General features: G+C 34.5%; 5 protein-coding genes and 1 pseudogene across 6 annotated transcripts; 2 read left to right on the top strand and 4 right to left on the bottom strand.

Moving 5' to 3' along the window:
- Window positions 1-15,614: 15,614 nt before the first annotated feature.
- On the bottom strand, window positions 15,615-16,824 carry LOC143616329 (uncharacterized). Its single transcript, XM_077089192.1, has one exon. It carries the CDS (start codon window positions 16,789-16,791, stop codon window positions 15,688-15,690), a length of 1,104 nt encoding a protein of 367 aa, XP_076945307.1. The 5' UTR covers window positions 16,792-16,824; the 3' UTR covers window positions 15,615-15,687.
- Window positions 16,825-37,938: 21,114 nt separating this feature from the next.
- LOC143616328 (uncharacterized) lies at window positions 37,939-42,272 on the bottom strand. Its single transcript, XM_077089191.1, has 7 exons — window positions 42,107-42,272; window positions 41,920-42,020; window positions 39,858-39,926; window positions 39,712-39,770; window positions 39,565-39,625; window positions 39,412-39,465; window positions 37,939-38,353 (listed from the first exon to the last, which is right to left on the bottom strand). The coding sequence occupies exons 1-7, from the start codon at window positions 42,270-42,272 to the stop codon at window positions 38,075-38,077; spliced, it is 789 nt and encodes a 262-aa protein (XP_076945306.1). The 3' UTR covers window positions 37,939-38,074.
- Window positions 42,273-45,567: 3,295 nt separating this feature from the next.
- On the top strand, window positions 45,568-48,559 carry LOC143616331 (transcription factor bHLH130-like). Its single transcript, XM_077089193.1, has 6 exons — window positions 45,568-46,284; window positions 47,188-47,369; window positions 47,479-47,658; window positions 47,773-47,838; window positions 47,954-48,022; window positions 48,484-48,559. The coding sequence occupies exons 1-6, from the start codon at window positions 45,633-45,635 to the stop codon at window positions 48,529-48,531; spliced, it is 1,197 nt and encodes a 398-aa protein (XP_076945308.1). The 5' UTR covers window positions 45,568-45,632; the 3' UTR covers window positions 48,532-48,559.
- Window positions 48,560-55,560: 7,001 nt separating this feature from the next.
- On the top strand, window positions 55,561-58,259 carry LOC143616335 (ras-related protein RGP1-like). The gene is made up of 2 exons (XM_077089196.1): window positions 55,561-55,819; window positions 57,727-58,259. The coding sequence occupies exons 1-2, from the start codon at window positions 55,593-55,595 to the stop codon at window positions 58,163-58,165; spliced, it is 666 nt and encodes a 221-aa protein (XP_076945311.1). The 5' UTR covers window positions 55,561-55,592; the 3' UTR covers window positions 58,166-58,259.
- Window positions 58,260-59,938: 1,679 nt separating this feature from the next.
- On the bottom strand, window positions 59,939-61,140 carry LOC143616324 (uncharacterized; annotated as a pseudogene). The gene is made up of 3 exons (XR_013150643.1): window positions 61,084-61,140; window positions 60,791-60,991; window positions 59,939-60,452 (listed from the first exon to the last, which is right to left on the bottom strand). The product of XR_013150643.1 is annotated as an uncharacterized LOC143616324 (transcript).
- Window positions 61,074-65,209, bottom strand: LOC143616333 (uncharacterized). Its single transcript, XM_077089194.1, has 6 exons — window positions 65,159-65,209; window positions 64,968-65,071; window positions 63,860-63,875; window positions 62,730-63,023; window positions 61,681-62,029; window positions 61,074-61,152 (listed from the first exon to the last, which is right to left on the bottom strand). Exons 1-5 carry the CDS (start codon window positions 65,207-65,209, stop codon window positions 61,907-61,909), a joined length of 588 nt encoding a protein of 195 aa, XP_076945309.1. The 3' UTR covers window positions 61,074-61,152; window positions 61,681-61,906.
- Window positions 65,210-72,089: the final 6,880 nt, after the last annotated feature.

Raw genomic sequence — 72,089 nt, 5'->3', positions numbered from 1 at the left:
GAGTTTTCATTATCTACAACCGTCATCTATTGCAAACCCACGCGCCGCAACGCACGGGTACAGAAGCTTGTTAGCATAATAATTATTAACATTTATGGTATTGTTAACTTTTAGGATAGAATATAAAAACATTTATTAACCCCCTCTTATTTGTTACATCGTATATCACAAATAGAAAATTTGTAGGTATTTCTCGCTTGTGGCCTAGTGGTAAGAGGTTTGGGTTCTCCAGTGAAGACCCAAGTTCGAATCCCATTTGTGTCATATTTGGGGGGATATTGGCAATGAAGGATTTGAGCTAGGCCTTGTGCAAAGATTGTCAGTTCGAATCTTGAGCCGACACGGGTTTTCGTCCTACCGTGTGTTACGCCAGAGAGTTATGCTCTTGTGGTGGCACAACGGCTGTCAAGTGGCAGTCGGCGGTATGGTTTCCCGGTGGAACGCTCAAGTCAAACTCTGAAGCCAGCGTGGGCCCGATTAAGACAACATAGTCTGACCAGAGTGGGGCATTGGGGCTCTCCAAATTTGGAGAGTGCGGCAGCTTTAATATAAGAAAGTCGCCGTTCTAAAAAAAATTGTAGGTGACTAGTTTGCTAATCATTCACTTGCGGCCTTAAACAACCGTCAAGCGATTCTAAAATGTAAGCAAATCGGATAGTCTCCATTGTTCTAGTTGGCTAGTCGGAGCCTCGGAGGTGCTCAATATACATGATTTGGATGCATTAGTCTTATAGTTTTAGGTTATGATTAATTTTAGCGTATTTACCCGAATTATAATGCCATTTTGAGCCATTTTAAGTTTTCCAATTTTTACATGTTTAATTTGTTTTTAACTGGTCCATTTTGCATCACTGATGAAAAATTTTGGACCTGCCACAGACTAGTATGCCTGTTGAAAGGGCCTTTGTCTGTGTTCTCGTTAACCATGTCACATATTCGATCATCAAAGGGTCATGTGGAACAATTAAGACTAGAAGAACCGTTACCATATATTGATTGAAAAGTTCTCGCCTTTTGCCTTGCCAACAAACTTTTATTCTTGTCCATAATGAACTCGATAGGATATTTAGGGTTTTTAGGCATTTACTCTCAAATCATCTTCTCTCTAATTTCCCATCCCTCTCTTTACAATATGTTTTTACTAGTTTGAGACCAGTGTATTACACAGAGAATTCATAAAAATTAAAATATTTAAATATTAAACAAAATACAATCAATAACACATAACACAATTACAAATTACATTAAAATTACAGTAATTACAAAACAAACATTACGCAACTATTTTATAAATAAGAAAAAATTTCCTTGTACACTGCATTTGTGGTTGTATTGGTCAGATTATCTTGTTTATTAAGAATCAGAATCTTTAGCCCACACCTGCTTGTAACTCTTGACAAGGCGACATATAGCTGTTCATGTGAAAACACGGGTTCTTTCAAGTACAAACCAACCCTAGATAATGATTGACCTTGGCTTTTATTTATGGTCATCGCAAAACATATTGTAAGGGGAAACTGTCGTTTTTGAAACTTATATGCTATTTTGTTGTCTGTTGGAGTCAGTGGTGATCTATGGATCAAAGCTCTATGTCCAATGTTAGTTTTAGAAATAATTTTTTGCTTCAACTACACAAGTACCTAAAGATATAATTTGTAGTTGAGTACCGTTAGTCCGTTACAAAAGCCTTCTTTTATGTTTAGATTTCTAAGGAGCATAACAGGAACACCGGTTTGAACCCGATATTACAAAAACCGGTTTGTAGTTATAAACCACCGGGTTAGGACCGGTTTTACAGTTTTTTTTAGCTATAATCGGTTGAACCCGATATTTTGGAACCGGTTAGACAAAAACAGGTTTCATCCGGTTTAAAACCCGTTTGTAGCTCAAAACTAATTTATATCTCACATAGCATATCCATTTATAGCTCATTAACCATTTCATGTAATTCCCCATTGAAAAATCAATTTATCGTAAAGGAAAATATGACTATAATTATATTAATGATATTAACAATTGCTTATGTTACAATAAGAAAGATATTTTGGAACCGGTTAGTCAAAAACAGGTTTAACCCGGTTTAAAACTCGTCTGTCTATATACTTCAGCTTCAAAACTAATTTATAGCTGACATATCATATCAATTTATTGCTCATTAACCATTCCATGTAATGCCCTGTTGAAATTTGGAAATCAATTTATTGTAAAGGAAAATAGGTTAATCATGATTTGGATGCATTAGTCTTATAGTTTTAGGTTATGGTTAATTTTAGCGTATTTACCCGAATTATAATGCCATTTTTGAGCCATTTTAAGTGTTCCAATTTTTACATGTTTAATTTGTTTTTAATCGGTCCATTTTGCATCACTGACGAAAAATTTTAGACCTACCACAGACTAGTATGCCTGTTAAAAGGTCCTTTATCTGTGTTCGCGTTAACCATGTCACATATTCGATCATCAAAGAGTCATGTGGAACAATTAAGACTTGAGGAACCGTTACCATATATTAATTGAAAAGTTCCCGCTTTTTGCCTTGCCAACAAACTTTTATTCTTGTCAGTTGCGGATTCAGGAATTTTTTTCAGGTGGTGCACTACTTTTATATGCTTCAATTTCATAGAATCGGGTATAAAAAGTCCCAAGTCGGTTCGAGATTCGGGTTGGTTCGATGATTCGGGCAGAGTTCATTACAAACTAACAATTAAAACTAACAAAAACTACCAAACTAAAACTAAAATTTAACAATTAACAACATCAAGAACAATTAAATATTTAACAAATAAATATAAACTTAACTTTAGAGAGAGAACCACTGTGTAGGTGTGTGTTCTATACAACTCTAAATTGATATAATGTTGACTTAAAAAAAAGATTTAGAGATTTTGTGTGTTTTATAAAACTCTAAATTGATATAAGTTGGCTTAAGAAAACAATTTAAAAATTTGCTAGCTGCATAGAATTAAACCCATGACCTTCCACTTACAAAGCCAACAACTTACCAACTCATCCAGCACTTGTAATGTTAATAGAGTGGTTTCTTTCTAATTTATAACATGGTTCCTCTAATATTTTCTAGATATCAATATACTATTATTTCGAAACTCGGGTGGTTCCCGAAAACCACCCATTTAAACTCTAGGCATTCACTCTTAAATCATCTTCTCTCTAATTTTCCATCCCTCTCTCTACAATATGTTTTTATTCATTTTTACCTAAAACTTAACTAATAAAACATATTCTTTTTTTACCTAAAACTTAACTATTAAGCTTATGTGCCATTATCTAATTGGTTACTTGACCTTAGGAGAGAGAATAGTGAGTCCTTAAATTTGGAGAATCATTTATTTTATCTTTTTATTTAAATTATGAATGAGATGAAATAATGTTATTAGATGTTTTCTTTAAAATTTAAAAATAAAAATGGAAAATATTATTGAATGCATTACACTCATTACTTCAAGGCCACATAAGTGGGCCTCTCTTGCTCAAACCTTAAACCCCTTATCAAGAACAAAGTTGGTTTCCAGCCCATCTCCAGAGCATTTCGTTGTTACCTAAAATAATCTGAAAAATACTAACCAGGCCAGATCACCAACATTACGTGTTGTTATGTGCACCAATGGTTAACATTGTATGTATTGCTATCAAATAATGATGTATGCATTCTAAAATGCATTAGACATTTAATAATATAGAACTGTTTGGTAGAGAATTTAATATTTAATACATGCAACTTTAAAATAAAGTCTCTGCTATGACTAACATTATTAAATAAGACAGATTAAATAACATATCCAAACCTATAGGCGGAAAATTAACTTTGTAAAGCTTGAGCTTGAGAAGCTTCTGATCTAGTGGGTTCATAAAACTCACTAGGATAAGCTGTATTATTGAACCAGACAAAACAACAAGCAATGAAACCAAAAATAGATATAGTCGCTAAACTATAAGATAAGTAAGCATCTCCATTAAAATCAATAAAATTTTAAAGAAAAATTCAAATAATGTATTTCGGACATGTTTGAAAGCTACCGTGTGTAGTGGTGGAAACGTGGCAGGAAGTGTGTCCTAATACGTTAATTCGTTAGCGTAAGATGGGTATCGAACCATGAAGACTTTGTGGTAGTCTAAATGTCAACCAAAACTGGCCTTTCTCCTCAAGCAAGTAGGTCGTCCTCATTTACCTTCTAATTCGTATCAAAGCCAAAACTTGGCCCAAAAGGCCTTCACAAAATTAATTGGTTATACTGATATTGCTGTAAATACTGAAGCAGAAAGGTTCCAAAACTAAAAACATGAAAGATATATGCAGCATGCCGATGATGTTTGAACAGTATCGCTTTGGTATTCAGTAAAAAATGTTATATCCCTAATGTGGGATATCATTCTCTGTAACCTAGTGTTCTTGTGAGTTGTTTAATACGAGGGAAAAAATCTATATACCACTTGGGGTCCTTACACATTTCAATTTTAATTTTGCAAAATAATAATTTAAATACACAAATATTCCCAAAAACGTTAGAAATTGTTTCTTGGGTACCATAAGCCTAAATGAGGTACCCTAAACTACGATAGTCTTAATGACTTTAAATGATAGTTCACGGTGAAGCTACAGTTCTCTATGCTAAAGGGTTGTGGTTTCATACACTGCTTTTGGAAATTATACACCATTTTTCGACTGTAAACAATTGTTTACAAAAGGTAAACAAGTTATGCGTCTAGTAAACAGGCATAGAAATAAAGGTGGTGTATGAAACCAGATCCCTTACTATAAACTTAAGGTGAATCTACTGCAATCATGGACATCCGTAACACTTGGAATAAAACTTTTTATTTCCCAATTTGTTAGCTTCCTCTATAGTTCATTCAACACATTCAGTTGAATTCACTTAATGTGCATTTTTATGTGCAATTGCTAATCCAAACTTAGTCAAAAGAATAATCCAAAACATGATATCCAAATCTTGTGTGTTTGAAAAATACGTTATAATTTGCAAGTAGTTACCAAACAATCTTCATGCACGCAGGCAATCAATGTACGTTTAGAATTAATACCGGGCAATCTTGGCCCAATGTGAATTGGGTTGATATGGGCAATTAATCAGGTTGGGCCTCACTTGTTTTTCAAATCTCTTTTGAAATGGTCAGAGTGTCAGACTGGACTGGACCCTTGCTTTCGGCCCAACTTATGAAAAGTTGTAAACGAGGATGAAGATGGAAAGGTTGTCTAGGATAGAGGTGGCACAAAACCCGGTTCTGGATCCGTCCCGGAACCAGACCCGGTATAGCGGGCACAAACCAGGTTTCAGTTTCTCAGAAAAACCTTACTTGGGCCCAAAACCGGTTCCACCTCTACTGGCCAAAACCTGAACTCAGAACCGGCCAAAACCCAATAAAATCCTGGAAAAACCGGTCAAAAACCCACCATATTCGAAAGCCGGTTCCTAAAAAATACCCGGTTTACTCGCCTCTAGTCTAGGAGAATAAAAACACAGCACTAATAGGCCCTGAAGTGCCATAAATTTTGATAGTTAACACTACAATTACAACAATCGTAACCAATAAATCCCACAAATAGCAAAAGCTACTGGCAGAGTCTCAGAAAGATATGATATAGGCAAACCTTATCTCTACCATGGGCATGGGCGGATCTAGAGTGGGTTCACCAGATTCATGGGAACCAACTGAGTTTCGGATTTTTCGTAGAACGTCCATATAAAAAGACTGAAGTGAACCTACATATAAAATATAGAATGAATTCTTACACAAATTGAATAAATGCTCTAATGGTTAAGTCTCTACTTTATAATTGGAATTGCTACATGTTTTCTAATATTTTTTATTCAAAACATATTTAGGGTTATATACATTAACTACAAGATTCAAGCAAAGGCTAAGCCATGTACCGTCAATTGTGCTAATGCATTGTTTTTTAAAAATATTTAGGACTAAATTCTTGATTTAATCGTTTATTTGCCGATGCATATGCTTCATCATATGTATATATCTATATATGGGAAAAAGATGAAGGTGTGGCCTAACTAAACAAATAGGATTGTTCTAAGTGTAAAGGTGTATGCAATTGTAACATTTGTATTTATGTATATGAAACTTTATCTATTTATGACTTGTGAAATTAAGATGAAATTTAAACGTAATTTTAACAGTAGAAAAAAACGTGATCATTAGCCCACTCGTATAATTACACCAATGACAAAGGCATGCGGATTATCCGTTTTTTAATGGAGTCGTTTTTTATTATTGTATTGTATTTTTATTATGTGATTAACTTTACCCGACCCAAACCATTGAATCGACCCGAAAATTTTTATGCCTAATCCTATGAATTCGGAGCATCTGAAAACAATGAACCCACTGGAAAAAAATCCTGAATCCGCCACTGGTCCATGGGGTCTGGATGGTGAATAGTATTCAGAAATCGCTTCATATGGCATATATTGACACTTTGATCCTAGTATTCAGAAATCCAAAAGAAATCTAGAGTGGGAAAAAAAAAGAGAGACTAAAGAAATAAAGTAGCCTTACGGTTTTACTTTTCATTTTAATGTAAGCTAATTAATCCTTTAAACTACTTTAATCAATACTCTTATTCACGGTTTTAACATAATTGTGAATGCTAATTGAATATGCACTTTTATCAGTAAATAATAATAGTAACAATTTAGTTATTAACACATCACTAGCCCCACCCATTTTGCCCTTTGGTGTGGTGGTGTTACTTAGCATAGAGTGATGCTTGAGCCTTACAAGCGACAAGATAAAGAATAGAAAAATTAGTTGTTATAAAAAAGTTATTAAACACATCAAATATAAGATGGAAAGTATTAAATATATAAAAAATAACCAATAACCGATCGAATGAGTTTCTTTTTGAGAGTGGAATAGAGATGATTGGGTGAGATCAGTGGTATGCAAGCGATCCAAATGACCGTTAACATAAATAAATAAAACAAAAAGGAAGTTGTATTATCTTGATTTTTAAATAAAAAGTTTCTATTTGTGAGTAGTTATAAATGTTAGCAATCATATTCTGTTTATACAAAAACTGATCTTACTATTCTAATAAATAAGTACTACTATATGCCACTTGTCATCTTCTTAGCAACTCTCACAAATTTTAACCAATTTTCAAAAAATGGTATCTCATTTAGTTCAACCCGCTCCAATAATACTAACCGGATCCATTTTTTTAATTCTTTCTTTCTTTTCATCAAACCCTAATTCCAGTTCATATCCAACAGTTGTTCCTTTCTTCCGTAGCCACCTACGCCATCGCCGTTCCTTTATTCCTCTCTTCCACCTTCGTCTATTTTAATCCATTATCAATCTCTCTTAAAATCTCGCCACCACCGTCGCCTCCTTCATCGCCACCCCTGTCGCCTTCGTCATCGCCACCGCCATCGCCTACATTTAAATTTGTTAACCTACTATTTTTATATTGTTTTTTGTCTATGTTGAGTGCTGACGCTCTATTTTTGTTGTTGTTGCAGTCTTTCCGTCTTGCTTTCGCGTTGATACTAACGGGGTTGGTGTTCGCGATGATGTCACTTGTAATGCTATAAAGGAAAAACTGGTAAGTTGTACACACTGGTAAAATAGTTGTACTCCGTATAAATATGTCTGTATTTTGAGTTTTGACTTGAAACTAATTGTTGCACCAAATCGACTGTGTTCGTAACCGATTGAGGTGCACAAGATTTAGCTCCAACGACCCTAGTTTTATCACTTTGCTACGCTCTAGATACAAGGTTAAGTTAAGCCCCGATAAGGTAACTATTGTTTTCATTCAGTGATGATATGAATAGTATGGTACTTGTATGCATATGATTTTAAAAGTGCTTTAATGTTTTATTAATATGATTGTCTATTAGGCTATGAGACTACTGTAAATGAGAAATAGATTTGGACGAATATTCGAACGAAGATCCTGACTAAGGATGGGGATAGTGACTACGATTGCCAGCATGTTTGGATTTGGAATTGGAGTCTCATTAGAATGGTGATGGGATATTATTTCTTCATTTACTTCCAGCCTACTCGTGTTGAGGTAATCGTAATATTGTTGTTAATCAATATAGATTATAGTAAGATTATTATTATTATTAGTCGAGTTTAGTGTGATTTGGTTATTTGATGACTTGATTGCTTTCGTCACGTGTCTATGTCATCATACATTGCATTTATAACGTGAAGTAGATATAGGAATATGCTTCTTTTTACATGCTATATTGTTTCGGGTGATCCTTTGCTAATTTTAGTAGTCTCTTTAGTGATTAAACTGAATATTATAGAATAAATTGATAAGTTGTTGCTTTGGTCACGTCTCTATGTTACCATACATTGCATTTATAACATGAATTTATATTTTATATTTAATTATATTTTGTAATTGTATTTTTCCTTGATATTAGTAAAAAATGATTCAATTATGTTATGAAACAAAGATGATGCTCCTAATAATATTTAAGTTGACAGTTGACACTATGAATCTGAAGGTATGCGCCACAATGAGTTAGTAAAGTATATATATTTTAAAATGTTGTACTCTTCATCTTTGAACTAATGATAAATCACATGTGAACTAAAGAGTATACATTTATTAAATTGATACAGCTTTGTGCAAGTTTAATGGCTACATAATGTTTTTTTTCATTTATATTGACATCCTATTAATTTAGCATGTTATGTGCATATAATTCCGATTTCTTCCCAATTTAAACTTTCAAAACATTCCTTATCAATTCAATGACTAATTATGCTAAATATAAATAAAAAAATTGAGTTTTTTTTTTTACTAAAATAGGGGGTTTGAAAAAAGTCATATAACATAATGAGGAGATTCGAAAATATTTACCAAATTAGGTTTTTTTTAAAACTCTATCTTTTCGCTTTTATTTTTGTTGGCAAAGAATATTTTCTATTAAAGAAAATTAACTAAAATAAGATGGATCAGAAAACCAAAATGAAACAAATTTTATTAGTGTATTTTCTTTGACCAAAGTTTTTATTTGGTGGTTAAATTTTTATTCAATTTTCTTCAATACATGAAATGCCATTCGAAATAAAGTAAATAAAATTTGATCGCAATGAAACAATTCACGGTTATTTATCGTATAACTATTATCTTAAAGAATTTTCACTAATAAAATTTTTAAACTTTATTCAAGTTTAATGGCTACGTAAAGTTTTTTTTTCATTTATATTGACATTCTATTAATTTAGAATGTTATGTGCATTTAATTCCGATTTCTTCTTAATTTAAACTTTCAAAACATTCCTTATCAATTCAATGACCAGTTATGCTAAATATACTTCCCAATTTAAATTTCTAAATTATTTTTACGGATTTTTCAACTTATTTAGAGAATTATAAGGAAAGATTGAGTTAATTCAAATAATATTCAACTATTTCTTAAATTATCACATAATTTTACGTAATTAGTATTTAAATTTCAAAGCATTCCTAATCTACTATTTCTAAATGCAATATATATATATATATATAGGGTGGAGTTATAATAAGATGTGGAGTGTGTCTAAAAAGTGTAAGAAGTAATCTGGTGCGCTAGATTTGATGATCTGATGATCTAGATTGAAAGTGTGTTTTTTTCTAATTCTTGTTTTATAACACTCTAAGGGCATATTCGTCCAGTGTGTTATATCATATATGGAAACAAAATTAAATTACAACACCAAAAACACATCGTAGTTTATATTACAGCGTGTTTTAAAACACAACACCAAATATTAATCCATATTTAGAACACAATATCTAGAACACCAAGAACACTAAGAACACCAAGAACAAAAACACACTAAACAAAAACACACCAATAATTAAAACATAATCAGTATTAACTCTAACTACAAAATATATATATTAAAGCATATTAAGCCGGCGACGTTTCATTCACCACCGCCTTCGCTGCCGCCACCACCGTCGTACACCCCCCTACTCCACCGTCACCACCATTCACCTCCGCCGTTGCCACCACCGCCTCCACCGACGTACACCCCCACTCCACCGTCACCACCTCCGCCTCCGCCGACATAGTGTAACAAAACAGAACAATTGGACAAAATCTCTAAAAATTGTGATATGAACGGTGATGTCAAGATGATGAAGGCGATATGCATCAGATCAAGGTGGGTTAGAACTCTGAATGAAAATCGCCCTGCAAGACATCCCGCTTCGTTACATTTTATACAACTTGATAACAATCCAATTAGGCCTTCTTCTATTCAAGGAGCTTACATGAATACAACACAAACAAACAAACAGAATAGTTGGTGGACTATGAATTATATTGTTTTGAAGACAAACAAATTGATGGATTTTGAGGAAAACCGAGATGGTGAAAAAGAAAATTGTTCTGATAAATCTATATACTGGTTATGAATTATAAACTGAAAATAGTTCTTAATTAAATTTTTCTTAATGATTGCCTAAAAATAGGAATCTCCGTTAAGAAAAATTAAAATTCCCAAATTAAAAATTTTCAATTTACAATCCTACCCCTATGTGTTATATTTCATCCAATGGTCACTATCGCTTCCTACACTTCTTACGAAAGATTGTCTTTTTATTCTAACCTTGTTCTCTCTCTCTCTCTCTATATATATATATATATAAAAGATATAACACAATAGTTTACTCTACTAACAAACACTAATCAACCGAGAACCACTATGGCAAACATGTTAGTAGTTTTTATTAAATTACATGTTCATCGGTTTCCTACTAAATGGTTAGTAAACAAGCAACATTATGTAGATTTGTATTAATTTTATTATTATTGTTGTTGTTGTTGTTGTTGTTATTATTATTTTGTGTGTAATGTTAGATAATGTTAGATCTTTATAAAATTATGTTTAATTTTATAGTTATAAAGCTATTGTTACATTAAATACATGATGTTATATGTTTATTTTACTTTAGTTTGTCAAGTTTAAAGCTTTTTAGTTTCAAATGTAGGGTTTTTAATAATTGTTTGAATCTTGGTTTTGATATTAATTGTGAAAGTTTACAGCTTTTTTGTGTGATTAGTTTTTTTTTTGAAATAGTTAATTTTTTTTATGGGATTAGTTTGGTAAACAGGGTTGTGTTGATCCTTATTTTTTTATTGGTATAAAGCTATTGTTAAGTTAAATACTTGATGTTATATGTTTATTTTAGTTGAATTTGTCCAAGTTTAAAGCCTTTTAATTTCAAATGTAGGGTTTTAATTATTTGAATCTTGGTTTAGATATTAATTGTGAAAGGTTGCAACTTTTTTATGTGATTACAGTTTTTTTTTTTTGAAATAGTTAAATTTGTTAGTGGGATTAGTTTGGTAAACATGGTTGTGTTAATGGGTTTTTTTTAGTTATTAAGCTATTGTTAAGTTAAGACATGATGTTATATGTTTAATTTAGTTGATTTTGTCATGTTTAAAGCTTTTTAATTTCAAATGTAGGGTTTTTATGATTGTTTGAATCTTGGTTTTGATATTAATTGTTAAAAGCTTACAACTTTTTTATGTGATTACTGTTTTTTTTTCTGCTGAAATAGTTAAATTTGTTAGTGGGATTAGTTTGGGAAACAGGGTTGTTTTAATTTTTTTTATAGTTATAAAGCTATTTTTATGTTAAAAACACGTGATATTATTTGTTTATTTTAGTTTAATTTGTCAAGTTTAAAGCTTTTTAATTCACACGTGTGTTATGTTAAATCAGTTATGATCTGTTGTAAACAGAAAGCAATTAAATATTTTCTATTTTCTATAGTAAATTCTATTATATAGTTTGAAGTTATGTCATTATATTCTATTGTTTATTTGTTTAATCGACCATTTATTTAATTTTTCAATTTTTTATTTCAACTTGTATGTAATTATATCTATAAGCAGATATTATTTACTCGTTAACCACTACCAGATATATATGCTTGATGATACTGTATCTCATTGTAGTCAGGCACAGCTGATTACCTGATCACATGTTGCTATTTAAGGTTTTGATTGTTATTTTGTTACTGTTATGATTTAAATTCTTAATGATTATGATGACACAGCTGATTACATGAATTTTTAGGTTTTAACCTTATTTTGTTGGTATTATGGTTTGTGCTTAATGATTCTTATAGCTGATTATATGATTAAATCATTTTTTTATATTTCAAAAACGAGATAAAAACTATTTTTTTAAATTTTGTATTTTACTTTTTTTTATTCATCTAATTTTACATAGAATTTTTTTTCAAAGTTGTATGTTATTATTATGATTTATTCACCATTCAAACTCAACTGACTTTGACACAAACAGGAATACTTTGTCATAATGTCTTTACATTGTATTACTATTTAATGCGTTAAAATGATCAAGATACTAGCATAATACTATCGAATTATTTATGCAAATTTGCAAGAAATTTAGGAGGTTGGATGTGCTTGGCCCGGGCCCATACCCAGCGACCCAAACCCGTTACTTTGGAAAGATAATGCATTTAATAAATACAACTTAATAAAATGACACTTCATTCAGTCTTTAAAAAGGAACATTAAAGACTATTTGATATGAGATTCTGATGTACGGGGCCGGGACAAAATTTCTAACTTTTGATTGTTATTTTGTTAGTGTTATGATTTAAATGCTTAATGATTATGATGACACAGCTGATTACATGAATTTTTAGGTTTTAACCTTATTTTGTTAGCATTATGATTTATGCTTAATGATTCTCACAAGGAATTTTTTTTTTATTTGTAGACTCATTGCGTAATGTTTTGCTTTGTAATTCCTGTAATTTTAATGAAAGTTGTAATTTTATTAACAATATATGATAATTGTGTTATTGATTGTATTTTGTTTAACGTTTAAATATTGTAATTTTTATTAATTCCCAATGTAATCCACGGGTCTCAAACTAGTTATTAATAAATACTCAGCACCAAGCCACCATTCACCAGCAATGCTAGCCTTCATTGATATTTATTCACCGAGCCTCAATATTAAATATCCATGACATTATTAACCAAATTTGGACTTACGCCTATTAATCTAAAAACACAAAATATCTGCCAAACTCAAATACAGATAGATAAAACAATATCAATTATATACATATTTTCACATAAATTAGTAGACAAATTCACATGGGAACATGGAATGTTCTCCAACCCAACCATGGAATTTATATGCTTTAACTATGTTCTTGTACTAATTCTCTATTTATTCAATAACCCCAAAGATAGTACTAATACCAAAAGCACACATGGGCCAAATTCAAAGTCCAGCCATATTCTTTGATTATTTGTTTGAATTCCTTCATTTCATTGTGGCGGATTCAAGTAGGAAGATGGTTGTATGGGTTGGTGGGCTGAAGTTGATGAAGTTTAACATGATCATATATTCTTTTGGTTAAAGATGTCATTAATCATAACTTTATAAATATACAAGAGGTATCATGAGCATGACTCGCACCATTTATCCAAACACGTCGAACCGTAACAAGTCGATCAAAATATATTGAGTGGTGGTAATCAAGATGTAAATGATACAATATTTCTCCCGTTTAATTGAATACAACAAACTATATTGAAAAAACAAAATAAACGTGTCAATTCAAACACAACGTACTTATTAAACAAGTTAACTTTGCCAACCAAAAATTTGGATTAGTTGTTTTTTTTTCCGAGAATTGCATAATGAACTTTAGCCTTTAATATCACCAAACATATTCGTCCAGCAGCCAGTATCTTGATAGTCAGTGTTTATTATAATCCAAAATCATAGTTCAAAAACAAAATATAATAAATCACCAAACATGTTAATATTATTATTGCCTTTTGTACTGTTTAGTTGCTTTTCAAAAACCTCATAGTAAACGTGTTTAACTAACCAAATGTTTCTCGTGGATATAAGACTCTAATCAATGGCGAAGTATCAATAGGGCCAGGGGTGGCCCCGGCCCCCATTGTTTTTTTGCACATCAATGTAAATATATTCGTTTTTCACCCGAAAAATTTATACATAGTGTAAATTTACCTGTTTACGGTCGAAAATTTGAGCACAACCCGCCCTGTTTTTTTCGCAGTAGTGTAAATGTATCTGTTTTTTACCCGAAAATTTGAGCCCCGGCCTCCCTCGTTTATGATTTTTTAATGCATTTTGAGTTCGCCCCCCTGACGCTCGCGTCCAAGTTTCGCCACTGACTCTAGTTACCCTAGCTGTCTAGGTTAATTAGGTTTTTATAATCAGTTAATGACAATCACCACCTAACACCTATTTGAGACTCACTAATTTACGATGATAAGAATTCTCACTCTCTCACATAAAGACTATTACTGAGGGTGTAGCTTCTTGATAGAGAGTATGTTTCGCTACCACTTAGAATCATTTTATTTGACGTAGAGTGGAGCTATTTTGTTGATAATTTTAGAAAACATCCAACGTGTTTAGATTAATGTTGAAGTGAAGTCGAAACACTAAACCACTCCAGCATGCAGATATGAAAGTAGCTTGCAACTTATATAATCAAGATGAGTCAAGTTGCATCTTTTGTCAACATGGGCATAATTTGATTTTATAATCAACTCTTGAAGGTTTTTGGGATAAATATGCCAACTAATTAATATTTTTTTCATAGATAAAACGCAATGTTGGAGATTTATACCCAAAACAACTCATAATATTCAATGCTTATACATTTAATTTTCTTCTTAGTCAAACGATCCAAAAGCTAGATGTATATGTCAATGGTATAATTGATAGCTTTTCTTTTTAAGCTTGACATGCAATTGTTCCTTACTAATACTATTTAATGGGATACCAGGATGGTAAAAGTGTTAGGATATAGAATAAGAGGCTAAAGAGTAATGATTCATTAATCCCTATGAAGTGTAAGATTTAACTTTCACAAAAATGCATATATATCTTTAATCCAAACAAAGATGCATCAATCAGTCCAACCTCTAACCACACGCATGTTCAAGAACACATAGAAAATGAGTGAAAAGCTTTATATCTTCCTCTTTCGTGAATGTGACTTCAATAAGATATCACTCATCAAGGTCATGAAATAGTTAAATAATAATTTTTTTTAACATAAGGGAAACAATAATTAGTTTTATTTTGGAAAGGCAAAATTCATTAGAGAACCAAGCAAGGCACTAGAATGAACCAACAAATAGAAAGTTACACCAATCAAACCATCGAATGACTTTAAAAGAGGAACGGACCTAGATCCATACTGACTTTATGTCATATATCAATTTGAATTAGCAAGCTCATTCATTGTCTTCTATATGAATCAAAAAGCATTTGAGAATGATCCCGTGTGACACCTTTTTGCAACGTTCCAAATTACTTGTTTCGTAAATCATTATTCATCTTGTAAAAAACATACATCATGAGACGCTCAATATAAATAAAAAAAAGTAGATTCCATATTCCATTCAATAAAAAAGAACTTACCACGTGCATCCTGGCATATTAACAAATCTTCACACTCGAACAATTGTTTTCCTTTTAATTTATTTAAAAGTAAAAGAAAACTTAAAAAAAAAAAAAAAAGAAACAATGTGCACCTTCCGTCACATAACCCTCATGACCTAGTCGTCTAGTGGTATAGTATGTGCACCGTCACGTCACAGTAATAACATAACGCTATACGACGTCGTGGTACTAGCAAGCGCGCATTAACGGCGACCCACACAAACAATCATTATTCGTAAACGACGACGCTTCAAGGTGATCGAACGGAAACCCCGTCGGAATCGTCCCACACAAATGGTTATTACTAATATCCAAATGCCCGATATACTTCGCCGACGACAACGATTTCGGAATCGCGCCTTTCAACTTATTAAACGATAAATCGAGCACCGAAAAATACGTCCTCGGAGTAAAAACATCCGGCAAGTAACCGTCAAGCGAGTTCCGGCTCAAGTTAATAATATTCAAACCGGAATTACTCAACAGACTCACCGGAACCTCGCCGGAGATTTGATTACTGTCTAAATTAAGCGTAGACAGTACCGACATTGACCCGAATTGATTCGGGATTGACCCGGATAATTTATTCATTGACAAATCTAAGTCCGCTAGCCGGTATATTCCGGCGATGGACGCCGGAATAGTTCCGGTGAGTTGGTTTTTGTTTAATAAAGCTCTGCTCATCATCGATAGCTTACCCATATCCGTGGGTAATTCACCGGTGATCTGGTTATTGCTTAGATCAAGGTGCATTAACCGGCCGAGGTTTACGATCGACGCCGGAATCTCGCCGGATATTTTGTTATCGGCGAAGTTGAGAACGGTGAGCTTTGATAGCTTTCCGATATCGGTCGGAATGCTGCCGGTGATCTGGTTTCCGACGAGGTCGAGTATACGGAGGTGAGGTAGGGAGGTGATACACGCCGGAATTTTGCCGGAAATTGCTTTCCAGTCGGCGACTATGAGTGTGGTGAGCCGGTCTAGTGAACAGAGTGAAGGTGAAAGTGAACCGGTCATGTACCCGGACCGGCCGGTTTTTTGGAGAATTTTATCTTCTGACTCGCCACGTAGGATGATGTCGTTGACCCGACTGTCAGTCGGGTCACAACTGACTCCGTACCAGTTTGTGCAGCAGTCGGTCCCGGTCCACGTGTCGAATATGCCTAAATACGGTTCGGTTAATGCGAACTTGAACGCGAGTAATGCGTCCCGGTCTGACGCCGGGCATGAGTTGACGACGGTGGTAGCGGTCAGGAGGACCATAACGACGGTGGTGACGGTGGAGATATTCATATTTTATTTTTTTTATGTTAAGTTTGTTTTTGTGGGGTGGGCTTTTGGTTAGTATGTGGGAAATATATACAGGGGGTGTTGGAAAATGCCCTTGGAAGTTTAGTTAATTACGAAAAGGGGACTTTGAGGGGCAGTTGGTTTGTGATTATTATGGTGGGGTGTCACAAAGCATGTTCATGTTCATGTTCATGTTCATGTTCAACTACACAAACGTCTGTGTTCTAAGCTGGAGTGAACTCATTAAGATTTAAGAATTTAAGATGAGAAAATATTAATAATATCATATATGCATAATAGGGATTGCGGCATGTGAAATGATAATCTAATAAGACAATGTTGATAATGATAATTTAAGTTTATGGTATTTGATTATGTTAGGAATTCAGTTTCCACCCACACAAATAACTACTAAAAAATAAAACACAAGCATAAAAAAATATGTGTGGTTCAGTTACAGTGAGTGATCTATATCACGAGGTCTTTGCCTCTTACTCTCGTGAGTCCCTACAAGTACAAGAATGGTTATACATGGAGATACATCTAAGGTTTATTCTTTAGAAAACCAAAAAACTAGAATGTTTAAACTAAATATTTTAAGGGTCCGGCCCACTACCTTCCTTGCCTTCGATCTCCATCAAGTCCAATAACTGGTTTTCACATCTTCATTAAACCAACCCGAAACCGAGAATGGGTCTCCACAAACCTAACAGATTATTCATTACACGCCATATAAATTTGAAATAGTTACATATTGTTTGGGAGTAAACGAATGTATCGAGAGATGAAGTCTATTGCGTCACGTGGATGGTCCACTAAGTCACTTTGATAACATGGTTTTTAGGGTTGGTTGTCCAGAAGAAGGATATGGGATAGGACATGGGTCCAATGAAAAAGGTTTTAATATTTGTATGCCAATTTAGATATGCATTTAATAAGGCTACAATTTTAAACTCATTAAAAAATTGTTCGAATTATATGAAAAAAGAAAGAGGTATTTATATTTGCCATTCTCTCTAGGAATACAATCCTTTAAATGAATGCGATCATAAATAAACTATGAGTTTGTTTAAATGACATTTTCTTTGATTTTGATAATATGTTGTTACTTGCGAAAGATTATAGTTTATTTACAACATTGAATTGCAGCGATAGTTTACTCATGGCTCGTAATTTAGTCTTAATTAGCTTAGTAACTTTTTTTTTTCATAATATAACTTAAGCTGATTTGATTCGAACTGGTTGGCGCCAAACAGTTTAAGCCGAATTCAAGATGTTTGATATTAATGTTATTAGAGACTTGCATAACTTGACATTTATTAAGGTGCATTTTGAAGCTTTAGAAAACAGACAAACAATAAAATTGGAAAACACAAACTACACTGAGTTACAATTTGTCTCGAGTTGAATATGAGCTAAATACAAAGCTCAACTTTCAATTAGGATTGAAGATTAGAGTCGAGCTAACTCGGCTAATATTATTGTGAACTTGAGTTAATGTCGATTTAACTTTAAGGTTAACTTAAAATAGATTAAATTTTTAAGCTCTAATTAGGTAATTACGATAAGGTTTGGACATTTTCTAGCATCTTGCTAGCCTGATTTGGTTTTAATGCATTTCCGCCTTAAAAAGGTACTTACGCTAAGGTGCATATGAAATAAAGGATGGAATGGGGAATTGGGAATTGCAACGTGACATAGAAGGGGCTAGTAGAAAGATTACAACAAAGTTATTTATGGGCAAACAGAAGTTACTTGATTCAGTCAAAAGTAACTCACATGGCATGTTGCCTATATTTTACTTTTTCTCTTATATATAGGTTGTATCCTTACAAAAATAAATAAATTGGATTTAACTACACTCTTCCACCTTTAGTTGTAGATGTAAAAGCAAATCTACACCCATATTCATTTTGTATTAGGATCGGACTTTCGGTTAATCATATGATTATAAAGGATGATATATGAGCTATTTGAAAGATAAATAACACCAATACGTAAAAGGTGTAAAGTTTTCACATGGTTACATATAAAATTGTGTATTTATATTAGACCTGTCGCATCTACATCTGTATTGCCATACTCGTGGTTCCCAGTAGGACTTCTGCCTGCCACTATCTTGGAATATTCAGGTGTGATATTGCGGATCCCTTCCACTTGTAGTCGTTATATATAGATGTTATCGTCTTTAAGTTGGCAGATGCGACTCCTTTGTTGCTCGAGGTGGTACCCCTACACTAGGTGAGTGTTAGACTCACCCATTAAAACTAGTAATGTATAACTTTGAAAATTCCTCTGATAAAGTACGAGCTTATATATTTATCAATAATGATAACACGATACAACAACTTTTTAGAGCATTTATTATCAAATTTATAATCTTTTATTGCCATCTCTTCTAATTTATCAATCAAATATAAATGTATTTATGTAGTATATCTAAACATTACAACTTTAAATCACTAAAAATGACATGTGAAAAATAAAATAAAACAAAAGAATACCATGAAGATCATGTGTATCAACACACCTAAAGGCAAGTTAATATTTTTAAGGTAACGTGACTCTTTGTCTTTTCTAAAGGTGATTAATAAAATGGTAAAGTTAAAAAGAGTGAAGGTGTGTGATTTGTTTAAAAAGCATAACGTGAGGACGACAAACTACACATGGTCACACAAGGACACATAGGGCAAACTGGCTAAACGAATCAAAAGTCGACACGTGGACCAATCATGTATAGTTCTAGTCCGACACTCTATTAGTAAAAACGAAAATCCGCCCATCTAATCGGAAATTTATTTATTTCTTGTAGATAATTGGATTCTTTGATTATGGGTAAAAAGTAAATCATATAAAGTATTTGTATTTGTTATATAAAATAATACACGCTATCTACATGATTATAAATTATAGTTAATGCTGCATATGTTTAAAAATAATATGTATCTTTTTTTAAATATTATGAATACAGTATTATTACAATTACTTGAGTTTCTTTTCCATAATCAACCAATGAGAAGCTTACCAAGATAAAACTCCTAGATTGGAAAAAAAAAAAAAAAGAAAAGAAGATAATAGTTCGTTCGAAACTTTGTCTTGAAGAGTCAGAGGTGAAGCTTTGCGTCGAGTGCCTAAATTAGTAAATTGTGTCAACGAAGGCTTACCGAAAACATGCCAATGAAGCGATGACATCATGATGTTTATTATCGGTTATTACGTCTCTATAGCTTTAGGAAAATATATGGGATATGCTAACATTATATATGAATGAAACAAGTCCAATGACCCTACTTCAAATGTAGTGGAAGTGGTCACTAAAAACATTTAAAAAAGAAACTAGAGCTGAAAAAGAAATAGGATGGGGAAACTAGCACTTTAGGTGCTATATATATTATAGATTATTTACTATTCTTTTTAGATAGCTAGTGTTGGAAACTCATTTTATTACAGGTGCAAGAACTTAGAAGAAACAAGTCCCTAGAACTTTAAATCTAGAACTTTAAATGAAGGATAAAGAGTGAAAGATGGAGCAATAGTTGTTACACTAGATTTTGGGACCTAGGTACTTAATTTTCATTGGGTCTTTGAACTTAACTTACACATGTGTTACTATCCTGTTAGAATTATGGACCAGTTCAGGTAAGTCAATACGGCCAACCGGGTTATGATCCGTAAGAGTTACACCGTGAGGTAACGAGCCATTGATCCGCTTAAGTTAGTTAACCGGGTTAGATACTTTAACGAGATGAAATTACATGGAGCGGGCTTTGGAGCAAGAAGTGGACTTGTTGGTCCATTAGATTTATAACTAAGTTAGTTAAACCTAATTATAGGTTATATAAACACATGATGTTATGGACATAACCTGAACCCTAACCTAATCAACAAGTCCATCTCCTTTCTTCTCCACCCCATCGCCGGCGCTGCCCGACCACCGCAGCTCGCCGCCTGCCGCCGCCGCTGTACGCCGCCGCCGCTGTCTGCGGGCTGCTGTCCGCACACCATCACCGTTGCCGGGTTGCCATTGTGCACCGCACCGTTGGTCGTTGGATCTTGATGTGTCACATAGCTCGGTTCGTTAGCCTTTGGTGTCTCAACCGGTTAATTATTAACCGAGGTAAACTTAAATATATCGTCAGTTTAATTATATATTTATTGTTTGACTCGTACTCGTATTGTCTGTAACCGGATCCTGTCGGGTTTAGTTTCGGTGCTGATTAATTATATATTCCGCTGCGTATAATTATTAATTAATATGATTAATTATTATTTGTCACGTTTATTGAACCGGATTTAATAAACAAAATTTTAACTGATCACTACTGAAACCCAACAGTGGTATCAGAGCCTTGGTTACAACATACGAGTCGAATCCGGTAATTTTATCGGTTCTACATCATAAACTTCAAGACAGTTGACGTTTTTTGATCTAGATAAAATATTAGGGCAATTCTAGTTTGGTCAAAAATTTTATTTATTTTATTTGACCAAAATGTTGCCCGACTTATTTTTCGTTGAATATGTAAATCTGGCCCGACCTTGTTTGTTTGGTTGAATGATTTTTATTTTGGCCATATGGATGGTTCAAAAGTTGTATTTAGTTTTCGGTTTTATTTTATGGTTTTTGGCCACCTTGATGGTTCAAAATTGTAATAGATAGCGTTTAGTTTTTCATTACTTGTATTATTGTAATTGTGTAATGAAGAAAACCCGAAGGAAAATTGAGGACGAGCTCATGGAGTTCTTGAAGTGTAACACCCCGGCTAAAGCGGAAACGCCTGAGTGTGACGTACAGATTGCTCAAACACACGTGACACTATTATGTGACCATAACAACATTATTTCATTTAAATCTTCATGCAACACAAGTTTATCAAATAATACAAGTTGTAACAAATAAATAAACAAATGATAAGTTGTTCTTTGAATATCCTATAGGCATGCTATGTGTCTTCTAACTTTCATCCTCGTATCTTTGCACCTGTAACATATGTATAAAATAAAGTCAGCTATGAACATAGTTGGTGAGATTCCCACAGTTTGATATAATACGTAAAAAATCATACAATTCCATGAAACTTGTGAAATGAGCACATAAGGGTTCTTTACACTCGATGCAATGGACTTGAGTGTAAAGAACAAACGAAGGTCCTTTCCAGTTAGGGCTACCAACGTACTCGGATATGAGGTTCCTTTTCCACTCGATACAAATGGACCTGAGTGCAAAGGGGGGCGTATGATCATACTTATTGAGGCAACCACTTGAAATCCACATATATAACAAATAAGCAAGTAAGCACACAAGTCCATTATATGAATTGTAGTTTGTAAGCAAAGTTATAAATCTTGAAGTTTGATAATAAATACATATGCCACCCCAAAATATGAAAACGTTTAAAAAGGGGTTGTGAAAACTCACCTCGAATGCGAAGATAAACCTGTAATCAAAGCCAATAGCACAATAACGAAAACGAAGAAATAAAAAATGTGTCTAAAGATTCCGAAACGTTTGAACTTCTCAAACTATAAATAAATATAAATATTTAAAGACTAACTAACGGAATTGATGAAAACAATAATTTAGATAAAGGAATTTTAAGATATTTTTATTAGCTTTTTATGGCATTAATATATTATATATTTTTAAGCTTAACGGAAGTTTAATGGCTTTTAATATTATAACTTTTAATACTAATATGAGAGTTACGGTTTGACATTGAACGGGTTTTTAATTAACAATTTAAAGTTGACGAGTTTAGGCTAACGAATCTTAATCTAATTTTGATGATTTAATGAAACATATTATTTAAATATTATTTCATCTAATAATTAATATGAGAATTTTATTATATTTACGAAGCACGGATTTTATCTTAAAACGACTATTTTAGCGTTTATAGATATTGACGAAAAATAATTATAAAGTGAACGAAATGGAAACTAAATATAATATAATATTAACGGGGTTCACGAACTTAACAAATATGAATAAAAATTGGGTTTTTGTATGAAAATGATAAAATTTATTTATAAAATAATTTTATTTAACTTAAAATAATTTTATTTGATTTTTCAATAAATTTTAATGTTTTTATTTGGTTAGATATAATAAAACAAAATTGGTTTACAAAACCATTACAAACTACACGGACCCGGGTTCGAACCTAGGTCCGGTGTGTATAACTCAAATGCCTTAACCACCAGGCCATCTTATCAAGTTGTTATTAACTCAGAAACAATTAGTTATATGTTATCTTTAAAGTTCATCATCTTCACATATAAACCCTAGAAATCTAATTAGTTAATTACTCCATGTTTGCTCTATTTCTGTTAAGGGTTTTAATTAATGGTGAAAAACAAAACAAAACCATATAACTATTACCTGGATTAGTGTTGTTTTGACGGAGAACAAGACTCGCCGGAAAACCAAAGCTTGACGGATTTCTAAGAGATAAAGAGAGTATTTTAGATTATAATGATGGTTTTCGCATGTTTAGATGGATGAGCAGGTCCTATTTATACTATTAATTGGAGCGTTTAACGATTAAATGGTGTTAAATGGGTTTCGTTAATTCCGGCCGTTTTCCGACGGGTATCACGGGTTTCTTTGGCATCTTTAGGACGTTATGACACAATTAATATATTGATTAGTGTTTAATACGTTGGTCTATGGTCGTTATATTGATCAAACAGGTCAAAAGCGAGGATTACGGCTTGATTTGAGGGACGCCGAAGTAACACAGCCGCCGCTGGCAACCGTGGCCGGAAAAACGTGGCCATGGCTGCTGTATGTTTTATTTTATAAATTTGTTTAAGTATTTGACAAGTTTGGTCCCTCATATATCAAATTCTTTTAATTTAGAAATAAAAATATAATTTCATTATAGACCTTGAACTTTGTAATATATATAAAAGTAATAATAAGTTACAATCTTGAATATTTTTCGTACCAACCCCGAAAGTTTACAAATCATTTACATAAAGCTTTAGAATCTCAGAGGTTCGTTAACTGGACAAGATGAATAGAAAATAAACGACCAATAACCGTAAATTATCGACGAATATAAGATACATTAAATGAAACTTGAGATATATATATATATATATATATAAATATTATATATGTATCTTTATAAACAAAACCAAAAATTTAAAATGGTTGGGTTTGGAAAGTAACGAATGTTATATGAAGTCAGTGGGAGTAACCAAAGATGACGGGATGCACCAAGAGTCCATCCTTGTGGTTGTTTTGTGTTTTGACCCCTTGACCCGATTGATCTTTCTAATAGGCTCTAGCAAGGTCAATCACTAATCTTGGCCGTTTAAGATTTACATATTCTGTTTGCTATTTTGGTTGCTTGCTTGATTATAATAGGATTATAATAACACCAACCTAATACCAAATATATTAAAATAAATTAACCAATCAAGTTTTGCAAAATTAAACTAAATTTAATTTTCCATTACTAATAACTTAATAGGTAAAACTATTAACTTAAAATTGGTTGGTATTATCGCGAAAAACTTAGTTTTAATAGGTTATATAAAACTAAGTGTCCTGAGAGATGAAAGGGTTCATTGTAACACTCGGATTTTTTTCACATACAGATTTAAATCTGTAACCCGACCCATTTTATATTTGGGAAATTTTAAAAATGAAAAGTATCGCGATTATCGAGAGGTTATGTCACAGTTTATATTTATTTATTATATTGATCTAATATAAATTTAACTTTGAAATATATACGTTTTTAACCCGAAACTAAACTTTAACCCTCTAATGTTTCCACCTTCAATCTATAGGGACTAAAATGTAAATTTTAACATTCTCTTTATGACCCATTTACCCAAATCCGAAACTCACGACCCGTATACCCAAATCCGACCCGTTTAGTTTACTTGAACCTCAATTACGATCTAAACTTGGAATTGAATCAGGGTTGTGATCTCTTTTACCATAAACGGCCTAAACAACTCATGGAATAAGGAAACAAGATCAATTATAATGTGTATTGATTTATTTAATAAACCGACTAACCCTATAATCGATTATATATTCTAGACTCGATCATAATTCAATTAATCAGGTCTGCACACCTCTCATACCATCGCCAATCCAACCCCTATGCTTAATTGGATTATCGGAGTCTGTTGATGCCTGTTCCTTCGTCCTCGTCGCCGGCCCTGTTGTGACCTAATTAAGCCGTGTGTAATCATCAAACTAGGTAATGAATTATATGTATGAATTCGTCTCTGAATGTTTTACAATAGCCCTAACTTTAATTCAATTAACATTGAACGGATTGATCGATTGTGTTTTCTAGGGTTTATGAATCAAAATTGATTTGTTTCTATATAAGTTAAACTATTTACAAGCTTTTACCAACTGACACACCAGCGCAAACGGCTTGTGTGTGTGTGTTAAACCATTGGGCAGTCGTAGGTCACGGGTTCGAGTCCTAGAAGGCCCTGTTTTTGTTATTATTATTTTTAACCTATTTTAATGATTTATACATTATAATTAATATAAAATATACAATAAACAATATTTTCTTTAAAACCGACAATTATAAAAGTTAAACTTTTCGTGTCAAATAATCTCGTTACTAGTTTTCATATATGTATACACACACACACACATATATATATATGTATGTATGTATCTTATTGTTAATAATGAATCAATATATCATTTTATTAAAACCCGACATTAAAGATTGATGTTTCTCGTTGCAAAGACGTTTTTATAGATTTGCTCATATTTACTAGATATGTATTATTTGTTTTAAACAAAGTTATAATAAACATATTAAATACGTTAATATATTTTTATCATCAAGTTTCGTTAACGATTTTAGGATATAAATTGTATTATAATTATATATTTAAAACGATTACTATTATAATTGCTCTCAACTTATATTTATTCAAATTAATTATTTGTAAGTTCGATTATACGTTAAACAATGATTTTTATAATTAAATAATAACGATAGTTAGTAGTGATCAATCGTTAAATCTGACGTGCGTGAAGTATATATATTTTTAATAATGATTTTTCACACAACTGGGTTTTAAATTTATAGAAATGATTTTCACCTCAAAACTAAACCACACACACATAGGCAAGTGTACCTATCGTATAAGTAGTATAGCATCGGTAAGAACCAAGTATCGATCCATGGACACGATAGCTCTTGATACTAAATCTTCGCTAATGTCTAACCGGCTAAAATCATAATTTGTTTGGTTTTAACTAAGAATATAATGCAAAATATAAAAACTAAGCTAACGGACACAAAAGCAAACAATCAAGGAAGAATATCACTTTAATCTCGAATCCATTTAGCTCACAAATGACAATAATTATGGATACATGGCAAGATCACAAAATGCATAAGTGACTAGAATCTCGCCAAAGATATCTAATCACATGACTTGTTGGAAAATTAGTATGAAAGGTACAAACTAACCACCTAAAGTCATTCAAGCAGGATGAGTGACATGATTGTGTCAATGTTTCATGATGGTATGGACTAGTTTTCCTGTCACGGTTGACCAATCCAACAACTCTTTGGAAAGATAACATGAAAAACACATAATTCACCTAAAGTTGATTAAACTAAGCAATAATCATGCACTTCTTCAACTTATGATGTTCATATCAAGATTACATAAACTAGAGGTTCGTGTCAACAAACCTTAGATAAACATAGCACTTAACGTGACAAATCATAACAAATACTTTGTCTTTCCAAACATAAGCATAAGGATGCACATTCAAGAGTTTATCATGAATAATCAATAATCAAGACTTCATTCACCATTCCTAGTTCAAAATCCATAGACTAGCATAAAAATATACAAATCCATGAATAGATGCTTAAATCATGAGTTTTCCAACATTACATAACCAAACAACTATAAGTCTTGAATATCATGGCATAACAAACCTTTAAATACACAAAACCATTGAAGAATAATCATGAAATTGCTATAACACCAACACAATCCTTGCCAATAATCCACAAATACCATCAAATATTACTAAACTTCATCTAAATCAAAGCGATAACAAAGAGTTTAGCTCATCATGAGCTCAAGAACAGCATACAAGCTTGAAAAGACAACAAAATTCATGGTAAAATCAAGAAGAATCAAACTAAGAATCCAAGCTAGATGATGTAGATGATGGATGATGCTTCTCTTGATGTTGGAATCCTTCAAAGTGCTTGCAATTGGATGGAAATCACCAAGGTTTGGAAGTTAAACAGTGGGTACAAAACTCCCTGGGACTCCCCTTTCCTTCTGCGTGAACGGCCTCTTTATATTGTAAAAGGGAGACATGATCATGTTTTGAGAGAGACATGGTCATGTTTAAGCAAAATGTAGATCTAAGCCTCTGATTGGTTCTTTGGTATCCAAGAAACTATTCCCTGTGGATTGAAGTTACTAGGCATGGGAATACAACTGGACATAAGCTAGATTTGGTAAACATGAATTCATGAATAAAAAGGCAGGGCATGACTTTCTCTTTTGAAGACACTGCTACACGGTTAATTAGATATGTAGAAAGGAGTGGCATGATCATGTTATTACAAAGACATGGTCATGTGTGAATAAATGTGTATGACATGGTCATGCTTGTTTATTAACATGATCACGTTTTGCATATGTTTGCTATAACTCCACGTTTCAGACTCCACTCTTCCACATTACTCCTCCAAAATTCTCATTATTCACCGCCAACCCCTGGAAATTCAGAACTCAATATATAAGTATACATTCCAACAATTTTCTATTAAATTTCCACCAAAAGAGTGTAGAATGAGGTAAAAGATGTGCAATAAATATGAATAAATTTGGACACATCACAATCCATAACATATTAAACATAATTGTAACTCAAATCATATCGAATCCTAAATCTGTTATACGTATTATATCATTTATAATTCACTTATATCATTATTTAATTAGGATTCTTGTTGGTAATTCTCGAAGAGTGTGATTATCGTTCTTGTCGTATTCATTTTCGTTTGGCTTAATCGATCAGGTGAGTTTGATCATTCCCCTTTTTATCTAATGTTTTTAAACGTTTTGGGGACATATGCGTACTTATTCATATTTTCTATCTATATATATACACAAAATCGCAAATATAATCATTGTGTGAATATCAGTTGAATGCTAAATGCTATTTACTACATGTTTAATTGATTTCTTGATAACGTTCGGAGAGGTCCATCATATCCCCTTGTAGAGGGTTCTCATTAGTATGATCATACGCTCGTCTTAGTAACCAGAGCCCGATTCGCTTGGCAAAGGTAAAACGACAACCTTAGTCATTGTAATCAATGCCCGATTCGCTTGGCAACGATTTCATTGACACACACGATTTAGTTATATGCATGATTGTTATGATTCGATTGATTATTATCACATGGTTGGTTTGCGTATTTATCATTTATCAACTATATATATATATATATATATATATATATATATATATATATATATGCTATTATTTAATGTTGTGTCAAATTGGTGATCATCTCACTCAACATATTTGTTGACAAAAACTCCATTTTCTACCCATATGCAGGTTTCCTGAAGATTGAAGTTGGAACCGTAGACAAGATCTTAGGATATAATCAAGATAATCATTATATGAACTCATATTTGTGTATTTGAATTGTTTTGTATATTTGGATAATGTGTGTAATATTTGTAAATAATTAATTAGATATTGTCATTTATATTTATGATAGTATCTTCGAGCTGTGAGCAATCGGATCACGCCCCGGCATTTCCGCCTTAGGTTGGGGTGTGACATTCATTAAGTTTTCTCGATCAATAAAGTAAAACTGAACTTTTACTCTATTCGGTAATATTTAAAATTAATCCCAATTTAAATCAATAGTCTATGACATCCTACTATAAGTCACACTTGAGGCATATTGCGAAACTTCAAGTGTTTGGAGCTACAGCACCACACTTGATTTCTAGCCTATCCCTTCAAGGTGAAAGAGTTTCGTTGACACATCCGGCCCTTTCACAAGTGACTATACTAGGGCGACTATTACTTTACTCTCTTGTTACGTGCTACAGCTGTCTGGAGACTAAGGTGGGCATAGATGAGACTAAACGTATCTACTTAGGCAAATGTTGTCTTAATAGGCCTCATAAATGAGAGTTGTGCTCTATTCACAACTGGAAATCGTTGTCTGTCTGCCTAACCACTTACTAATGTTGTGTGCTACAGCTGCCATTAGTAACTGGAAGCCAGATTCTCAAGTTCCTATTTACAAATGTTATTGGGTCATTAATAATAGGATTAAAACATCGAAAATACTAATAAAATTTACTTTTGCTTAATTGAACAGATGTCTACTGATAATAACTCCTCATTCACCCTCAAGGCTATCCTTGAGAAAGAAAAGTTGAATGGTACCAACTTTCTTGAGTGGCACCGCAACTTGGGACTTGTTCTCAAAATGGCAAAGAAGCACTATGTTCTCGACGGACCTGTTCCAACCGAGCCTGAAAACAATATTGCTGATGCCAGGAGGGTTCTTGACAAACATATGGACGACTCTGCTGAAGTCGCCTGTATCATGCTAGCCACCATGTCTTACGAGCTTGCTAAAGGCTTAGAAGATTTTGGTGCCTATGAGATGCTTGAGCAACTCAAGGGCATGTTCGAGAAACAAGCCCTTCATGAACGCTATGACACCATGAAGCAGCTCATCAGTTGCAGAATGGAACAGGAATCACCTGTTAGTGCGCATGTCGTCAAGATGAAAGGGTACATTGAACAACTAAGGAAACTTGATTATCCCCCGTCATATGAAATGGCAGCGGATTTCATCTTGAACTCTCTTCTCGGCTCTTACGACCAGTTCGTAATGAATTTCAATATGAATGGCTGGGTGAATACAGTGCCGGAGCTTCATGGAATGCTCAAGACGGCTGAGATGAATATTCCCGCTAAAAACAATCAAGTTCTTATGGTTCGATATGCTGGTGTCGTCAAGCCTAAACCCAAGAACCAGGGTCATAACGGTAAAGGCAAGAAGAAGGTTACTGTTGCTGCCAGGTCTGCCACCAACACTAACAAAGGTGTTGCAAGGGTACCACCGCCGCCTCCAGAGGAGCGCTAGTGCTACAAGTGCAACAAAATGGGACACTGGAAATGTAACTGTGCCGACTACCTTGCTGAGCTAAAAAGGCAGAGGACCAATGGTGAAAGCTCCTCTAAAGGTATTTCTATTTACGTCATTGAACTTTTCACTGTCTCTAGCAACACACGGGTATTTGATACCGGATGTGGTTACCACATTGTTAATGTCTTGCAGGAGCCTGAAAACTGGAAGGAACTGAAACAAGGCAGCATGGAACTCATCGTTGGTGATGGGAAGAGAGTCCCGGTTCTTGCAACTGGCACATATCGTTTTGGTTGTCCGTCTGGCCTTGTAGTTACTTTTAATAACTGTTTGTTTGCACCTGGTTTGACCATAAACATTATTTCAGTTTCTTTATTATTTGAACAAGGATTTAAGTACGTTTTTAATAGTAATGCTATTTCTGCCTACTTGAATGATATCTTTTATTTTGAGGCTAAACATCGAAATGGTATTTATGAGGTTGATGTTCAAATAAACAATAATGTATATAATATTTCTAAACGTATTAGATCTGGCATCAATGATACATCTCTATGGCATTGCCGACTTGGCCACATAAGCAAGGCACGAGTTAAGAGACTCCAATCCGAAAGGATTCTTGAATCCATAGGAATGGACTCTTTTGATGACTGCGAATCCTGCTTAGCTGGCAAACTCGCCAAAGGTGTCTTCACTCATAAGAATGAACGAGCAAAGGATCTGCTGGGAATCATACATACTGATGTATGCGGTCCCTTCAGAACCATGTCTAGGAATCATGAAAGATACTTCGTTTCTTTTATTGACGATTACAGTCGATATGCCTATGTGTATCTCATGAAACACAAGCATGAAACCTTTGAAAAGTTCAAAGAGTTTCAAAACGAAGTGGAAAACCAACTCGAGAAAACCATCAAAATGCTTCGATCAGATCGAGGCGGAGAGTATCTCAGATCAGAATTCATACATCATCTGAAAGAGTGTGGAATTGTTTCACAAGCTCACTCCACCCGGCACATCCCAACACAATGGCGTGAACGAGAGGAGAAATCGAACCTTGCTAAACATGGTCCAATCAATGATGTGTAGAACTGACTTGCCTCACTCCTTTTGGAGCTTTGCCCTTTTGACCGCCACCCGCATTGTCAATCTAGCTCCAACTAAAAAGGTAAGAAAAACCCCATATGAGATATGGCATGGACGAAAACCCAATTTGTCTTTCCTTAGAGTATGGGGATGTGATGCTTATGTCACTAGTGCATCTGACGATAAGCTCAATCCTCGCGGCGTAAAAGTTGTTTTCGTCGGATACTATAACCAAAACGGATATTATTTCTTCCATCCTGATACAAATGTGATTTCTATCAAAAGGAAGGGCCACTTTCTCGAGAAGGAAATTCTCGATCGAGGAACTGGAGATAATATTGTCGATCTTGAAGAAATTCAAGAACTACAAACTACCGCTGAGGAAGTTGGAACGTCTGATCAACAAGTTGTTGTTGCTGATACATCGGACATGAACACAAGCGTTCGCAAAAGTAATAGGACTCGCGTACCAAACTCTAGATACCTATGGCATCTAGATGGTCCCGAGGTCCTCTTAGTAGCCGAGTCAAGTGACGAACCTACTAATTACAAATCTGCTATCTTAGATCCGGAATCTGAGAAATGACAAGATGCCATGAACGCCGAGATGCAATCTATGCGTGACAATCAAGTCTGGAACTTGGTTGAGCTACCCCCTCGAGTGTCAGGCAGTAGGGAGCAAGTGGATTTTCAAGAAGAAAACCGACATGCATGGAAATGTGCAGACTAATAAAGCACGGCTAGTCGCGAAAGGTTTTACTCAAACTCAGTGTATTGACTATGATGAAACCTTCTCGCCCGTTGCTATGACTAAGTCGATAAGGATATTACTTGCCATAGCCGCATACATGACTACGAGATATGGCAAACGGATGTCAAAACTGCTTTTCTTAATGGACATCTTTCTGAAGATGTCTATATGGTTCAGCCTAAGGGTTTTGTCGATCCTAAATATCCTAACGGGGTGTGCAAACTGAATAAGTCCATTTATGGACTTAAACAGGCATCTCGCAACTGGAATCTTCATTTTGATGAGAAAATCAAAGAGTTTGGTATTATCAAAAATGAAGATGAGCCTTTTGTTTACAGAAAGGCTAGTGGGAGCACTATATCATTCCTCATCCAGTATGTGGATGATATACTAATCATTGGAAACAACATCCCTATGCTTAAGGAAGTTAAGAACTGGTTGGGATCCTGTTTCGCTATGAAAGATCTTGATGAAGCTACTTATATTCTAGGAATTAAGATCTACCGAGATAGGTCTAAGCGGCTTCTAGGGCTGAGTCAAAGTACATACATAGACAAAGTAATGGCACGCTTCTCTATGGACAACTCCAAGAAAGGAGCTCTCCCCATGGCTAAAGGAACCGTGTTGAACAAATCGTAATCTCCGGCAACGGACATTGAAACTAAGCATATGCAAGCGATTCCATATGCTTCGGCGATTGGTTTTATCATGTATGCTATGTTATGTACTAGACCAGACGTCTCGTATGCGCTAAGCATGACTAGTCGTTTTCAGCAGAACCCTGACGTTGCCCACTGGACTGCTGTAAAAAACATTCTAAGGTACCTGAAAAGGACCAAGGACATGTTCTTAGTGTTTGGAGGAGTGAAAGAAGAGATCACTGTAAGGTGTTACACTGATGCTAGCTTCCAGAATGACCGAGATGTTTCTCGCTCACAATCTGCTTGGATGAAGAAATTCATAGCCCACCTTGATCTGGTTCCAAGTTTTCTGAAACCGATCGACGTAATCTGTAACAACACAGGAGCCATTGCTCAAGCCAAAGAGCTCAGAAGTCATCACAGGGACAAGCACATTCTAAGTAAGTTCCATTATATACATGATATATTGGAACGGGGAGACATCATAATAAGCAAAGTAGACACAAATCAAAACATAGCTGACCCGTTCACTAAACCGATGACTCAGGACAAGCATGATCATCATAGAGATGCTATCGGTCTTAGATTAGCTAGTAGTTTATTTTGATTTAGTATTTGGATGTGTGAACATTTCAAACAGTTATACTTTAAGTTCTCTTTTGATTTAATGGTTAAATGCAAATGTTGAATGATATAACTGTGTTCATTTTAATACGCTTAATCCGTGAATATTGTATTCTAAATTATCTGTAGTCGGTCAGACTCGTGGGAACGACTCTGAATTAAGACTATTCTGACTTTGGACTCAAGGAGTTGACTTCCAAACTCACATATCTCATTATAAAGACAGAATTACAAATTTTGTCCTTTAAAAAAAGCCAAAAACCGGTTCATGTCCTTTTCTAAGTTTCCTTGCAGGCGGTGTACTTTAAACTTTTTTTTCTACACGTTATGTCCTTTACGCTAACTGGGTTAGAAAAACTCAGTTAAATGCCCTCACGTGAGACGCATGTGAGGGCATTTTTGTCTTTTCACCACCTGCAACTTCTTCTTCCTCTTTCTTCTTCATTTCATTTTTGTTCTTTCATCCTACCAACACACTCTTATAACATTCATCTTCTTCACTCACTCTCTCTCTCTCTCTAACATTCATAAGATTCAGAACTACCACCATCACCAACCAGCCACCACATGCCACCACCGCCATCACCACCCATCACCTGCTGTTGCGACCACTAATTTCCACCGGCAGCAGAAGGTTGAAATTGAATAGAGATTTGGGAGGCCACTAAAGATCCAAACCCAAACCCTAAATCATTTCACTGTTTGCAAACCCAAATCCCTTATTGATTCAAAATAGGGTTTTGTGGTGGATTTTGGTTTGTTCTAGCATAGATCTAGGGTTTCGATCATTGTAGATCTAGCCGAGGAGGAATGGGTTGGTTTGATGGCGGCGGCGGCGGCGGCTTCGGTTTCAGGCGATGGTGTTGGAGGTCGCCGGAAACTTCGACTTTTAGCTAAGGTAGATCTGTGCGATCACTATCAGTCTATGATCCTCGATTTATCTCTTAAAACTCCTAATCAAACTCTTGGTATTACATTTGGAAAAGAAGATGAAGTGGTCAGCTATGGTGGATTGCTAGCAGAAGACGATGATGATTGAGATGCCTATGGTGGCCGTCCGTGATGGTGGGATGCAATAGGCGCGGCAGTCCTGTTGGTGGCGGGTCGGCGGTGAGATGTATCGGGTACGGTGGTGCTGTTGATTTTGGGGGGTTTGGAATTATGGGGGATGGATTGGAAAGGGTGAGAGAGACAGATGGTTTTTGTTTTTGTTTTTGACAGAATTACAAATTTTGCAAACCCAGATTGGTGATATTGGGATTAATCAAAGGTTTGATACAGGAATTGTTAAAAACATAGTTAGATTGTTATAAGAGTGTGTTGGTAGGATTTGGGGTTATTGGTAGCAATGGAGATTGAAAGGTCTGCCAAGTGTTTGATGAAAGAACAAAAATGAAATGAAGAAGAAAGAGGAAGAAGAAGTTGCAGGTGGTGAAAAGACAAAAATGCCCTCACATGCGTCTCACGTGAGGGCATTTAACTGAGTTTTTCTAACCCAGTTAGCGTAAAGGACATAACGTGCAGAAAAAAAAAGTTTAAAGTACACCGCCTGCAAGGAAACTTAGAAAAGGACACGAACCGGTTTTTGGCTTTTTTTAAAGGACAAAATTTGTAATTCTGTCCATTATAAATGATGTTGGATGTAACTCGCATCAAATCATCTTCATGGATCTTGGTCATAAGATGTTTTGATACTGGTATACTCATTTAGTATCCTTAGACCTGAGGTACATATTAGAACTTTCGTTTACTAAAGGCTATTCTTTGATCAATGTCAACCGCTGTCGCGTAACTGCCAGCTATAAAGGCATTGGTTGGGAATAATCTGAAGTTCAGTGGGAGTTGTATGTATTTAAGATGGGATTTTGTACTCTTAAATGATATGTAACAGTTAGACATCTTGGTGCCCTCGTTGTTTCAAACTGGTAAAATGTGAGGCCTCACCCAAACTAACTGTGTGTTTGATTGAACCACTTTGACTCTTGATCGAGAACTATAATGATTGAACACTATATGAGATTGAAACTGATCCATGTCTCATTGTTCAATTGATGTCTTATACAGAAAGGATAAATGACAACGATTACCATAAATTCGTTATCTTGCAATAGTGTATTCCAAGATTATTTTGGTTAATGAATTTAAAATGTTGTAACTTGTTGGGGGCAGCTATGAGTAGCTAGAGCACCACTGGCTGTCAGTATTGAGTAACTTAACCAGAAACCGTCCAAGTGGGAGACTGTTGGAATTATGGACCGGTTCGGGTAAGTCAATACGGCCAACCGGGTTATGACCCGTGAGAGTTACACCGTGAGGTAACGAGCCATTGACCCGCTTAAGTTAGTTAACCGGATTAGATACTTTAACAAAATGAAATTACATGGAGCGGGCTTTGGAGCAAGAAGTGGACTTGTTGACCCATTAGGTTTATAACTAACTAAGTTAGTTAAACCTAATTATAGGTTATATAAACACATGATGTTATGGACATAACCTGAACCCTAACCTAATCAACAAGTCCATCTCCTTTCTTCCTCCACCCCATCACCGGCGCTGCCCGACCACCGCCGCTCTCCACCGCTTCTCACCGTTGCCGCTCGCTGCTGTTGCCGCCGTTGTACGCCGCCGCCGCCGCTGTCTGCGGGCTGCTGTCCGCACACCACCACCGCTGTCGGGTTGCCATCGTGCACCGCACCGTTGGTCGTTGGATCTCGTTGTGTCACCTAGCTCGGTTCGTTAGCCTTCGGTGTCTCAACCGGTTAATTATTAACCAAGGTAAACTTAAATATATTGTCAGTTTAATTATATATTTATAGTTTGACTCGTACTCCTATTATCTGTAACCGGATCCTGTCGGGTTTAGTTTCGGTGCTGATTAATTATATATTCCGCTGCGTATAATTATTAATTAATATGATTAATTATTATTTGTCACGTTTATTGAACCAGATTTAATAAACAAAATTTTAACTGATCACCACTGAAACCCAACATATCCTTGGTCCCACAAGGCTTATGGCATTATTATATATAACATTTGAGAAGTTTGGTGTCGCAAGACCGTAATTGGTCCACGTGGCGGCCCCAGCTACTGACACATCATCAAACTTTTTTTTTTAATTCCAATTTCAATATCGTAACAAATGTAATCAAAATCAACCCATTTCAGATTGACTCTCTGCCGTAATGTCCAGGTTTTACCGACTATTGTTTTTTTTTGTTATACAACTGTAACAAACATCATTGGTCCACGTGGTGGCACCAGCTTGTGACGCGTCATACAATATTTTGGTTATTTTTTAGTTCAGTATCGTAACGAACATAACCGAAACCGACCTAATTCGCATCCACTCGCCGCCGTAACACCCGGGTACCGACCAATGTTTTGTTTTGTGTTTAGTTCCTATGACGTAACGAACATAATCGGAATCAACCCAATTCGCGTCGACTTGCCGTTGTAACGTCCAAGTTTTATCGACCTGATAACATCATTTTAAATTAGTTATTTTCTGGTGTAATAAGTTGTGTGGGTATTCTGGACGTTTGCTAATTTAATCTTAGGTTTAGTGTCAGTTTCATAACGAAGTTAACCGATACCAACCTGCTTTGATCATAAGTTGTATTTGTTTTTTCTTTAATATGTTTATTTTTTATATTATAAGTTATACAAGTTTTCTACGTTGATAGATTAATGTTTTCAGTTTAGTGTCGGTATCATAACGAACTTCTAACAACCAAATGCACATTAATGTACCGTCACGATCATAACGAACTTCTACCAACTGAGTGCACGTTAATGTACTGCCGCATCGCGGCGGCTACAAACCTAGTTATATATAAAGAGGGCTACAAACTTAGTTATATACAAAGAGGGGTTTACTTTTCAACTTCTTGTTATTGTTAATTTCCCCCCTATTTTGAACTGCGAATTCATTTATTTCTTGTCATAGTTGAACCTAATACATCTCCCTCTCAAACCTAGGTATTCAAAGATTTTACATTTATGAATGAACCACCACCCTGGTCTTTTTATTGTTTAGTGAAGAACTAATTTATAAGACTAATACATACATATTACAATTAATCTATTCTTCACGAGTCTAGGCAAATAACAAAATAGTATCAAGATGCACGCTAACAAAAACGGGTGTCTATAATTTAATCTACCCTAGACATGTTGAAGTTAGTTATTAAGATTCACACTACTTTTAGACGCCTTAATATGACCAAAAGGGTGCCAATAATTCAAATTGCAACTAGAAGTGTACTTGTCATGAAATTGGCTAACAGAGTAAACTGTTGTGTGACTATCCTATAAAACACTATTATACTTTCAGTATTCGGATATCCATTTCGATTTCCAGATAACTGAATTTGCGTATACCCAAACACCCCTAGACATAGTTTGAGATTATATTTTTAATCGGATGGCCCGTTCCTTGACACTGCTAAAACAAACTTGCCATAAGTATCCATAGTCATTTAACATTTGGACAATGAACCTTTTGTTGGGATAAGGCCCACTGGATTCTTGTTGCTGTTAAAAATGCTCACAACTTGCTTGATAAAAGCTAGTTCAAAATCAACTCGTTTGTAAATGAGCCAAGCCAACCCAACCTCGTTTGTAAACGAGCTGAGCTTGCCTAGGTAAGTTGGCTTGCGAGTTTTGCTCAACCCAAATTTTAATATTATAATATTATAAATTACGCGTTATAAATTTTGCAGTATACATATGCTAAAAATATTATTTTTCGCTTTTATACATATAAATCAATGCTTAACAAATAAAAAAAAATACAAGTAAACGACCTTCCTCAAGCCTTTTACAAGCCAATCCAACCTGGCTAGTTTAACTTGATCAGCTCAGCTTGGCTACAGCCAACACTGTATGACTGTTGACCTTCCCCACATTAGTTTAGTCGGTTCTTTCGTAATATAAATTTTGGCTCCCACAGTATTTTCTCACTAACATTGTACTCATGAATAATCTAAATTCTAAACTCTTCAATTCCATAAATTTAAGCAAAAACATCTTCAGTAAAAGATAACTGTCGGCTATCATTACAAGGTTCAGTATCCAACTGCAACTGCTCATAGTTTAACTGTCTTGAAGCTTCATACAAACCAATGCCAACACTAACCGATAAGTTCAAACATCTTACATAAGTTTCAACCATTGGAATCTTAAGTGTCCCACCACCAAACAGCTCATTTTTACAGTCATTCAAAGCCTCGGGCGGTAACCCAGTGGTCTCTGACCCAAACACCAACCAATCCCCTCTCTTGTATGAAAAATCCTAAACGCATGAAACACAAATTTATAGTTTTTTTTTTTTTAGTTATTACATGAAGCCAAAAAAACGATTCGTACCCAAATAACCGAACCCAACAGAAACCAACAATTTGGTTTTAAGTTTTCATGAAAACCGAATTTTTGGTTCGATTGCGATTTTATACTCGGTTAAACCCGAAAAAACCAAACTGAATCTTATTTATGGATTTTCCTTTTAATTTTAAATGCTAAGTAATTCATAAGAATCTAAAAAATACTGTAACCCAAATAATCTTAATAAATTAGCCCAAATGTATAATAACCAATTAATAACTAATTAACAAAATAATTTAGAACCAAAACTTTAACCCTAAATTCATTATTTTGTAAAAAAAGAAGAAACTCTTTGCCCAGAAATTGCAAGTCCAAACGGTAAAACTAGGCTTCTAAATGAACCAGACGAACAAGAAAGGAACATGTTCGTGTTTATTCGTTTAACTTTAACTGAACAAACGATCATCAAACACAAGCATTTAAACGTACAAGGTTTTCTTGTTTATGTTCATTCATTCAGAAAATGAACATAAAAGTTCACAAACATAACTAAACATAGATGAACGGACATAACGGAGCTGAAACCAATTTAAAGTAAACGTTAACAACAATGTGTTGGACTGAAAAAGTTATTAAAACCAGACTATATTGTAATTGGGTCAAAAAATATTAAATGAATATACTAACAAATGAAAGCGAACAAACGTAAACTAACGAAGATAAAAGAACAAACGTTCATGGAGATAAATGAACGAATGAGAAATGTGTTCATGTTCGTTCGTTTAACTAATGAACAAAGTTTTTTATTCATGTTCGTTCATCTACTAAATAAATGATCATAAACGAACTTCCCGTTGAACAGTTAACTATTGTTCAGTTCTTTTACAAGCCTATGTAAAACCAAACAAACTGAAACCAAACAGTTTACAAAAACTAAAAAACCGAATTTTCAGTTTGCGGTTTGGTTTGAGCCAAAACTGACGCATGCACACCCCTAATAAAAATAGACAATGAGCGGTGGTGACTTACAGAATGTATCTTTGTCCCTCTTTTGGTAAATGCTAACAACCTTTTCTCACCTCTCTGTCCATCACATATAACTTAAGTCCTTAAATAAGTTAAATAATAAATTATTAAAAAGAACTTTAAATCGAAAGCTAAATGATTTAAAATTTAAGCAACCTGTTGTTTGAAATAGTCACGAAAATCGGCCCAGGAGCTGTGCACTTTAACAACTACGTATCTGATGCGAAGATCAAAGGGAAAACTAAAAGAGTACATATAATTACTGTTATTACTGTTAAGTCTACGTCATATTAATAAGGATACGGCCAGTAATCGAGTCCAGCTCGTTTTAGTTTTGTGTCATCAACCTCAAATCCCAGTGGCTGAAGGAGAAAAAAATTATGATTTATAATTCAATGGCGTAAGACGTAATTAAGTTTAAATAAAAGGTTAATTGGTATCATAAGTACCTCAACCAGGTGCAACCCAACACCTGATGCTGCACAACTTCTAGCAATGCATCCAGTGTTTCCAGGTATCTAAAAGGATCATAGAGCTATGAATAAACAACAAGAACTATGAATTTGATCATTTCATTGCCACAATGCTCAAATTTCTGGTTTTATAATGACAATTACATCAACATAGAGGACATAATTCAGTACAATCATACGGAAATTAAAGTCTACAAAACAGATTAGGTTTTTGATGCACAATGAAGCACAATCAAAGAGCTCAATTACATTAAGGATGCAAATGAGCCGAACCTGAGCCTCAATTAGGGGTGCAAATGAGCTGAGCTGCTCGTGAGCTACTTGAGCTCGGATCTATAAAAAGCTCGAAACGAGACGGGCCTCAAATAAAGTTTATTTAGTTATCAAGCCCGAGCTCGAGCCTTGTATGGGAAGCTCGTCGAGCTTTATGTATTTTTAAGTTTCTCCTCTTTTTGGCTTTTATGTACTAACTTTACATTGCACAACCGAGATCGAGCCGAGCTTTAGCTCCTTTAAGGTACTACATGAGCTCGAGCCGAGCTTAGGTTAGCTAAAGGTTTTTCCAAAATATATAAAAACAATTAAAAGTGTGTATAAATTAATTAAATAATAAACGAACCGACCCCGAGCTTGGACTAACAGCATACGATCCGAGCTCAAACTTTAGAAAAAGAGCTCAAAACGAGCCGAGCTAGAGCCTAGTCCAGCCCGGGCTCGGCTCGTCTCATTTGCACCCCTAGCCTCAAAAAAAGCGAGTCTTGTATAGGAAGATTGTTTAGGCTTGTCGAACCTTAACGAGCCTAGTGTTTTTCAAATTCTAGCTCTTTCAACTTCTATGTATTAATCTCACACTACAAACCCGAGCTCGAGCTAAGCTTTGGCTCGTTTAAGGTACTGCACAGTGCACACGAGCTTGAGCCGAGCTTAGGCTCGTTTAACGTTTTCTCAAATATATAAAACTAATAAAATCTGTATATAATTCATTTAAAGTTATTTAATAAATAATAAACGAGCCGAGCTAGGTATATGAAGAAACACTAAGTGACCCCGGGCAGATTATGGATAATCTAGGGGCTAAGTAATGTTTCCCACGAGGGTTAGGTCCGGCAGAGATGGTTATTCTGATGACCTGCAAAACAGACACCGTGAGCTCGTCACTGAGAAGGGGGGGGGGGGGGTTCCTCCTTGTGACCACCCTCCGGCGTGAAGATCAGACTAGATTGCTCTGAATATAAGTGTATATTAAGAGAAATAGCTAGTGAAGATAAGATACAAGATAATGATACCGTTCCAAGATGTTGGAGTATTTATAGCCGAAGGTAGGTTTCCAAGCAGGTACAGCCAGCTGTATAATATTCCTTTTCCACCAACTGTGGGCTACGCACGTGCCATGCTGGTAGTTGGTGGGTAGGCAGCGGCTGATAGTGGTATGGCCGGCTGTGTACTATTCCTTTTCCACCAACTGCAGGCTATGTACGTGCCACGACAAGGGTTGGTGAGTAGGCAGCGGCTGATAGTGACATTTTGTACTAGAGCGTGCTCCTCGTACTGTTGTCGGTGAGCTGTCACCCTGTGATTGGTTCATGGGCTGCTTTGGTCAGATCTTGTCTATTTTGTCCATACCTTGGCAGGTATAGTACAAAAGACCTTCCAGAAGCGTACGGACTAGCTCATTTGGGCGGGAGTATTCCCGCCTTGCTCATTCCTTCAGGTGACACTGAATTATTAAGAGTTAGTGCCTTGTGCATGTAGCCTTGCTATTAGTGCGGGTAGCCTTCCCTGATGGCTTGTATCCGCAGCTGCGGGAACAGGCGGGGTACTTCACCATTGGGAGGCTTTTCCTGCAGGAACAGCTGGCGTACTGCGCGTAAGGTCTTCATCTCTGAGCATGGTGGGTCCTGCGGGGCCAGTTGGTCCTTGCGCAGACGTCCCTCTTCAAGGTGAGTCTTGCGGGTCCAACTGGGCTCTGCTGGGACCTACCTCTTCAGTATAGTACGTCAAAACGAGCAATACATAAACATAGATTTGACTGAGGGACCTGAGGAGAAACCAAAACGACTTGAAGAAGTTTGCCTTCGGAGACCTTGCTTCCGGCCACACCAATTCCATTAACCAAACCTTCTTTACTTGAACTTTCAGCTGTAAAAATATACACATAATAATAATAATATTACTTGTAACTCATCTCATCAATTAATTGGATAAGAGAGAGAGAGTGTGTGTACATAAGGAACAAAGGGGAGAGTTGAATTGATTCTTGAACTGAAGCAATAAGGATGTACGAAGACGCAATGTTGGTGCGATTGAACGCCGGAAGTGAATTGGTGTTGTCATGAAATCTAGGGTTTTAAGACACCCAGTGGTCACCATTGTTGATACTTGAAAGCTCATCTGTTCCAGGGGTGTTCAGAGTACTAGATGACTCATCTATTGTTAGTTTCACAACTTTAGTCCCTCAACTGACTTTTAACCGAAAAAGTAACAATAAACTAACGGTTTGGGTTAGTATAATATTATTGGGACTAGGGCTGTTCACGAGCCGGGGCAAGCTCGCGCTCGAGTTGGTTTTAAAACAGAGTTGAATTTTGAGTTTGAGCTTAGCTTGGTTTGAAACTGAGCCAACTCAGCTTAGTTTTTCCTTAATAAATTAATAAATTTCAAATAAATACAAATTAGGTTATATCTAATGTGTTGAACCGAATAAAAAATACACAACGACTTGATCCGAATTCAAAATAAGCTAAAAACAATACATAATCATATAAAACCAATTACAAAATAAGATCATTAATATCTAAACCAATCTGCCAGAACAATAATGCTAGAGTTTTGAAAAATAAGAACGGACATTTGTTTTCAACAACTTGTCTATAATCTATATTAGGGATTGAGGTTTGAGCGGGATTTAGGATTTGGGAGGGATTTATGCCCCCTCCTTTTTTTTTACATTTTTAATAATATATTGTACGCATATAAAGATAAAATATATTAAAATTATAATAATTCAAGCTTAACCAAGCCAGTTTGGCTTGTTATAAACTGAGCCTAAATAAGCTTGCTTTCTAATTCAGTCGAGCCAGCTCGACTCAATTCAAAACGAGCCATATCAAGCGAGCTTTTTCAGTGCGAGCTCCGAGTCGCGAACTTCTGAACAACCATAATTGGAACCAAGTTTTTGCTAATCGGTTCTGGTTATACTTGTCCCTATGCTCGAAAAAACTAAACAGAATTGACTTTTACTATTGCTTGACCACTAAATGACCCGTGTGTATCATTGTACCAACATGGAGATACCAAAAGACCGCTTATTTGCATGTATGAGGTCAATCGTCTCCCAAAACTTTTCATTTTTTCATGTTCAAACTTCATTAGTAATTATTACAATATTAGGGTTTTCACTTCTAGTTCATACACTTTCATTCCATGGTCGAGACAAGAAGCAAGGATATATGACAAAAAGCATGTTGCAATGTCTAAAAATACTCTTTGTTTTACGTCTTATAAATGATTATAAATCAAGGGCGGATGATATACTTTGTGTAAATTAACATAAGTTTGTAACCGAATAAAATATGTTTACTTGTATAGATGTATTATATTTCAAAATAATTAAGACGATGATCGGTGCGATTTATATACGCTTAACAGCATATTAATTATTTTTATAAAATATACTATTACATTTGAGTTTCTTTGTATTTTAAAGATTTACTAGATGGATGTCCGCGCGATGCAGCGGGAAACGCGGACCTTGATAATCACGTAACGAATTTACGTGTGTTCATTGTTCGATTTGAAACCGTTCAAACCGGTCATTGATTTGATTTCACGATTGATTTTTTTCTTTTATTGGCCAAACGATTTCAATTTTCAACGGGTTGGTTTCGATTTTTGACGACAAAAAAACATTATTAATGGTTTCGGTTTGGCTCACGGTTTAATTTAAAAACCATTAAAACCATACCGCAAACACCTCCACATAAAAAATTTTTTAACTGAAAAAACTATAGCAATATCATACTCAAATTAAAGACAATAAAACGCTCGTTTTTATGGTGCAATGTTTTTTAAAAAAATATTAACGTGTGAAAAAGTTATAACCTTTTAAAAATCGTGGGGGAAGTTGGGTTAAAAATGAAATTAGAAAAAATAGATATGTAAAAGATAGAGGTTAAACTTATCCCTATTCTTTAAATTTATAAAAAATGATTAAAGTCGAGGGACTAATACTGTAACTATATTAGAGAAATATGAAAGAAACGTGATAATTAAGTGTTACAATAACCACTTTGCCTCCTTTAAATTTGTATCATGTGTTTAAAATATTGTAAAACTCTTAAATTTCACAATCTTAATTTGACCATGAGTCTCATATTATATATAGCATAGATATTATATATAGTATAGATATAGATAAAATATGAAAATGATGACGGATTTGTACGGAAATTGATTCACTCGAAATTGAGTTAAGAAAAATAATTTCTGGGCTTCAACTTAAAATTTCATTGGGGCTGAGTTTAATAAAAGTAGTTGGGCTTCAACTTAAATTTCATTGGGTTGACTAAATGGACCCGCGAGTCAACGGTTGGGTCAGAAAGAAAAGAAAAGGGGAATAAAAGATTTATAGGGGAAGTCGGCAGACAATGACGTTATCGAATTAGAACTAGTGGTGTAAATGAGCAACTTAACTCGTAAGCTATTTGAGATCAGCTCGAATTAATTTGAGCTTTTATGAGATAAGTGCTCAAGTCTTAAAATAAATTTGTTTATGAATAAACGAGCATAAACCCGAGCTTCAGTTGCAAAGTTAAAGCTAGCTCGCGAGCCTATTGTTTATATAGTTTTTATTTGATGAATTGAATATAATTTAAAATAACCATATTAATTATATATAAAATCATTTTAGTTGCATGAACGATTTGTATGATATTAATCGTCCTCCAACATATTGTAGATGGTTGCTTTTGTAAGCACTAATTTAATTGCTATTGATGTTGGGTTGTGCCTGTAGTACGTGTCCTCATCACTAACTTAAGTTCTTGCTAATAAATTTAGTGATAATTGCACCGTTACTATTGATCACACACTCATTGTTGATCTCACTATTACTTCTTATCTCCTACTTGTGGACCATGTTAGGCACAACACCCCTTGGATTACGAGGTTCTTTGGTATCAAAACTCATATTAGTTTTCAATAGGATATCATACGATAACACAAAAATAACTGGTATTGAATTCTTTTCTATGTAACTAATTAATCAAATAGTTTTTGGATCCACTTTAAAATTTACTATGATAAATGTTACGTACACGGATTAATCAAGTATTAGGTATAGTTGTTGCACCTATATTTACTTTTCTCTTCATGTTAATGTAGTATGAACAAATTAATGTACACATTGAAAACAATGTTAGAAAAATTAAACTAAAACATGGTATATAAATAGCATTACCACCATGTGAAGGAAACTCCGGCGCCGCCGCACTTGAAACCACCCATCTCATACCTAGACTTCCACGTCGGATTCTGACACTTCTCACTAGGTTCCTTGTATCAACCCTTGTAATTCCCACCAATACCCAAGGGTACTATTGGAAATCCATCCATATTCAATTCACTAGAATCTCAAACTTTATATAAAGTATCAATTAATCTCCCATTTTCTCTCACCATCATATATTCAACTCTTTCCACCACAAAATGAGAATAATAAACTGATTGATCATTGTCAAGCCGAGTTCGACAATGTACGACGAAGCTGGATTATCGGACGTCATGGCGGCCGATGTGAACTCTATGCTGCATTCGTCGTCTACGTTTAAGCATCCTTCGGATGGTGAGTCTTCGAAGATGAAGGATATGATGTCTTCAAATAATTCTTACTCCAACTTCAATAATCATGAACATAACTATAATCAGGGTCGGGTTCATAACCACATTCAAAATAATACGCGATCTGAAAGCTCGTTAACGCGCTATCGCTCCGCTCCAAGCTCGTTCTATGCACATCTCCTTGAAGATGATTTTTTTGCTCCGGACACATCCTCAAACCATGAGTCGTTTTTCTCACAACACCAGCAACAACAGCAGCAACAACAACAACTAGACCAACACCAGCAACAACAACAGCAACAACAATATTCACAGAAGTTTATACCGTATGAATCATCATCTATGAAGCTAGAATCCGATGAATCAGGGATTCAGAAGATAGATTTTCCGCAAGTGTCTACTGGTATATATTACGAAAACACGCAAAACAATAATATCAACAATCATCATGGCCATAATAACCCGGCAAGTTTGTCAACAATCAGATCCATGAACTCAACAAGCTCAAATCTGATCAGACAAAGTAGCTCTCCAGCTGGATTTCTGTCCGCCTTGAATTCTGAAAGTGGTAATTAATTTTTAATTCCTTTATTAAAATCTTTTTATTGTTTATTTCAACTTGCAAACCTTCAAACACACTCAACAGTCCATACTCCATATCAAGTGTTGGTCCATGAACATTAAGAGATTTGTCGTTATCATAATTATCATTAATATTTAATTACCTAGGATGATTATCTTAATATCTTTGTTATCTTTGAATTGTTTGTTTATTACAACTTGCATGCAATTAATAAATAATTAGTTTATGCTTATACTTCCTCCAATGAAATCTATGCATTGAAAATCAAATTACTTTTTAGGCCCACAAACTTTTAACTAAACGCATTGTCAAAGTGATTAATCCCATTAATCATTTAATCCTATATAAATAAAGTAGTTAATTATCCACCTTAAAATAAAAGAAAATTTGGAGATAAATGTAGTTGACTTTTCCAACTAGGTTGCTTGGCTTTTGGATACTATAGAAAGATCATTATGAAGTCAATGCTTGAAAATTTAATTTCTTTTAATAAAATGGCTGTTAAACTGTTACCATCTTGTGCTAATTGTTTAATTCTGTTTTATAACAACATAATCTTTATGAGTTATATGATTCCACAATGTCATGTTTTGAACAACTCATTTTTTCATTATAGAACTCATACTAATATATACTTTTAAACTATTCAATTTAAGTAGATATGGATCCAGAAAAGATTCCAATATTCCTGTACTTTTGGAATGGGAACACATGCTTCTGGCATAAAAATATTTAAGTATTTGATTTCATTTATATTCTTAATACAAGTTATTATCCATTTTAAAGTATGTATTAGTTCTTTTATATAATTTTATATATAGAAGCTTACATTTCATATTCAATATTAATAATATTATATTTAATGATTATTGTCAATTTTTATAGCTGGTTTTGGAGGCATGAGAGATGTGGAGAAAACCATTTCTTCAAGTAGGTTAAATAATCACATAAGTTTCTCCACAGGGTTCTTACCTCAAATTCCCGAAAACAAGAATCAAATAAACGATTCGACATTCAAGAGCTTGAAAAGGAATAGAGATGGCGATCCAATAACGTTGGAGAGACAGGTTTCTCTTAATTATCTGATTCTAAAAATAATGCCACTTGAAAATTGCATAATATATTGCATGCATATTCTGATATTCAGTTATTATATATATGATTTGTTGCTTTCAGAATGGATTATCTGGACATTATAATAATCCTGGTTTGGTCCATCACTTGAGCTTGCCCAAAACTTCTACTGAAATGGCAGTTGCTGAAAAGTTCTTGCGATTCGGACAAGAATTGGTTCCTAGCAAGAGTAGTCGTGCAGCACGAGGATGCGCAACACACCCACGAAGCATTGCAGAAAGGGTAAGAAACACTCTAATTAGTTTCATTTATTTATAAATGGTAATTAAAATGAATACAATCGATACATAACCGAATTGAATAGACTTAATGTTGACGCGTACTTGCAATTTGCAGGTGAGAAGAACCCAAATCAGTGCTAGAATGAAGAAGCTACAAGATCTCTTTCCTAACATGGACAAGGTAAATGTTTAAACCTCAACATTATAGTTTAATTAGTAACCATTATGCATCAGTTTTGCATTACTTAACATAATATATGTGGTAGATCTAATTTTTTTCATTTAACCATTTGTAGCAAACAAGCACCGCAGACATGCTAGATATGGCTGTTCAGTACATCAAAGATCTGCAGAAAGATTTGGAGGTAACCCGATGAAATCATATTCATGATTACATATGATATAACTTTTTACATGGCATCCCTTGGTTAGGATCTTTTTGTGGAAGTAGGTGGTTTAGGAATGAGACTGTCTATATATATGTGTGTGCGTTTTACTTCTTTTACTTCTAGGCAGTTCGTCACCCTATAAGCTAACTTGAACAAGTTTGCTTGGGTGGGCAGTGAACTTTGTAGAGTTTGCTGAAAAATTGTAAAGGGTGTGTTAAGTTCGGTGAAAAAACCCTATGGACTTCACTTGGCAAAGTTCGCTAGCTATAGTAGCAAACTATAAAACTAATGCTGGGTAGCGGACTGTCTAGAAGTGCAACGATAGGATTACGAATGTGGTTCCTAATTAAGCAACATATTTCACGAAACAATATCATTAATTGGAGTAAGGATTTACCCGCATTACTCTCATGAACATTCTTTTGTTTTGCGTGTAGACTCTCAAAGATGCTCGGTCAAGGTGCGAGTGTTCAAGTAAACAATAAAAGATGTTCAGCCATATAACTTGGTTTCTCATTAAGCCTTACGATGGAAAAAGACGGAGACGGTACATCAAGCAATTGTGATTTTTTTTCTACGCGTTGGTTAAACCAACGTAGTCTAGGTTTATTAGATCAAACATTCTTCTTCGAATTCGTGTACCATGGGCGACACCCATCATCCGAGTCTGGATCAATGTGATTATCATTTGTAAAATCATGAAGCTAGCTAGGTTTTAATTTTGTTAACCGTTGAACATTTTCCTATATATGTTCTGTATGGGGTGTGTGCTCATAACTCAATTTAAGTAATTGAAGCTAATTAAGAACTTGTGACCTGGTAATTATCATATATAAAAAACGATCGAGCATATAGTAACTAATAATACAAACAACTAATTCTTGAATGTAAACAAATTACCTGCTTGTTAGATCTTGTAATATTCCCCGGAAAAAAATATGCATGCCTGGAGAATTAGTTTCATCTTTTAAATTTTGATTTTAATCATTTTTGCCCATTTAAGAGGCTTAGACTTGTCGTTATTTATACTTTTATCAATCGTTTTCAAGTTAACCTTTTGAGTAATTAATCACTATGATATTTATTCTTGGTTTCTTTGTTTTTGTTTTGCATCAATTGGTATCAGAGTTTGTTACTATCCTGATGGCGACCACTGAAGATTTTTGATAAAATATCCCAATGGAAAGGGTCTTGAGGTTGGCGAATTGTGGTGTGTAGTGAATAATCTCACTACTAGGTTCGACATAACCACGTTGGTGCTTGAGGAAAAGCATCACGTGGTCGAAGGTGGTCATAATAGCCTCAGAAATCATGAGGTGGAAGAAACCACGTTAATTAGCGTCGCCCGCATAATGGTGATATTGGTGGAAGAAGAGCCTACCGAACTCTTGTAAATCAACGAATTCAATTACTAATGAAGGCAGTGTGAGAACAAGCAAAACATAGAAAGACTGTATAAAGAAGAAGGCATATGTCATATTGGTCATGAATAAGATGAAGGGTAGGTCCTTACTTCCAGATTTTGAACAAATTTTATCGCCTATATCATAATTGGGTGCATAGAACCTGATTGATTACCGATTACACGAGTGAGTTATTATGGCTGCAAGCAAGATGCAACCTAAGTTAATCAAAGGATTAAACATTTGTTAGGTATACGAGTATTATGTGACAAGAGGTTTAACGAAGTTATATGAAAAATTTTATAGGATATAATGCGATCGGCTATGACAGATGTTGCATGAAGCTTATTGCCGACCCATCAAAAAGACACAAATGTGAAAGATGGAGGCCGGTAAAAGAGATGAGGATGTTGATGCAGATTTGTGGACACATAAGGTTGGGCCGAATTAGAAAGTTAGTGATTTGAAATAGGTTTAGGTGACATGTATCTCTAGTAGGATAAGGAATGTGAGGTTAAGATGGTTTGGTCATGTGCGGAGATAGACGACAACTATAGTTAGAGCTGTGGAAACCTTAACTATGGGGGAGAGGCGTGGTAGACCTAGATTGAGATGAAACGGGCGGATTAGAAAGGGATTATTAGACTTGAACTTCTTTGAGAACATGATTAGGGCTTCGTGAATATGTAGGATTAAAATTATGGACTTTTAGGGAGTATTTTTGTCATAGGTTATCATTAGGACCATAGTTTTGCATATACTTAGTTTATTCCTACACTTTTGGTGGTTCGCTTCATGCTTACCTTTTCAATTGTCTTACCTTTGCCTAAGATCTTTCATGACTTAGAAACTTTTGGCAAAGCTTATGCGTACTATCATGGAGCCCGCACTATTTGTTCTTGCCTTTTCATTGTTTAATCTATCATTTGTTACTAATATAGTTCTCTCACCACTTTATGTTTAGGTAATGCACTACTACTATATTACCATTCATCTTTTTCTATTGTTGGTTGTCTTATTCTCTTGACAACACTCAATGTTACTTGGATTTACTATAGTTTACATGTAAAAAGGGGTTTTTTATAGCCACCGGTCTTACTAGAAACAACCTCACTATCCCTTAGGATAAAATGATTTGCCATCATCTCAATAATTTTTAGAAAGATAAAAATAGGGTTTTAAGGTAGTTCATTTTAGGAAAATTGGTTTTAAATAATCCCAACTATGGCCTATCGGCAAATAACAGTGCCAACTTAACACTTGGCTGGTGACGGTCCCAACTAAAGGTGTATTTGTTTTTAATGGTTCGCGATAACGAAGCCTTAACTCCGTTAGTATGATGCTGAGGTGGCACACCATGTTGTCAAAAAAACCTTATGTGGCATAGAAGTGGGCCCCAATCCCCATCCTTCCTCTTCATCTTCTTCCCCTTACCCCCACCATCCACTTCCCACCACCGTCACTAACCTGCAACCACCACCACCTTCTTCCACTTTTCTGCCGCCACGCACCACCACCAACCTATCACAGTCCATCTAATCCCATTACGAACATCATTACTATGATGCTTAATTTGTGAATGTTCTCACGCTTTGGTTAGAAATATGTGAGAATTTGAAGATATGTAGCTTAAAAGAGGAACATGGAAAATTAAAGAAATCAAGGGGTGTTTTTCTAATTAATTACTGTCGATGTTGATGTTCAATCGGATTGTACAGTCCTCACGAAACAGAGGCGGAGAATTAGGGTTTATGTTTCATTCAGAGATTATTTCGTTAGTTGATGGATTCCAATCTAACTTTGTTTAGTTGTTCGGTTATTACATTCAATTGAACAAATCATAGGTGTAATTTTGATGTTTTAAGAATTAAGGCTCTATTTTGCAATGGGATTGAAGATGGACGGTGATGGGTTGGTGGTGGTGCATGACGGCGGAAAAGAGGAAGAAGGTGGTGGTGGTGGTTGTAGGTTAGTGATGGTGGTGTGAAGTGGATGGTGGAGGTAAGGGGAAGAAGAAGGGAGATAAAAAGGAAAGGTGGGGATTGGGGCCCACTTCTATACCACATAAGATTTTTTTGACAACAGGGTATGCCAGCTCAACATCATATTAACAGAGTTAAGGCTTCGTTAGTCACGGACTGCTAAAAACAAATACACCTTTATTTAGGGCCACCACCAGCCAAGTGTTAAGTTGGGACTGTTATTTGCTGATATGCCATAATTGAGATTATTTAAAACCAATTTTCTTTCTTTTTAATATATAAATGTGTTTTTAATTAGCATTATGTAATGTTTTTAAATTAAGATTATATAAATGCTTGTTCTAGTTATTATTATAAAAACATAATTGTTCTGCTATTATTTATAAATAGAAATGACATGAAAGTTTCCAAACATGTGAAGAGTGAAACCATGTCCTATAAAAACTGGTTTTGGACTCTCTTACCAATTTAGGGTGATATACCCCTTAAAGTCCCCCAACTTGGAGATGCGCTTTATCATCGTTGTACGAATCATTAGACTTCAATTCGAAATCAAATTAACCTTTGTTTATGATATACCTTCTTATCATTGTTCGTTCTATCGTATCCCCTACGTCACTTGAATACCCCTAACTAGGGGTGTTCAAAGTCGGATACCCGGAGTTTCGGATATCCGAACATTTCGGATAGTTAATTTTACTATCCGAATCCGTATCCGAAATTTCGGATATCCAACTTTCGAATATCCGAAATTTCGGATATCCGTTCGGATAAGAAAATGGATATCCGAATTCCGAAATACCAAAAAAAATAAGAAGAAGAAAAAGGCAATGCAAAACCTTCAAGTTTTTCACAGACATATATCATACAAGAATTTTATTTTCCCCCACTCCTTCATCGAATATCTCCACTGCATTCCAGTTTCTAATATTCTATTTTATTGTGTTATTTATAACAAATACAACTTGATTGAGCACCAACAAGAGTTTGATAACAGGCAGCAACACGATTTGTTAGAGTAGCGGGCTAGCAGCTGCCGGTAAGGGTTGTGGTGACAGACTGACTGTGAACGAGGGCTGGGCTGTAGGTGGTCGACGGTTAGGCGGGGGCTGGAGGTGGTGAGCGGTGACGGACTGACGGTGAATGAGGGCTGGAGCCGGAGGTGGATGGCCGTGAATCGTAATCTTGTGGAAAGAAAGAGAACAGAGATTGAGATTATTGAGTGATAGCAGTGGCTTGTTTTTGAAATTAGAAGATTTAGGGTTTCATCTCTTTTACCTTAATACCTTATATATAAAATAAAATTAAAAAAAATATTAATTTTGGGATATTTCGGATGTCCGAACTATCCGAAAAATCCTAAAACTGCTATCCGAATCCGAATTGAATCCGAAATTTCGGATATTTCAGATACGGATTATCGGATAATTCCGATACGGATTCAAATTCGGATACTTTTGAACACCCCTACCCCTAACTGATTGGACCCTTAATTTCCTTCTCTGCCACGTGTTGATTGATCAATGGTTCGTTCTTTGACCGACCCCTTCCGCAATAAATGCAAACGGTTATATTCCAAATTCTAAATCTTTTCCAAAATCATCATCGGATTATCTTCCATGTTTTTTTTTACAAAATCATCACCATCGATATTTCATTCGTTTCTCTCAGGGATGTTTCATTATCTTTTCTTTTACTAAAACGTTTAAGAAGAATATGACAACTTTCTACTACATTATGGCGGAAGAAAATGTTGAACATTTTACGAATTTATATGGCATTTCTTAGGAATTAAATCACGTTACTTCTACATGCAAAGAATCTACACATACATCCCTTTCTTGCTAAAAAAAACTGCTTTGTTTACTGAAACTTGCTTTCGTAAACTACATGATTCCATTTAGTTGATTCCTCTAACTGTCATATTTCATGGGTCCACATATCACAATGCAATCCTCATAGTCTCGCTAAAGCTCCGCATTTTGAACTTTTGTATCGTGTGCTTAACATGGTTACTAATGTGACGCTTTTTCCTGCATATTTAGTTTGATCTTTAATCAGGTTCCTGAAGCAATCCACTCTACTTCTAAGATAAAGAATTGGAAAGATCACTTCTTTGTTAATGGCTTATGTTTTCCAAAATATATATACTGTCATTCTCATGACGATTATCCTTTTGGGAAGCCTATTTATTTGTGTTTTGTTTTTGAAGTTCTCCCATATATACTCTTCTTCTTTATTTAGATGTGTAATCAGAAAAAAGCACGAGTCACTCGATTTGTTGGAAATGCCATATAGAAAGTCCTTATTATATAATTCCTAAGAGTCTAAGCATACTTAAATTGCAAGGCCTTAAATTCTAGTTAAATGTGTTCTATCATGAATATGAAATTATAACTCCTGACACAATGACAATCTTCCGCATCTACAATTTAGTGCATCTACTATAAATGGAATTGAAAGCCAATCAATGCACAAATCAACTGTACCTTAATATTTTTTAGTTATTGTTACCTAAAACGACAAGCAATCCTCATTATTGGCACCAAATCAAGGATACAACATAACCCTTTAATTATTAGTTAAAGAAAGATATTCAAATGTCAACCAACTAATGTTTAAAACCGTCAAGGTTTTTCTATAATTAATTAATTACTAAGTTTATGTAAATAAAAATACCATATGACTTTAAGAGTCAAGCTATTCTACAAACGGAGAGAAAAATGAGGATTTATAGGCATAAAAAAACCCTTTAAAAATAATAAAGAAAAATTAATAAAAAAAATCATAAACCAAATTTTAATACAAAAACAAAAAATGTAAAAACAGAACATTGTTTCTACCGTCTTACTCGTTCTCAAAAAAAAAAAAAAAAACGCACACACACACACACAATGTTGAGTGAAAAAAATTATTATGTTTTTTTGCTTATCATTGTGTTTTGTGTTTATTTTCGTCATTAATTATATCTTTTTCTCTTGACATTGAGTCTCTTTTTCTTGATATTGTACTATATTACTTAACATTGTGCCATATTTTGTTTGGCATTATGTTATATTTTGCGATCTATATGTCTTTTTTTTGTTTATCATTATGTTGTTTGTTCATTTTCGGCATTGTGTCTTTACGCGTTTTTTTTTTTTTGGGGAACGAGAATGACAGGATAAACATTTTGACTTTATTTATTTATTTATATATTGAGTTCTGATTTTTTTAGAGTTTTTTGTGTGAGCATAAATCATTCTCACACTTCTCATTTTTGTCATTCTTTACATTTATCTTTACCTAGACTTTAATTAAGCTTTATTACTTGTTAAGAACACGCAATCCGAACATTACTCATTTATACATGAGTTAACATTGAAAAAAGTTGTTAAACCAAGATTTTAATAATTTTCTTTTATATTGCTTCTCTAAAGTTACAAATTCACAAAACCATCACACATATATCCACAAAACAACTATGTTTAAACGAAGTCCATTCATCTTTTAACTTTAACATTTTAATATAAACTATACACTGGTTTGATGAAAACCAGGTCAAAACTTCTATAAATTGTTCAAATCCATAAATGTCCCAGAAACTCATACCACTACAGTCTACAGCTAACATGGTGTTTGAGATTTCTTTAACGAGTCTGCTTATTACGTCTTCTGATCCTGCATTACCAGTTTGGATGAATATTAAAGGCTTATTTACTTACTTTAGTGTAAATAAGCAATTTTAATAATAATAAGTTAACACTAATTTCATTCAATATATAACATAGTCAAATTAACAACCACCATACCCAATAATCTAGTGTATCCTAGAAAAATTATTAGTAGGATTTGGAAAGAATGAGATATAAACAAAACCTTATATATTTAAAAATAGATATGATGCATGAAGCGAGAACCCAATATAAAATGTAAGCATCAAATTAAAGTATTATAGAAAGTTAATTAAATTAATATATAAATGTTTATATAGAAAACAATTTGGTAGTTAAAAATTTAAATCACCCTAAATCAAAGATAGTTTAAAACAAGGTCTTCCATTTTCTTTACACCGTCTTGAAACACCAAAACCAAAACCCTCACACACCCATCATCAAATTCGAAGTCTCTGATCGATTAATCAGTTGATAAAGCGATACCCAGTTGGGTTTTTGATGAGACATGGCGAATTACCACGGCGATTTCAGCCAGAAGATCGATTACGTGTTCAAGATCGTGCTGATTGGTGATTCTGCGGTGGGGAAGTCGCAATTGTTGGGTAGGTTTGCGAGGAATGAGTTCAGTTTGGACTCGAAGGCGACGATTGGTGTCGAGTTTCAGACGAAGACGATGGTGATTGATCATAAGAATGTGAAGGCTCAGATTTGGGATACTGCTGGTCAAGAAAGGTTTCATCTTGATTCTTGTTTTTAATTGTCTGCTTCCTGTTGTATAATTCATTCATACCTACAATTTAGGGCTGATTATAGGAAGGCTGTAAATGAACCGAACCGAACGATATATTGATTGTTTTCGTCCGTATAATATCCAAAAATGGTTATCGTAGTAACTAGTAAGTGCAAACATAATCATATCAAGATATTAACTGATTAATAAAAATTGTGGAAAAGATAAACAGTAATAGCAGAATTCTAATACATGAACATATATGCAAATGAACGCTATTGGACGAATGCAATAACAGGAAAAATGCAAACGAACGAACCTAAACGAACACATTACTGAACTTTCACAAACACAATTGAACAAAAGTGGCTTCTGTTCATGTCGCTCGTTAAGCTTACCGAACGAAAGAACTTCCCGCTGAATGGTTCGTCGAACTTTGGCTCGTTTACAGCCCTAGGGCTGAATGTAGTAATATGATTGGGGGTGTTTGGCATAAACTGATGATGGTTTTAATTGTCTTTTTTGAAAACATACATTCAAACACTCCAATAAATGGATAGAAAAGTTTTGTACTAAAATGAAGAAACTTATGATGTATGCCAATTCTTTGGACTCTACAACATAAGTCACTTTAAAACGATACATATTGCAATCAATATTACATATTATGGGACCGGTTAATGTACAAAGTGAAAAACCCATGAGAAGCGTAAGCGAGGGGGGGAAAATCACATGGTGGCAATTTGGTAATTACGTGAATAGCGTAATTATTCTACAACTCAAAAACAACTAGCGTATTTAATTACGACTAGGGTAATTATTATGAATTTATTAGGTTAGTTTAAGTTATGCTGTAGCGTAATTACGAAAATGCCACAGCATTTTGTTCGTCACTTCGTATGCTTCATACGTTTATTCACTTTGTATTTGATCCAAAACCTACATATTATAAATACGTTTGCACAATTTAAGGCATCTTAAGTTTCTTCAGTGTTTAATTAATGTCACTCACACTTTTTTCAAACTACAAAAACCACTCAAGTTTTAATATTGTGACATTGCTGTAAATTTTTTATAAATGTTAAAATCTTTCAAAATTAAGTCATTTAAATGGAAACAAGATCAACAAATATAAAACCTGGTTACTGTTTGGTGATTGTTTTTTCAAGTTAAACCTGAAGCAGGATGTAATTGTGAAGAAAAAAGTCACTAAATAATAGCCAACTTTCATAAACATTCCTAGGGGTGTAAGCGAGCCAAGCCACTCGTGAGCTACTTGAGATCGGCTTGTTAAAAGCTTGAATCTAGTCCAGCTTAAATGAGTTTGAGCCCAAACTCGAGTTTTTGTTAAGGCTCAAGAAACGAACTCGAGCCCGAGCTTTACATATCGAACTCAAGTCGGCCCGCAAGCCTAAATGAGTTTGAGCCCGAACTTAAGTTTTTAATAAGGCTCAAGAAACGAACTCGAGCCCGAGCTTCACATATCGAGCTCGAGTCGGCTCGCAAACCTAAACGAGCCTTTTATCTATATTGGTTTTTATTTAATATATTTATATAATAACTATAAGCATGTGATAAAAATAATTAAATGATATAATAAAAAAAGTTAATAAATAATAAATGAGCCGAGCTCAAGGTTGACAAACTACTCATGAGCCGAGCTCAAGTTTTACAAATACAGCTCTAAATGAGCAGAGCTCAAGCCCTCTTGAATTAAAACAAGCCAATCTTGAGCCTAAACGAGCTCGGGCTCTGGCTCAGCTCAGAATGGCTTGTTTACACTCATTCCATTTAGGTCATTATGTTTAAACAATTATGAAAATAACATCGAGGATTTATTATTACTTTCCAATATTATGCCTATACATATAATAATTATTCATCTATGCTATATGTTAAACAATTACAGATACCGAGCCGTGACTAGCGCGTATTACAGAGGAGCGGTGGGGGCAATGTTGGTGTACGACATAACCAAACGGCAGTCATTTGATCACATTGCAAGGTGGCTAGACGAATTACGTGGTCACTCGGACAATAATATTGTGATTATGCTCATAGGAAACAAATCCGACTTGGATTCTACACGCGAGGTAACAACCGTGGACGCAAAAGAGTTTGCGGAAAGAGAAGGGTTGTTTTTCATGGAAACATCTGCACTTGAAGCCACAAATGTAGAGCCTGCATTTGTCACTATTCTTACAGAGATTTATAAAATAGTCGGTAAAAAGTCTCTTGTCGCTAATGAGGAGTCCGAGGGGAGTTCCTCGCTTCTTAAGGGGACGGATATTGTTGTTCCAGGTCACGAAGTGTCGGGAAAAAGCAAGGCCGGTTGCTGTTCGTCTTAGTGAATAGTGTGTATGTTACAAACTTTTGGTTCTTTGGTTTTGTGTATGGAATTTTATAATTGAATTTGAATTTTACTTTCTTTGCCAACTTACCTTAAAAATGAATATTTCTAATTAAGTGAGGCTTACATAATTGGTGAGGTTTAATTGTTGGTATAATCAAACTGGGTATTCAAATGTAGTTATTGTAATTATTATTTGATCATCTTATATTTTCTTTTAAAATAGTTTGTTTCCAACTCGTTTATATTCTTTTTAGAGTTGGCTATAACCTGAAAACTAAACGTTTTTTTAGCTGACCATTTTAATTTGGATCCGGTATGATCCCCTAGTCTATCCGCAAAGCCTATTTGAAATTGGTCTTCTGGTCCAATGACATGGGGTGGTAGTTAAGGTTTGAGATTTTGTCTTAGGTTCAGAACATGATTCACTCATAACATGATTCAAACGGTTTTCTTACAATGGTAAGTTTCCTTGCTGATGATATTAGGTTTAAAACGTCAAAATCAGTATAAACGGCTAACATGCGTCTTAGAAAAGCCCACTAAAGTATCGGGTGTAGTTTGAAACTATGTGCGTGTGTGGTGTAGGTACCAGGTAGAGACTACAAAGCTATAAATATATATCACGTGTGTCCGTTGTCGTTGTGTGGTTTGTAAGCCCCTCGCATACGATAACATGGATGAAACATATTGAATTGGGATCCACATATACAAACAATTATTTGGTTTGGTGGAATAATTATTCAACTGATAAATCACTTATGCTGTCTATTTTTTTATATAGTTTTTTATTACACCAGATAATCGTCATCAGTAACCGGTGAAATATATAACATCATCTTGTGAGGTTTAGAAACACTCGATCGGATCTTATGGAGCATACTAAAAACACACACATATCCATTCTGGACTAGGTAACTAGTAGCTTTATATCCATTCTAGAGAATTGCGTAGCAAGGTAACCCAAAACGTCACAAAGTTGGTCTGGTTTTGTTTGGTTTATATGATCGATAACTGGTCAAGCTAGTTGAGGTCAACTATGGCGAAACATTTAGTCCGGTTGCTAAACCAACCATTATTCGCACAACTCTAAGCATAGATTTTTTAAAGTTTTGACCCATTCATTTAACTTGACGTTTAAAAAAACTTTCTGCATGGCAATATTTACGAAAATGGTTTCTATGCACCAACCAATGGGGTTTTGAGAGGCAGGCTTTCCAGTTATGTTGATTATAAAAGAGATTTATTTAATTACGACATATAGCAAGCCATGTAGGTATGGTACCAGCGTTTTGTAGAGTATGTTTTCACATCGATCTTTCATCATAGCCAATGTGGCCACTCCCTATTTATCTATGAACATGGGAAAGACACAATGTCTATTTTGCTTATGTTGGTGATATTATTCTGATTATCTTGTCAAATTCTCTCCAACACTATTTTATGTATCTTTTGCCCATAGAGTTTGCTATGAAAGATCTTGGTCCACTACGTTACTTTCTTGGAATTGTAGTGACTCACCATGGTATAGCTCTATATGTATATATACACATTTTTCACATAAATCAGTATCTCCATGTATATATACATACTTTTAATTTGTTGCATGCATTAAAAAAAGGTTTCATGAAGAAACAATTTTTAGACAAAAGTAATATATATAGACCGACAAAGGACATATATTTCATTACGTGCAAAACATTGATCCATGACTTCTACAATTACCAACTTCGGTTTACAAAACCTACAAAGGAAATCGCATACAATAAATCACCTTCACGACATAAAACATAACAACATTGCCAAATCACACCACACTTGCGACCAAACAAACATAAATAGCCTTTGATCGGTCGCTTATTCACACCATATCACACACAACACACGTACGCACTACTAAATACTTAAGGATCCGATCACTTAATTATTCACCCGATCGACATCTAAGCCCCAGTTTTCCCTTTGAGGTTAATCACCGAAAGCTCTTTTTCAAAGTAATCGCCGGTATACATGGGCGGGTAATTGACCGCAAGAGGCGATTTTGCAAAATGCCCCAAAGGCTTCAGCACAGCGTCGGATGCTACATTCGAAAATAGCTAAAAATAGCAAGAAACAAAGTGAAAAAATGAGACTTAATGATATGAGCTTATGAAACATGTTTGAAATGGATTGAGCCAAAGGCTTCGGTTTTCCTTTTTCGCGGCTTCGACTGCATCAAGAGTGCTTTTGGTTACCACGACTTCATGCATACCGGCCTTACAGTCACCCGCGATCATCCATTCTAACTACAATTTGAAACAAAAGATTATGTTAGCATACAAGATCTATATAATGACAAAGTTGATGTCTTTGTTGGGCATTTGGACCATAAAAAAATAAACCGAAGCTTGGGGACCATGCATATATATTTAAGTGGTCCTCAATGTTTTTTAGGTTAGGTACTCAATTTCTCGAATTTTCTGTTAGAATTGTGTGATTTTGTGCGTTTTAGATATCGTATGTTGTCATATTCCTACGTGTTACAATCCTAAGCATTTTTTTTATATAATACGAAGGGCCTTGATTTTAGGATCCGCTTTAGTTCTCAAAAAGGTTGAACGGACCATGTGCGTGTGCTAGTTACCTGTTTTCCTGCCTGAATAAGGAGACATCCGTCAGGAACGTTCACTTCGACTCTCTCCCCGTTCCTTAACCAAATAAATAGACCGGGGAATTTACTTTTGTAGTGAATCGTAAGAAAGTTGATGTCGTAATGGTATCCTGCGAACACAGTTCCTTCTTGGCCGTGACGTCCGAGGTCACTTCCTGTTGGTGCAAGAAGATGTGGACCATGCAATTCAAAGTTAGATCAAAACATGGAATTTAGAATATGTACTATTAATATTACTAGTATAGAAAGTTAACTGATGGGCTCACCAGCTTCATTAGATTAGTGAATGAGTCCTTTGGTAGGTCAAATCCAATTGCAGCCATTTCTGCAACAGCCTGAGCTAGCAAAACTAGTGTTAGGAAATTTCATCCACCCTTTAACAATTGCATGATGAATTAATATAAAGAACACATGAATATAACGCGGTTCACTCGATCTATGTGATCGATCAAGAGTGAACTACAAAGACTTGTAGTGATTTTGATTTTAATGCAATTATGCTATGTTATAAGTACGTAGCGGATGCAAAGGTCTTGATGAGTCGGATCATTTGACAAACATCTATAGGCGATTTGGCCTAATCGCAAGAACTGAATTTCAATATTTTTGGACTCCAAATTCAGTGAATATTTTATTTTCCCTCAATTTAGCAATTTACAAAATCTTTGATTTGTATTTATGTCTTCACTTTAACTAATTAGTTGTGAGTTTCAATTTCGAACGCCTACCAAATTTTAAGTTCCCTGTAAAGAGACCATGATGTAATGTTTTCTTTCAAGGGTATTTTTATATTTTTGTGCTTCCGCTTTGCGTCAAGACTGATGTAGTTAACATGATGCAGGAAATTGCTACGAGTAACAAACCTCTACGGTCGATATCATTTTAAAACCCCATGAATCCATGATCGGTTTCCATTCGGGGAAGCCTTCAGGTAAGACGGGCTCAAAGTTCAATTCCTACATGATAAACGAACATAAAAGAACAATTAGTGATCTGGCATGCAAACCAATGCATTCCAAGAGAGAACGTATACGTAACCTTGAACTTAGTCATGGATGGTCTCGGGCCAACCCTCCACATATAGCGAACCTAAAGATCAGGACCGGATGGAATGGTAGGCTGGCGATCTTTAGGCAGGGCTCTCAGCCTCTTTTGCATCTCTAGATCAACCAAGCTACGCGGTATCTCTACTCCTCCTGGTGTCGATCCAACCTGTTTGCGATTGATCCATAAATAATTAGAACCAAATTATATAGTCATCTTAAAATTATATATTGAAACAATTAATTTAATTTGCAACAAAAATTCATAAAATTAACATTTTTGTTAAAGATATCATAAAACAAACTAAAATTAATTGTATCTTATGTTTGTTCTAATTTGATTTAACTTTTCTTCTGTAAATTATATATTTATTAATTATTTGATAATATATATTACTTTTCTCCTAGTCCACATCCACATAGCTGAAAAAGGTAAGCTCTTAGACATGTTTTCCTGTGAATATTTAGTAAAGTTAGGCATGTTATTAGATGTCATAATCCAACCTTAATGTCTACTAACACATTAAGACTTAGAACTTTTAACTTTTTCTGGAATATTTTGATACAATATATTTTAAATTAATCTCGATTGTGTTGGAATATCATCCAACATCCCATTCAAGATCCGGATCACATGGAATCTTCACATATATAATATATTATTATATAAGTCAAGTAATTAAATGTATGGAACTTATATACTTTTTTGCTTCCATCAATTTCATCATTTCTATAGTAACTCATATACAAAACAAATGAGTATCACTGACATCCTGTCGCTCATTTACGTGCATGGATTTGCAAAATCCACAAGCAATCTGGTTAAATGGTTTTAATTAAATTCAAATATATAAACAAAGGCTGATTACCTGATAATGTTGATGAGGACGTTCTTGAACACGCTTAATTTCTTCCGGCTGACCGAAATACTTCTCCATCATGTCAATAAACCGGTCATTATCTTCGGTTGAGCATCGTCGGTCTCGGACCAGCAGAGCCCCGGTTTCTCTCAGGATCCGGCTGACCTCAGAGCACACGGTTTTCAGGTCAGGATGTTTGAGTTCATCACAGCTGAATTTGCCCAAAACTGGATCGACGTATGGGGTTAGATCGATAACTGGAATGTCCATGATCTTAAAGAAAGAAGGGTGTTTAAGAGAGAACTAAAGAAGAAGAAGATGATGAAGTGATGAATATTGAACACAATGAGCATGCATTTATAAAGATTCAATGGTGAGTGAAAATGTGAATTAACAGTGGTTAAGGATTCCATTACAGATGGAGATAGACAACACATTTTTGGACATGATGGATAGTATTATGTGTACGTACTGAAGTCAGATAACCGTATAGTATAGATGAGTTGATATACGATGCTGAGAAGAATTAGATTTTTTTTGTTGTGTTTTATATCAGGTGGTTTGGAGTAAGTGTTTTTCGGATACTTCTTTTTAAAGTTCTTGTATTTTTGTATATTTGGACGGTTTGAGAAGTCATGTAAGTCCGGTGATTTGGCAAACGGACTCGGGTCGAAGTTCGCTGATGTGAAAAGCAAACTTAATTGACTCGAGTTTGTTGGTCAAAGTAGTGAACTCTATTGAGTTATGAGAGTTACTAGTGGCTTAAGATAATTTGTTTTGTTCTTTTTTAAGTTTTTTTTATCGAACTCACAAACACATATTTAGCCTGGTTGTTGTGGGGCTTTAAACCCGACACCGAATGCAACGTGGCCGGCGCCCTTAACAGTTAACTCTGCCTACACTGGCCAACGCGTTAAGGGCCTGATGATATGGTGCACGATAACGAGGCTTTTAATGAGGAAATTGCGGTGCCACCCCAAATAACCAATCACACTTTTTATCCTATTATATAATGTCTAGTTAAACTATAACGAGTGAATTAGTTACAACCTCTTACATGACAGTGTTACGATGCTTTAACCAACCTAACCACAACATATATACTATCAAAAAATTGTCGAGGTATACCTGCTACCTACCATAACTCGAAACCACCTAAAAATAAAAAAGAATAAAAAATGAAAAAACTGTAGAATTCACCACAAGAGTAGTTTGTCAGAAAGGGAAAGTAGTTGATGCATGTTTATAATGCCATTAAAACAGGAGACACGTGGGTTGCTGAGAATGGAGGGCACTTGAGGTTAAATCTATGGAGGGCCTTAAAGGAGAAAGACACACACAGACAGACACTCACAAAAGTATCAAATGAGATAATAACATGTGTTTGCATGTGGGTGGTCTAAAACATCAACATCGTGACTTTAAAATATCATATTGATTCATTTATTTTAAAGGTCATTTGTGTCATTGACGAGTGGAACATATTGATTTATCTAATCATCTTTATTTCATCACTTAACGTGAAAAAGTGATATGTGAGACTTGAATCAAAGATCTTCTCATCTTTTAAATTCTTATCTTTTAAATAAAGTTTTTAGATAACTCAACTCAACCACTTAATTAAGCTAGGGATTCATTTTTTTTTCTTTATTTTGATTTTTGTAAGGTCGAGCAACTCATGAGGTTAAATCTTTAAAATAAACTTAGTTGTGAAACTATCATTTCACTAAATACTTTTATGTGTAAATTTATTTTGGGATATTTTGGCATTTCAGTTATAAATCGTCTTGTTATATTGTTTTTAAGTTGTTTTTGCACTTGTTGTTGGCAGTGGCGGATCCAGGAATTTTTTTAGGTGGTGCACTAGTATTAAATGATTCAATTTCATGGAATCGGGTATAAAATTTTCGGGTCGGTTTGACGATTCGGGTCGGTTCATTACATAATAATGCTTTACGATTGGTTTAATTTGCTAATTATAATCTAAAATTTAACAAATAACTTGACAATTAATAATTGAATCTATACAATTAACAATATCAAGAACAATTAACAAATGAATCTAAAGTCACCATCACGGTCGGAGGATTCGAGGATGAGTAACAACGAACAAGTCTGGAATAAGGTGGCTGGGGAAAAGCATGAGCCCGCGACGCACGGAGGTGGTTGGCATAGACTTCTAAGTTGATGGCCTATCTAATTTCATCTTTTTGGCTTGGGTAATAATACTATCTTGTTTCTTAATACCTCAAAATTTGTTGACCATGAAGGGCAGGTGCTGCCATGTCATCATCTTCCAAAGCATGAAGAAGAGTTGGGACAATTTCGGCAATTGCTTGTTTTCCGGCACTCTACGAATATTTAAATAAAACATTTCAAAATAATATACGAAACACTATTTGTTTATAAAAGCACTTGGACCTAAATGGTAAGAGTACCTTATACAGAGTACCGAATGAAACACCAGCAGCTTCATGAAACTTAACCATGCTATATCAGAAATTAATGTAACACAAAACATATAATAAAAACCAAACAGATGTTATAATTAACAAAATAATTAGAAAGGCCAAAATGTGCCTATCACAAAGAGTTACGGATTAGGAAAAATAATCCATAAAACTGCTTTATCATGGAATCAAACTCGTGACCTTGAGCTTAGAAGAACAACATCTTGCCAACCAGACCATCATTTCAATTGTTAATAGGGTGGTTCCCTCTTAATTTATAAGGCGGTTCCTCTAGTATCTTCTATATATCCGTACACTATTATTTCGAAACTCGGGTGGTTCCGAGGAACCACCCTTTTCTTCATTAGATCCGCCCATGGTTGTTGGGCTGTTAACTGTTTGTGTATAGGCTCCAAGAGGAAAGGAGAAAGAACAAAAGAGGAATCCTTCTACATATACTCTCTTTTTGCACTTTAGCTTATTCTTCCTCATCAGCCCAACCCTTTTTTATTTGGAAGTCCATTATAGGTGCACAAAACTTGGTATTGACTACGTGTTGTTCAAGTTTGGTCAAGGGGGTCAAAACATAGGTATGGTTATAACTCAAGTCCCGGATCGATTATCAAAACACGAACTAACGAATAACTATCATTTATATTAATCAGAAAATCTCACTCAAAAAACTGATTACAACTCTCAAACCCTAACTCGGTTTAACTCTTGATGAACTCTAACTTGATTGCATCTAGATGAACCCTAACTCGGTTACATCTCGTGTGTGCCTCTAGATGAACCCTAACTTGGTTGCATCTCACACGTCCACAATCTATAATGTCTAACAATGACTTGGTTTATATAGACTAACCTAACTTGCTAGCCAAGGCATTACCAAATATAATAAAACCCTAATTACAACCCCATAAACCCATTACATATTAATGAATTTCATATGCCCAATAGGTCAAACTTGATCACATACACATGACGGGCCTATTAAGTTGGAAATTACTTTCAACAATAACCGGCTATGGTACATAACCTGTTATTGAACAAAATAGCCCAACCCTACCTATGTAATCAGTTAGGGTCGGATATGGTTAAAACCAGGTATTGAAACCGAGTTTTAAAAACTAGTTTTGTTCAAAAAATAAAAAGTAAATAAATAAATATAGATTTGAATCTTAGATAAATAACTAGATATTACTTAAAATTTTCTTTTTATTTATCTATAAATCTGTTCCAAGTGATTTTCTCATGCTTGGAAGAAGTGATCGGGGTTGTGGAGGGCGAACATATGCTGCTAGGGCATGGCGGTGATCAACTGATCGTAGTCAACAACATGAGTGAACAGGTGGCTACCAGTGGCGATTATAGGTGACGGTTTAGGGTTATGACGCCTTATATGGGTTTAAAAGAAGGTGTGGAAAGCTAGATATCATTTTATGTTATCCACGTGAGTTCTATATCCCTTATTTTTAAGAATGTTCAAAGGGTAAGACCCTTCCCTTTTACATAATATCCTATCCGGACCCTTTTACCCTTTTAGGAAGAAATATGGACCCGAGATCCTACCCTCTAAAACAATAAAAGGATCGGGTATAAATAAGGGTTTCAAGGGTCCAACCCTTTACCCTTTAAAACAATAATCGCGGGTCATTTTCTGCATTTACTAGTTGCATATCTCATATATGACTTTAATATATGAATCCTAGAATAATTATACTTTCATTTAATAACACAGTAAACTCTAACTTAGAAAGTTTATCAATCATTTGAACCGATGCAAATAATATTCAAACTCACAAATTACAGGTAGAGAACAATTTAGTGATTTTCATATATATGTATTTCCAATCAGTAGTATGATCTTTTATTTTTATTTTTCTTAATAGTTGGGAAATTTATGATGAATCATATATAAAATACAAACCTCTCCTATATTTCAGATTAATCGCGAACATGATGTATATCTCTCCAAAAACTAGTAAAAGGGTCAAGGGTTTGAAAAAAGGTCGGACCCTTGAAACCCTTTTACCCTTTAAGGTGAAATTTAAATACCCTTTACCCGACCCATATTATATATTCGGGTCTAATTAAGGGTTTTACGAGTCGGGTAAAAGGGTTTCAAGGGTCCGACCCTTGTCTTGCTCACCACTACTTATTTTGGAGTTTTTAAAGGGTTTTAGATTGATTCATGTATAAAGTGTGTTAATTGTTTAAATATATGAGCACACACAATGCACAAAAAAATACCATACATATTAACAAGTTAATGGAATTACTTACCTTTTTTTTCAGAATCGCTTATAAATACACATGTGTGTATTTTAATTTTTTTACTTTATTAGTTAATACTTTCCATCATTCCCATCAGTCACAACTTACATGTCTATCACCTTTCCCTACCATTTTGTTTTGTTTCTTTTTTTTAATCTCACTGTCAAGTTCCATTTTAAAAATCTATACATATTTAATCAGTTTTTAGAATTTCATAAATGTCATGAAAATATATGTAAACTTACATAATTTCATTTTTAAATAAAAAATGTAAAGATTTTAAAAACATCTACATTTTATTGTGCGACACACAATAATATATGTAAAGATTTATTTATAACCCCCCCCCCCCCCACACACACACACAAAGAAGCACATAACAATTACATATGTTTCATACCATAAAAATATTAAATTATTTCTAAATACGTAAACACGTTAAAAAATTATGTAATCTTATTTTAAAATTTTGTAAAGAATTTAATTAATAAGCGCATGACATATTTTGCATACTTAAAAATATGGTATATTATTTTAAAATATGATAAATTATTTCTAAACATGTAAAGATATTAAAAATACGCAAACTAATTAATTAAATATTTGTACATACTGAAAATTATGTTAAATTATGTCCAAATATGTAAACATATTAAAACCCAGTAAGCTTAATTAAAAAAATGTAAATATTTAATTAAATATTTTTATATACTGAAATTATGTTAAATTATTTTAAAATGTGTAAATATATTAAAAATACGAAATCTTACACATAACTAGCAAAAAGTTTCCGTTTTTAGGTTATACAGATATGAAGCATAATTAGATTTTTGTTAGCTTATAAAAGGTTTTGGATTATTTTCATATAAAACACTTTAACGTGCCTAAGAGGAAAAAAACATTGTTTGTTGTGATATAAAAGAAATAAATAATGATAAAAGCACCAAGGTGGTAACGCTTTATCCCTTGGCGACCCTTTAATTTACATGGTGTTGTGCTCAGGTCGTTAAAGTATCCATGCGTAAGCATCTTTGCACCGCTGTGATTGTTGACATTTTAACTTTACATTCATCATTTTCTTTAAATGGAGATAATGCAAATATATACTTCATTTTGGTTTTCAATTTAGAAGCGAGTGAGTTTTTGTATTTTCTATATTTTTTCACTACTGGTAACGAAGCGTTACCATATCAAAACGTAACTTCGTAACGTGCAAGCTTATGTTTTTTTTTTAATTTATGTTTAATTAGGTCCGGTATTATTCTAAACATTGTTTTAAATTTTATATGCATATTCTTGAAGCTCACTGATCTGCATTATTTTAGTATCCTTTTAGTGAATACAAGAAAATTGATTAATTTCATGTTTAATTTTAAGTAACATTCGTATAACCATCGTAGCTTTGACATGACACCGATGAAAGGCTTTATTATTACACGCATTTACAAAATAACCTACTAAGGGGGGTGGGGGTGGTTTAAAAACCATCACTTGCTCCCACCAATACAAGTGTGCCACCTCACCTCACCATTTTCCATCACTAGTGATGGAATTTTGGTGGGGTGGTGGTGTGGTGTGATGGAATTTTTTTTTTTTTTGATATTTTTTTACAACTTAAAAATTAAAAACAATAGTAAATTAAAAAAAATAAAAGTTACATTAAACAATCTACTCCTCGTCCGAATTCGGAAATTCCAAACCTAAAGAACTGTCACACCCCGATCATGACGGAAACGTCGGGGCGCAACCGATTGTTCATCGCACACGACACTATTAAGTGACAATATTTAATCAACTCATTTAAATTCATAAAAACACAAAGAGTCACATAACTTGTTCATACAATAACCGAATTCAAATCATAGTAAATAATATATTGTTCGTTTTGCTAATATCCTAATAGTCTCGATAACGTTTTTTTTTCTTCAAGTCCTCGAGTCAACCTAAAGTCAAACCTGTAACATTGCATAAATAGATTTTGTCAACACAAAGGTTGGTGAGCAATTTCATAATTTTTGAACAATAGATATATAATATGAAATTCCACAACTTGTATACAAAACAATAAATAATAGCAACAATTTAGATAAATGAAATCGTTAATAAGAATACATTAACGACACCTTTCTATAAGGGGATGCCAAATATACTCGGATTTTGTATGAAATCGTTAATAAGAATACATTAACGACACCTTTCTATAAGGGGATGCCAGATATACTCGGATTTATGAATCAACCATCCAAAAGCGGTAAACACATTAGCACTTAAGCATATAAGCATATAATCACCAAATCGAGCATTTATTTAAGTGAAGTATACAATAAAGTTTGTGGTTTAAGACTTAAGTATAAATCATTTGGATTTGAATAAGTTTGCAATGTCACCCCCAAAATATAAAAGAGTGAAAACGGGGGATGAAAGTACTCACATTCAAGTAATAAACTTGAAAGATTTGATGATTTGGAGATTAACCGAAACGATGAGTTTAACGAACGAAGCCTAAAGGAAAAGAAGTCTTGTATTAGAAAAGTTGTCTTGGAAGTCTTTAAATGAAAATAAATGATAAGAAATATAAACAATTTAAAGTTTAAGGTTTAAAATGTAAATATTTAAGAAATTATAATAATAGTCCTTTAAAAATGTAAGTTTGCTCGAAACCGGGTTAAAGTATCTAGCCCTTAATTTTACTCAACCTATGTTAAGTAATAAGGTGGGTAAAAATGCAAGAAAACAAGTCCCTTTATAATATAGATACTAAAACGGGTTTTAACGAGTGTTCGGGTGGTCGGTTCGGGTCTTGGTGACTTAACCAAACCCAAAGTCAACTTTCCCAAAATAATAAATGTATGAGATAACTAAATAAATCTTAAAGAGACTTAACCAAGTATGTAGTTCTATTGTTTTAGAACTAACAACGTCCGTTAATCGAGTGTTCGGTTTAGTCGGCCCAAACTTTGTTATAGGATCAAGTTGGATTCAACATTACGAGTACTTTGTGAAAATAATTAAAATCAGTTTATAAAGTATTTTTAAAGAAACATATAAGTTTTAATGGTTAAAAACACACTTGTGTGTCTTAAGCGAGTAAACTTGGTTTAGTTCGGTTTGGTTCGGTTTTTTTATCTTGGAATAAGGCCAAGAATGGTTACCACATGTCCAAACATCATAGAACTTGTAAAATAATTTATAAATAATAATACCAAAGGTTACATACAAAAAGTCAACAACAAAGTCTTTAAACGAAAGTTCGGTTTCCGGTTCGGATCTTGTTTCGGGATAAGACCGAGGTTAGATTCTACAAACCCATAACCATGGAACTAATTAAAATGATTTTAGAAACTCAAATCTTACATAAAACATGTTTATACAACTATTTAAACAAACTAGTAAACAAGAGTTCGGCTTCCGGTTTGGAGCTATTTACGGAATAACCAAGGCTAGTCTCTACAAACCCATAACCATGGAACTCAAAATGTAAAATAAAACTAAGATGAGCAGAAGTTAAATAAGTATAACTAGTTTGATAGTTAGATGCGGAAAATATATATAATCAAGGACTGCTACGAGTTCTCCATGTAGCTTTGTCTTATGGGCCGGACACTTAACCGACCGAGACCGGAGAAATGCCCACCGAAGGTACAAAGGGTGCTATTATATATATGTTGTATAACAATCTTCAAGTATAAATAAGTGTTAACAAGTTGATTATAATGTAAGACTATGGTCAGTTTGACTTTGGAAAGTCAAACTGCCAAAAAAAATATGAAGAACACCTTTGAATGCTTGAGAATTGGAAGAGAAAGAGATGAATGAGCAAGGATTAATGAAGGGGATACGGGTGTATATATTGAGTGGGTTGAAAGGGTCAATCATGGGGTGTGATATCAAGGTTTGCATGCAAGAGGGGTCAAGACAAGTCACAAAACAACAAAAAAAATAAAAAATAAAAAATGGGATGCTGGTCTGCTGCTGATCTGCTGCTGGTCAGCACGTCGGTTCGCGTCCGGAAGTTCGTTTTTGATGTATCTTGAGCGTTTTAAGTCCGTTTTCGAATCCGTAAAAGGGGTTTTTCAAATTAGACAAGCGGGAATGTTTTAGTAACATAAAATCCAATATTTTATATATTTGAAATGTTCGGGATATAAATCGGGTCGGTTTACAACATAAAAACAAATACAAAATAAATACAATTTGACCCGAAATCGAGGATTGTCACAAGAACCTACAAGTTCAACTAGATCATATCTCAACCGATGGTGAATATCTTCGTTCCGCAAGTCTAATTGCACGTTCTCAGAAATGGGAACTTGAGTAGAAGGATCCGACACCCAATCTGGAGAAATTGCACGTCCGTCTTCTTTTATTAGCATATTGTGCAATATGATGCATGCATATAACATGCTAGAGATCATGGGTTTTTTCATTGTACAAACCGGTCGACTAAGTATGTACCATCTACCCTTTAAGACACCAAAGGCTCTCTCGACATCTTTTCTTGCCGATTCTTGCAACTTCTTGAACGCCTTTTCCTTGACCTCGACAGGAAACGAAAAGGCTTTCACAAAAACAGACCATGCCGGGTAGATACCATCGACAAGAAAGTAGCCACGTCTGTAATATCTCCCGTTGACAAAATACG

Source organism: Bidens hawaiensis, unplaced genomic scaffold (genome assembly GCF_021521415.1).
Source record: "Bidens hawaiensis isolate Kalapana, Puna unplaced genomic scaffold, B.hawaiensis_p1.1 tig00046810_1, whole genome shotgun sequence".
NCBI classification, from domain to species: Eukaryota; Viridiplantae; Streptophyta; class Magnoliopsida; order Asterales; family Asteraceae; genus Bidens; species Bidens hawaiensis.
The sequence above is the reverse complement of the archived record's forward strand: the minus strand, read 5'-3'. Positions and strand labels throughout refer to the sequence as shown.

Coding starts and splice junctions, on each gene's coding strand:
- LOC143616335 (XM_077089196.1), top strand. CDS start 55,593: ATGGCGAATTACCACGGCGATTTCAGCCAGAAGATCGATTACGTGTTC. Junction 55,820..57,726: donor GATACTGCTGGTCAAGAAAG/GTTTCATCTTGA, acceptor AAACAATTACAG/ATACCGAGCCGTGACTAGCG.
- LOC143616331 (XM_077089193.1), top strand. CDS start 45,633: ATGTACGACGAAGCTGGATTATCGGACGTCATGGCGGCCGATGTGAAC. Junction 47,370..47,478: donor CAATAACGTTGGAGAGACAG/GTTTCTCTTAAT, acceptor TGTTGCTTTCAG/AATGGATTATCTGGACATTA. Junction 47,839..47,953: donor TCTTTCCTAACATGGACAAG/GTAAATGTTTAA, acceptor AACCATTTGTAG/CAAACAAGCACCGCAGACAT.
- LOC143616333 (XM_077089194.1), bottom strand. CDS start 65,209: ATGGTTAAGTTTCATGAAGCTGCTGGTGTTTCATTCGGTACTCTGTAT. Junction 65,072..65,158: donor CATTCGGTACTCTGTATAAG/GTACTCTTACCA, acceptor AAATATTCGTAG/AGTGCCGGAAAACAAGCAAT. Junction 62,030..62,729: donor GTCCTCATCAACATTATCAG/GTAATCAGCCTT, acceptor AATCGCAAACAG/GTTGGATCGACACCAGGAGG.
- LOC143616329 (XM_077089192.1), bottom strand. CDS start 16,791: ATGAATATCTCCACCGTCACCACCGTCGTTATGGTCCTCCTGACCGCT.
- LOC143616328 (XM_077089191.1), bottom strand. CDS start 42,272: ATGAGCTTTCAAGTATCAACAATGGTGACCACTGGGTGTCTTAAAACC. Junction 42,021..42,106: donor CTCTCCCCTTTGTTCCTTAT/GTACACACACTC, acceptor ATATTTTTACAG/CTGAAAGTTCAAGTAAAGAA. Junction 39,466..39,564: donor GTGACTATTTCAAACAACAG/GTTGCTTAAATT, acceptor TGTGATGGACAG/AGAGGTGAGAAAAGGTTGTT.